Source organism: Perca fluviatilis, chromosome 14, assembly GCF_010015445.1.
Source record: "Perca fluviatilis chromosome 14, GENO_Pfluv_1.0, whole genome shotgun sequence".
In the NCBI taxonomy this organism is placed as follows: domain Eukaryota; kingdom Metazoa; phylum Chordata; class Actinopteri; order Perciformes; family Percidae; genus Perca; species Perca fluviatilis.
In genome coordinates this window covers 570,451-642,539 of record NC_053125.1, presented here as the reverse complement: position 1 = coordinate 642,539, position 72,089 = coordinate 570,451, and the positions used below count along the sequence as shown (strand labels likewise).

The following is a 72,089-nucleotide window of genomic DNA, read 5'->3' as shown; positions in this document are numbered from 1 at the left end:
CCCCAGTCGGAGCTGGTTAATGTTGCTCGGGAAAGGGAAGTTTGGGGTCCCCTGCTGGAGCTGCTCCCCCCGCGACCCGACACCGGATAAGCGGACGAAGATGGATGGAGATGGATGGATGGGTACATTATGAAGTTCACGGTGGAGGCGCTCAAAGCCATCTTGGTCGAATGCCAACCAGTGCAGACCACCGGCATTCATTTGGATTTCTTCAACCAACTAGTGTGCCCTCTTCAAACCTGCCACCACGTGCGAGCACACCGAGGTCATTCCAAAATAGCCTATACATAACATAAACGGCTCTAATCCAAATTGTATACAGTAGTCAGTGATACAGTGTACAGTGATGCTTTACTTAACTTTTCATTTCAGATCTATTCACATTTCTGAACCAAGGGATGGCAAACTCTTCTCTACACAAGTAGTCGTGGTGAGATTTTTGGAGTCTGAAGCAAATCTCCCTTCAATCCTGGATAAGGTGAAGTTGGCCATGGGGAACAATGAGATTTATGTCCTTACAGATGCGCATGGAAGTCAAGTGTTGGAATCAGAGGGGAGTACTGGTAATGAAAATACTGTATATGCTCCATTATCAGTGTGGTGTTTAGCCATTTGCAAAAACAAAATGGTATGTTTATTGCACTAATTTGTAACCCTCTGTTGTTAAAGGGTCATTTTATTGGAGGCAAAATTCGAGAAAGATTCATGCCATCGAGCAGGCCAACTATAAGCAGTGGCAACAGAGAATGACTTCAACAAGGTAAGTGAAAAGAGTAAATACAATATTTAACTTTTTTACACTTTCTGTTATCTGTTACCTGAACCGCACCAGACCACAAAAATCTACACTATAAACACTTCACATTTTAGAAGCAATGAATGAGGTTGTGTCTCTTTATAGTGGAGCCCCAACTGAGCTACGACTCTCTGGCCATTTGATTAGATTCGCATTATCAAATAACACCCTGTTAACCATGCGAAATATGTGCAGAACCACTGGCATGCTCACCCTAAGCAGTTCCCCCCGCTGATACTGATCATACAAAATATATTTTACATATTTCAGTGAATAGCATATGTGCGCAACACTTAATACCTGTCAGAATATAAACCTATATGGTCTAGGCTGCTGTGCATCACCCAGGTGGTTGCTACACATTGGTGGTGGTAGAGAGTAGCCCCGCCCCCCCGAAGCACTTTGAGTGTCTATGATAAAGCGCTATATAAATGTAATTAGGGGTCCAAGCCCGAGGGGCATGGGAACCGCGTAATGCAAGGCATCGCGGTTCACAGCTCCAATGGAGCGTGGAACCCTATTGTTTTTCTAAGGATTCTTCTTACTTATTAGGGGTCCAAGCCCGAGGGGGCATGGGAACTGCGTGTTGCAAGGCAACGCGGTTCACGTCTCCAGCGGAGCGTGGAACCCTATTGTTTTTCTACTGATTATTATTATTCCGCTTCTTCTTCTTCTCCGCCTAAAACTCCGACTGCAGCCTAAACCGTACATGGTGGGGGGTTGCCATTTTCAGGACTGGTCCAAAACCCCGCAAGGACCTCAGGCGCAAAAATTGACCCATTTCCATCACTAGGTGGCGCTATAGCAGAAAAAACGCGTTTGGCCCTATAACTCCCACACCGTACACCCGACATTCAAAAACCTTACATCTACGCGTTCCCTGGATCCAACTGAATCATGTGATATAGGCCACGCCCATTTCTGCCTAGACTTTTATGCGTGAAAAATCGCGATTTATCAAAAACCTACTTTTTAGAACTCTTCCTAGACCGTGCGACCGATCTGCACTTGGACCGTAGCATCTCCAGACTGACCTGACTAAAAGTTATGGAAAGAATTATAACGCACAAACAAATTTGTGTAGCTAACTATGAAAACACCAACTTTGCCATATCTCAGCCAAAATAAATGCTATCAACGCCAAACTTTAGATTATTCTTTGCCATGACCCTCTGGAGGTACCCCATGCGTTTTACGAAAATTGGTCACTAGGGGGCGCTACAAGTACAAAAAGTTTATATCGCATGAACGGCTCATCCGATTTATACAAAATTTGATGGGTACCATCTGGGGCCAATCCTGAGGCCATCCCTAGAATTGAGTACCGAGGGGTCAAAGTGGGCGTGGCCTATGGGACCCAATGTGACCCAACTCTAGATTCACCACTTACACTAATGTGAACAACTTTAAATTTACAGGGTAGATGGACAATGGGCCATGGATCACACCTACCAAAAATTACACATGTGGACCACTAGGTGGCGCTATAATGGTTTTTTGTCATTAACTCCCACAATACACATCGCTTATTAGAAATTCTTACATCCACGTGTTCCTTGAATCAAGCTGAATTACCTAATATAGGCCACGCCCATTTCCGCGCAAAAGTTTTATTGCAATATCGCGCAATGTGCAAAACCAACTTTTTCGAACTCGTCCTGGGCCGTGCGACCGATCTGCACGAAACCTGGTAGTTAGCTGTCATGGACCTGACAAAAAGTTATGGAAAGAATTTTGCTACGTTAAAGTATGCCAATTTGACAACCAAAACAAATTTTCCTAGCTAGCTACCACACACGTATCATATATCTCGGTTAAATTTAATGTTATCAGCAAACAACTTGAGATCCTTGTTCAATATTCCACTGCGATGCTCTGTACCACACTTGGCAAAGATCGGCCTTTAGGGGGCGCTATAATCAACGTTTATTTGTTTCGCTCAATAACTCAATGCATTTCCATGGGAAATTTGCAATTTCAATATCTCTGCCACAGTAAAAGCAATCAACACAAAACTTGTGATGCTCATTCGGCATGCCACTCCGAGGCACTGTACCAAATTTGGCGAATATCGGCCATTAGGGGGCGCTATAATCAAAATATAAGTGTTTTGCCCTGTTAATCAATGTTAATGGAATATTTGCAATGGGAATGTATCAAAGACCTTGCAGCTCACACGTCTCAATATTTACTGATGTTTACCTCCTACGGCAGTGGTCGGGAACCTTTTTGACTAAGAGAGCCATGAAAGCAAATAATTTGGAAATTTATTTCAGTGAGAGCCATATAATATATTTTAAAAGTGAATTCAACTAAATGTCAGTATAATAAGCCTCTGAATTTATTCTTTTAAATAATGTTGTTATAACACTCACCATTAATGCGACTTCTGGTGCTGCATGTATTTGCTGATGTCTTTGTAGTCGGGTTGGTACTTGGTGAGGTTAAGCTTCATGCAAGCGTTGAGGCTTTCATCCGTTAAACGTGATCGTAGGTTGGACTTGATGTTTTTAAGATGTGAGAATGACTGCTCACATGCATACGTAGATCCAAACATGGTCAATACAGCAATACTCTGCCGCTGCAGTGTGTGGTATGTGACAGGAAGGCGTTCAAGTTTTGAGAATCAGCTGGTCTTCGGGTTGGAGTTTTTTCATTTCTGTCCACATGTGCTGCTCGCCAACTCCGCTTTCTGTCGGGTGATTCTTTCCAAATCTTCATTCAGTGACTTGAACTTATTCACCCACATGTCCTGAGGCCTTCAGGTCAGCCACTTCTGCTTCAAAATCTCTGATGGAGACACCAGGGATGTAATTCAGGTTGGCTGTGTTCAGTGAACACTCGTTTGGATGGGTGATGAACTTAAAAAGACGAGTGTGCTCACGAAATTCTCCAAAGCGTGCTTTGAAGGACTGTAGGAGACTGGATGTGCAGCCAGCTAGCTGGTGGAGATCAAGGTTTTGAATGGGCTCACTTGCTGTGCATGCATCTTTAAATTGGCTCAGTTTTTCAAAATGTAGTAAACGACCTGTTTCAAGATCCGTGATGAAAAGCTCCAGCTTGTTTTCAAAAGCAAATATAGCTTGTTGAAGGGATAACACTGTATTTCCAATGCCTTGCATTTTCACGTTGAGCTGGTTCAGATGTTCAGTCAGATCTACGAGATAGTAAAACTTGAGGAGCCACTCGGTGTCGGCTAGCTCAGGATGCCCGACGCCTTTCATTTCAAGGAAAGTCCGGATTTCGTTCAGGCAAGCCGCAAAACGGCTAAGCACCTTCCCTCTTGACAACCAACGCACATTGCTGTGCAAAAGCAGACCAGGATAGTTATTTACAACTTCATCCAGCAGTGTTTTAAACTGGCGATCATTTAAGGGTCGGGCAACAATAAAGTTGATCACACGAATGATCAGCGATCACTTCGCCAAACTGCCTGTCACATCAGAGAGCACAAAGTGCCTCCTGGTGTATAATGCAATGGAAACTTAGGATGGGTCTATTTTCATGTTCACGGAGAAGCGCCACAAATCCTTTGTTTTTCCCCACCATACACGGAGCACCATCAGTACACACTGAGAGAAGTTTATCCATAGGTAGACTTTTTTCTTGAGCAAACTCCATGAAAGACTTGAATAAATCCTCACCTCTTGTGGACCCTTTTAATGGCAGAACAGCAAGACTTTCTTCGCGCAGTGTGTCACCAACAGCATATCTTGCAATCACGCTGAACTGCGACAAATGGCTCACGTCTGTTGATTCATCCAAAGCCAGAGAAAAGAACGGCGCTGCATTTATGTCCTTACCCTGCGTTTCCTCCACTTTGTTTTGCCATACGATGGGTACGATCATGAACAGTTCTTGCCGACAGAGGCATGTCTTGTATCCATTTGATTATCTTGTCTTTGTTCGGAAGATCATCAAAAGTTCATTGGCTACATCCAGCATGAACGTTTTAGCATACTCGCCATCTGTGAATGGTTTTCCGTTCCTCACTATTGCTAAAGAACCAGCAAAGCTAGCCGAATTATAGTCACCTTGCCGGGTCCATACGCGGAGTTGCTGCTGGCTAGCTTGCACCCTGCTCAGAAGCTCTTGGCACGCTTTCTTTCTGCTGTCTCCCGCAGGGTATTTTGATGCAAAGGTAGCGTGGCGCGTGTCGAAGTGCCGCTTTACATTCGACTGTTTCAACGATGTAATTTTGTCATTGCAAATTAGACACACCGCAGAACCCGCTCTCTCCACAAAGGCGAATTCTTCGGTCCATTTGTCCTGAAGTATACGATGACAATTCGTCTTTTTTTCTTTTCGCCATCTTCTTCATCGAAGGGTTAGCTTTGAGCTAATGACCGAGCAGACGCAGTCTCAGACTGATTCAAAAGGGGGCGTTTACCTGTTTTACCCAGCAACGGCAAACGTAGGCCAGTATCATCCAATTAAAATAATGGACAATTGCTCCTGCAGCCCTGAACAGGACATGCGCAGTGAAAAATCGATGGATGGATTAAAACAAGTGAGAATATTTTGTTTTATCTGCGAGCCATATGCAATCATCAAAAGAGCCACATCTGGCTCGCGAGCCATAGGTTCCCGACCCCTGTCCTACGGTTACGTTTTGGTTTTCGCTTTTGCTTTTTCTACAATCTTCACAGTGGACAAAATGTAACTCTTTTTTCCCACTTTTTCAATCCAAAATCAACACCATTCATATACCCTGATACCGTGCAATTAAACATTGCAGTTGGTGCTAAGTGGAGAGTCTGTCATAGTGTGATTGGTTATGTCGGTGGCATTGATTCTTAATTTCCCACGAAGTTGATCGCGGTCACGTGTCAGTTAAACTTCTCATCTCCAATCCTATCTGTATTTGTGAGAAGTGGCTCTGTCCTGAGTTGAAAGCCTACTTTACGGCTTTATTATCGAGTTAATAGCTGCGTGTGCTCGTGTCTGCCGCTGTCCATTTCCTAAGGTTCTGAAATGCAAACAACTTTTGACTACTTTATTTTTTTTAAACGACGTGCGCCTGTGAGCACCCTCGGAGGAAAACATCAATTGGCGCCTATGACACCATTTACAACAACCTGACCACCCCCCCTGCTATTTCAACCACCACACCTGCCTACCCCCTTCCACCCTCTCAGTCACTCTCTCATTTCTCTCTGCTGTCCCCTGTGGTCAGGGGGGTTAAGAAGTTTGTTTATAGTAGAGAATTGTTAAAGGTAGTCTGTATATGCATGGAGATGAACTGTTAACCGCTACATTTGCAACAGCAACAGCTACATTTGCAACAGCAAAGTTTGATTGTGCATCAAACCTCTCGATATTTACCAAGTCCAGCATTGGCGCAGCTTCCAAGGTCATCGGGGGCGACTGGCGCGGCTCCCCGGGGCGTCAGGGACGACTGGCATCGGAGGCGACTGGCATTGGAGGCTTGGGCCCCGTCATAACTGCTTGCAGTTCTAGTTAATTATTATTATTACAAACAACTCACAGATAATTCTCCACAAGATCTACTAGACCTATGCTGCACACACTGCAATCCAAAACTTGCGTCCACAGTTGAGACTTGACAAGAGATTTGATCTGACCACTCAAGCTCAGAAAATTTGAATGAAGTTGAATGTTGGTTAACTTTCCCAGTCGCCAAGTTGCCGGCCGCTAAGTAGCTGGCCACTTTCTTGCTCACTGTCACCCATAGTCGTCTGGCGCTCATTGAAATGAATGAAGGTTTGTAGCTGACTGTAGCTGGCGGTGTGAATGCAGGGTAATACAGGTGAAGTAGCTTATTTACCACTTTTGTTTTTTCTAGTTGCAGGAATGAGGAATCCTCTGGCCTGTTTGATGTTAGGGATCAGATAGAGGAGCTGCTGGAAGCCTCTCGAGGCCTAGAAGATGTGACCAGACACATCAAAGAGATTGCAGCCACATCAAGGGTCAGACCCGTGAATTGAAGGAGGCTTTCGCCTGTTTGGTTTGCAAAGGTATAGTTTGACTTGAAAGTATTTCTGTAGGTTACATATTTAAAAAAAAGTTAACATTTTTGATAAGTTCACAAGACCCTCGAAGAGTTACTTATGACATGTTCTGGCCGACACCCTGAAGCGAAGCTTATGCTGGGTTTACACTACACGATTTTAGCCCAGTTTTCAGCTCGCCAAGTTTTTCAGAGGGGAATCACAGCTCACTCATGTGACCGATCGTGTAGTGTAAACTGCTTACAACTGGATATCAGTGTTGCCAACTCTTTTCTAATGAAAGTGGCTAGCACCAGCTCCAAAAGTCGCTAGATGATGTCATACACTCATTTGCATATTTTTGACATCATTATGCAATCATTTGTATAAAGCCTAGTGGTTGTGTCAGCAAGGTAGATAGAAAGAAATAGAACTCTTTAGCCAAATAATCACAAATGCAATACAGGAATTTATTTTTACCATATAATTATTACTTAGTTAGCCTATCTTTGAATTAAAAAAAATTAAATTCTACAAAGGGAGAGAAAAAGATCGATAAAGAATTCTCAAAGAAGGCTGGCTTGCCCAGGTCCAGGCCAGCTCAGCGGCATCTTTCTCCCGTCGCGTCCCGCTGTCTCTCCTACTTACATCTGCCCCGGCACACCTGTCCTCCTCCCCTTCTAACTGCCTGTGCGCAGTGCTGCTGCACATTAGGAGAGAGGGGAGAGGCTGCTCCGCCGCTCCTCAGTCACAGAACAGAATACTGTTTTGGCGGCTACAGGAGAGAAATACCTTGCGTGCTATCTGGACAATACGGACGACTTTTCTACAGAAAGACAGATTTGTCGCTAGTCGCTTTTTTGAAAAAGTCGCTAAAGGGGTCTGAAAAGTTGCTAAATCTAGCGAAAAAGTCGCTAAATTGGCAACATTGCTGGATGTTTAGCATGTTTAATATCTGGACCTGTCAGAGTCCAAATCCTGTGTTATGACTGACAATGACAGCAGCAATGTCCTACAGCTAATGAGGGTGCGAGACAAGGGCGCGATGGAAACAAATTGGAGGAGTAATTGCATTACGCATGCCCGGATTATCCATAAGGGCACTTGAGCCAGTGCCCAGGGGCACCAACCATTCACAACCATTGGGGAGGCACTATATGACCCAAGCTTTAACAATATTTTCCGTAAATTGTTATATTATTCACTTTAAATTGTTGAAAGACCATACATTACACGTTAATGAACACTAATTTCACAACAATAATAATAATAATAATAATAATAATAATAATAACAATAATAACAAATTATAAATAAATCAATATTACATGACCACTACTACTCCCCCTCCCCAATCTGTCAGAGTTGAGTTGGTCCACAAGTACACGCAAATGTATCATTTGGGGGATTGGGGGGTTTAACAATAATCAAAAGTGGCCAGTTTAACCCCCCAAAATTTTTGTCATAATGATGAATGTAAAATATGAACTACTATAAAAAAATAAGTGGTTGTCTTTCCTGATTCAATGTAATTGGCAAGCAAAGAAAAACATTTTTCACACAAACCCCCCACCTCTGGCTGACACTTGGTTGTGCCCAACCGTTCAACGTGTCTTTCAAGCACATAGCAAGGCCATCACGGCGCTCTGTGAGTTTATTCAGTAAGCAGAGAAGTGTAAAAGACCGGTCCACAGTCTGCGCTTCTTTTCCTAGAACTCGTATTTCTTTCAGAGGACTTTGTGCAATAAATCCATATTCTTAGATCTAATATTGATAGTCTTTTGTGCATTTTTGGTTCTTTTATTGTCGTTAGCTGTGATGCTAAAGCAATTTTAGCTTTCCCATGATGCTTTTGAAAGTTTTTGACAAATCAATTGCTTTCAGGGCCCGTGAAATAAAGTCGGAAAAATACATATTTGACCAACCCACAATGCTGCAATATATACACTCACCTAAAGGATTATTAGGAACACCCTACTAATGCCGTGTTTGACCCCCTTTTGCCTTCAGAACTGCCTTAATTCTTCGTGGCATTGATTCAACAAGGTGCTGGAAGCATTCTTTAGAAATGTTGGCCCATATTGAGAGGATAGCATCTTGCAGTTGATGGAGATTTGTGGGATGCACATCCAGGGCACAAAGCTCCCGTTCCACTAAATCCCAAAGATGTTCTATTGGGTTGAGATCTGGTGATTGCGGGCGCCATTTCAGTACAGTGAACTCATTGTCATGTTCAAGAAACCAATTTGAAATGATGTGAGCTTTGTGACATGGTGCGTTATCCTGCTGGAAGTAGCCATCAGAGGATGGTACATGGTGGTGATAAAGGGATGGACATGGTCAGAAACAATGCTGAGGTAGGCTGTGGCATTTAAACCATGCCCAATTGGTACTAAGGAGCCTAAAGTGTGCCAAGAAAACATCCCCCACACCATTACACCCCCACCACCAGCCTGCAAAGTGGTAACAAGGCATGACGGATCCATGTTCTCATTCTGTTTAAGCCAAATTCTGACTCTACCATCTGAATGTCTCAACAGAAATCAAGACTCATCAGACCAGACAACATTTTTCCAGTCTTCAACTGTCCAATTTTGGTGAGCTTGTGCAAATTGTAGCCTCATGTTCCTATTTTTAGTGGAGATGAGTGGCCCCGGTGGGGTCTTCTGCTGGTGTAGCCCATCCGCCTCAAGGTTGTGCGTGTTGTGGCTTCACAAATACTTTGCTGCATACCTCGGTTGTAACAAGTGGTTATTTGAGTCAAAGTTGATCTTCTATCAGCTGGAATCAGTCGGCCCATTCTCCTCTGACCTCTAGCATCAACAAGGCATTTTGACCCCCCAGGACTGCAGCATCCTGGATGTTTTTACTTTTTCAGACCATTCTTTGTAAACCCTAGAAATGGTTGTGCGTGAAAATCCCAGTAACTGAGCAGATTGTGAAATACTCAGACCAGTCCGTCTGGCACCAACAACCATGCCACGCTCAAAGTTGCTTAGATCACCTTTCTTTCCCATTCTGACATTCAGTTTGGAGTTCAGGAGATTGTCTAGACCTGGACCACACCTCTAAATGCATTGAAGCAGCTGCAATGTGATTGGTTGATTAGATAATTGCATTAACGAGAAATCTTACAGGTGTTTCTAATAATCTTTAAGGTGAGTATATATATATATATATCGCAATTTCTCTGTAGGAAAGACCAACATTCTTAAAGTGATGGTTTAGAGTAATTTCACCCTAGGATCCTTTGCACCATGACCTCGAGCCAAACACCCCCCCAGAAGCTTTTTTCACCTGGGTTGAACATTAGACGAGTTAGCGTTATCAGCTGAATAACTTAGTGCAGGCGCTAAGCGGATCCAAGAGTGTATCTTGTACATTACCCCACTAATAATGCCGAAATGATACCAAACTAGTACATATAGATTTACATTACTCATAAAACAATGGATTGGAAAGTTTGTAAGTACACCAGAAGTATGTAAATAACACTTGCCTGTTGGCTTCTGCTCTCTGCTGTTGTTGTTGCTGCTGTAAGACAAGAGCTTAGGGACCGTCTACAAATTACAACACCGAAAAGTTAATTTAACTTATTTTTTAAAGTAAGTGCTGTAGTATAACTAGCAGGAGACAAGTTATAATTCAGGTAAGTTTGGAGACATTACCTTATTTAATCATTAAATTAATAAATATTTTTGTTGTATCTCTTTTCGGTGTTGTAATTTGTAGATGGCCCTAAGCACTCAGTAGCAACAGTAGCAGCAGAGAGCAGAAGCCAACAGCCAAGTGTTATTTACATAAACTCCTGGTGTACTTACAAACTTTCCAATCCATCGTTTTATGAGTACATAACCTATGTGTACTAGTGTAGAAATTTGGTATCATTTCGGGCATTATTAGTGGGGTAATGTAAAAGATACACTCTTGGATCCGTTAGCGCCTTCGCTAAGCTATTCAGCTGATAACGCTAACTCGTCTAATGTTCAACCCAGGTGGAAAAAGCTTCTGGGGGGGTGTTTGGCTGGAGGTCATGGTGCAAAGGATCCTAGGGTGAAATTACTCTGAACCATCACTTTAAGAATGTTGGTCTTTCCTACAGAGAAATTGCGAAGAAAGTCAAGGTGTCAGTGAGTACAGTATTCTTCACCATCAAAAGGCACTTAGAAACTGGGGGAAACTCTGACAGGAAGAGGTCTGGCAGACCCAAAGCCACAACAGAATCAGAAGACAAGTTTCTGAGAGTCAACAGCTTCAAGCACAGCTTAATAGTGGTCGTAATAAGCAAGTCTCAGTTTCAACTGGAAAGAGAAGACTTGGAGCTGCAGGTTTGATAGGTCCAGTTGCAGCAAGTAAGCCATTGCTAAGACGTCAGAATAAGAAAAAGAGGCTTGCCTGGGCCAAGAAACATCGTCAATGCACTACTGAAGACTGGAAGAAGGTAGTATGGACTGATAGCCTGGGTAAACCCTGACGAACTTCCGGCAAATTTGAGATTTGCTCTGCAAGTCAGTCTGGCGAAGAGCCCATTCAAACCCATTTCCAATGTCCTAAAAATTGAGGCACCAATCACAACCGCTGAGGCGGGCTTTACACCAATCACAACCGCTGAGGCGGCCCGCCAATCACAACCGCTGAGGCGGGCTTTACACCAATCACAACCGCTGAGGCGGGCTTTACGCGACGAGGATAGCGCAGCGACGGAGAGCAGCTTTTTGTTTACATTCAACATGACGGCTACCGAAGCCGTGCTTCACGTGCTCGGCAACCCGCAGGTCAGTCTGACATATGCCGATTCCATGCAGGTCAATACTCCAATTAACTGACGACATAAGTTATACGAGTTACAGTTCTCTTCTCAAGGACGCACGCACACACGGACTCTGTCTCTTTTTCCTTTCTCTCATCTTCTCTGCCGTGTGTGTGTGTGTGTGTGTGTGTGTGTTGTTGTTTGTGTGTGTGTGTGTGTGTGTGTGTGTGTGTGTGTGTGTGTGTGTGCGTACCCGCTTGCGCCCGCGCTATTCTTGCACAGGGAACCTCGTGAATGAACCTGCAACATGTCAGCTGTTTGGAAATTCTTCAGCGTGTGTGCAGAAGATAACAAGTTTGCAATATGCAACACCTGCAAGGAGACAGTAGGGCGTGGAGGGACTACACCAAAAACCAGAACCGATTTTTTTTTTGTTGGATATTGGATGTGAAAAGCGTCACCCGGACAGTTGGTCTGATTGGTTGAAGGACTATCCAATTGCGCCCAGAGGCATTTGAGTGGCATCCGTTGGTGACGCCCCTTTGGAAATGAACTGTCAATGAAGCTTTCCCAGACCCACTCTCAGTTACAACTGAGAAGGGTCTGGTGTCAGCCAGGCTAATGGACTGATGAATCAAAATTTTAAATCTTCGGTTCATCACGCAAGATTTTTGTACGCCGTCGAGTAGGCGAAAGGATGGTTCCTCAGTGTGTGACATCAAATGTCAAACATGGAGGAGGAAGCGTGATGGTCTGGGGCTATTTGCTGGATCCAGGGTCGGTGATTTGTACAGAGTGAAAGGCACCCTGAACCAAAACGGCTACCACAGCATTTTGCAGCGCCATGCAGTACCCTCTGGTATGCGCCTAGTTGGTCAGGGGTTCATCCTACAGCAAGATAATAGCCGCTTTCCGACCAAGTAGTTACAGGAACGTAGTTATAGGAAAAGTCCACTTCTAAGCAGTTCTACTAACTACTCTCCCCCCAAACCGTTTTTCCCATTTGCATTCGCACTGGCCAAGTGGCCATAGGGACTATAGGGTAAGAGAGTGTTAGCAGAGTACCTCACACAGACAACAGGGAATACTTCCACATATCAGCCAGTCTCTGTCTCACTGGCGTACTTTATTCAAAGCACACATGTGTATTCATTTAGTCACTGATTAGACATTGATTGGGTCACATGACATACACATCTCAATATGATTGGTTGGCTCGAAAATAAAGATTAAACAAATCAAATGTGAGCACAATACTAATAAATCTCAACACCCCCACTTGCTCTCACATTTCTATTTCATCGTTTCTGTACAAGTACAAAATTCATACGCCAAACATAAATGAGTTTAATTTCCTTAACTTTAACTTCGTTGCTGGTTTTGTTAATACATCAGCAACCATCCCATCAGTTGGACAGTAGTTCAGACTCATTCTGCCCTCCTTGATCACAGATCTCACAAAATTATATTTGATGTCCACATGTTTGCACCTCTGTCGATACACAGGATTCTTTGCTAAAGCTATAGCACCCTGATTATCTTCATACACTCTGGATTCATATTTCTGACCATCAATGTCTTCTAACAATTGCTGTAGAAATAAACACTCCTGTACAGTTGCGGCTAATGCCATATACTCAGCCTCACAAGTTGACGGTGCAACAGTAGGCTGTCTCTTGGTCTTCCATGAGATTAATGGACCGTTCTTGTTTAGGCTGATGCAGTAACCTGTAGTGCTTCGTCTATCAGTTACGTCTGCTGCCCAATTCGCATCACTGTATGCATGTATCAAGTTCTCATTTTCACCTTTTCTGTAACACAGTTCTTTGTCTTGTGTCCCTTTTAAGTATCTCAAAACATGCTTGACAGTATTCCACTGTTCTATGGTTGGCCTAGTAAAATACTGTGACAGTTTACTTACAACAAAACTTAGGTCTGGTCTTGTGCATGTTGCCAGATAGATTAAGCTACCTACTACTTCCCTGTACTTCCTTACATCACTCATTTCTTCAGCATCATCAGAATAGTTTAGTTTCTGTTCACAGGGAGTAGCTCTGGACTTACAATTTTGCATGTCGAATCTGTCAAGTATTTTCTCAATATACTTATGTTGCGACATTTTAACACAACCAAAATCTTGCTCATAATCAATACCAAGAAAATGTGTTAATTTTCCTAAGTCCTTCATTCTAAATTTTGCACTGAGCATCTCTTTTACGCGATTAAGCATATACATATTGTTGGCTGCAATAATCACATTATCAACCCATATGATTATGAAAACTTTCCCATTTTCTGTGACCTTTGTGTAAAAACAATGATCAGCTGGATTCTGAACAAACTTGCTCTCACACAAATAATCATGCAACATCCGGTTCCAGTTCCTACCCGACTGTTTCAGTCCATATAGTGATTTTTCCAGTTTATACACCAGCTTTGACTTATCTTGAGATTTTACCTCGTAACCCTCTGGCTGTTTCATATAGATGTCACATTCGATTGGCGCATGCAAGTATGCCGTCTTTACATCCATCTGACGCACAACCAAATCTTCTTGTGCAGCTTTCTGTATCAACACTCTGATACTCGTCATACTGGCCGTTGGAGAAAAAGTCTCGTCATAGTTAACGCCTCTCTCTTGACTATAACCTTTAGCAACATATCGTGCTTTGTACTTATCTGATCCATCACTATCTTTCTTAATAGCGTAGACCCATTTACCCCCCACTAATTCTTTACCTTCAGGTAGACTGGTCAGGGTAAAAGTTACACTTTCCTTTAATGACTTCATCTCTTCGTCCATAGCCTTAACCCATTCATCTGCATTCACTGACGTTACAGCTTCTCTGTATGTTTGTGGTACATTGCAAACCAGTCTGTAACAATAATCAATGTCAGCTACGTCACCTTCAGAACCACAAACATAATCGCTTAAATAACCTGGCCTTTTCCTCTCTCTGGCAGGATATCTGCTTTCCTCAGGTTCATCTATTTGTGCTGGGTTTTCGCACACATCTGGCTCCCCCTTCACAGGAACTGTGACCTGTTCCTGGGGGCTTTGCAGGTTAACTCCAGGACCTTTTTCTGATTCTCTACGACTATCCTTGACCCTAAAATCGTCACAATCATCATCAATTGGTATCTTGTCTACCTCAGTACTCATTTCAGGAAAAAACTCAACCAGTCTGCGTTTCTGTATTTTTCTGGTATCAGGATAGTAGATCATGTATGCTGGACTATTCCTGTCATATCCAACAAAGATGCCTCTTTCACACCTTGAGTCTAGCTTACCTTTATCATGTTGATAAGCATAACATGAAATACCAAACTTCTGCAATCTAGAAATGTTCGGTTGCCTGCCTGTTAACATGAAGTAAGCTGTTTGCTTAGTGCGATTATTAAAACATCTGTTTCTCACTACAGCGGCTGTATGCACTGCATATGGCCACAACGTTTTAGGTAACCCACTCTCAATTAACATGCACCTAGCCATGTCGAATAAGGTTCTCCAACTTCGTTCGGCAGTGCCATTTTGGTGTGGAGAGTACGGTGCGGACGTCTCATGTCTTATGCCCTTTCTACTCAGTAATCCTTGATACTCCTTTCCTGTGAACTCTGTCCCGTTGTCAGACCTGATGCACTTTACACTACCATACACTCTTAAAAATACTGGGTTATTTTATTAACCCAACCACTGGGTTGAGGCTGTTTAACCCTGTATTATGTATATTCAACCCATATTGGGTTACTTTCAGTAACCCAGTAGTTGGGTTAATGGTTTTGGACTGTGCCTGGATCTAAATAACCCAACCAATGATCATTTTAACCCAGTGGTTGGGTTACATTCAAGTTTGGGTTCTCCTCCAACGGTCTTTTTCTTTTCCTCCGACGAGGCGGGAGACCACTCATGGAAAAGCTGAAGGTTTGTCATTTCTCATTTTTTAGAAAACTACCTCTGTCTTCGACAGAAACACGAGCTTGCTAGTTGTTAGTTATAATATATATAATAATAATCATAATCATTATTTCCATAACGGGGCAGCCTGTAGAACTTTACTTTGCCGAAAGCAACCGTTCCTGCCCCTCTAACGGCTACCACTGATGCTAATTCAGCAAGCAGCTAGCAAGCTAGCAATGAGCCTATGCTTACTACAACATTGCTTCATTGCAGTCAAACAGCAGACTTTAGCTCCGGTTACTGGTTACTTACTTGATCTTGATTCATTGCCGGATAGGAGGAGCGTTTTAGCTCTGATAATCCAGTTAGCAACAGTGATTTCTAGCTAACTATGATTCATGCATGCTATAAGGCTAGCGCAAGTTCAAGTATGATAGCGCTAATGCTAGCTAGTAGGTTAATATTGTAGCATGATACCTAAGATTTAAATGGAGACTATTTCTAATTCTCTGAGGGAGTGACACATAAACAGTGCTTTTATAAACATTTGTGTGTGTGTCTGGGGCAAATCACGAGACAAATTCACTATGATATGAAGTATTATAACGTTTTAAAAAGATCGCTAATGCTAACCGCTAGCTAGCGCTAGCTAGCGCTAATTGCTGACTCATCCTGTAAGCTAGCTAGTAGCTAGTACAGCTAATAGCGAAGCATTGAAGGTGCATTGCATGCATTCTGTTGACAAAGTAATTTGTGTTTAGTGCAGTTAACATACTTTGATTGTAGAGATACCACATTGTGTTTTAAGTGATTATGAAAAGACCACTAGCTAGCTAGCTACATGGCACTAGATTACAGCAACTTCGTTATATTTTCACTAGACAGACAGACAGACTGCAAAATACACTTCCATACATTGATTGAACATTAACAGATCTTGTTCTTCTCCCCTATAGCGGTTGAATATGGAGGACTTTGTTAAACTAAAGTTAACAGAACGGCAACTTCTGGAGCTGATTGACACTTTTGCAGGTAAATATGTTATATTGTTGTACTATATGCCTATTATTAATATTATTGAATATGTCAACATTAAAAAAATTACCCTATGCTCATGCATCCCCAATGAAGTTGTATGCTACACAATACTCCATTTTGTTTAGAAGTACAACATCTTGACATGTAAGAGCATTATGTAAAAGAATCTAACACTCTATATGTGCCACTGAAGACCATGCCTCCCTAAACAGAATCCCATTTTGATTACCCATCACCTGTGGTCACCATTGTAGGTCCCTGAAATACCATTTCGATAGTGACAGAAATTCCACAACTATAGAAGGCAAACAATTGGCATGAGGTTTTATTAACCTTACCATGGCCACAGAATTTATAGTTTAGCTACCTCTTATTTTACCACTACACCTCTGTCTACCATTGTGCACAGCAATACTTTAAATGTAATTTTCTTATTACAAAATGTGCTCTCAATCTCTCACACACACACTTTCTCTATTTTCCTTTCTCTCACTTATCTTATTATTTTTGTTTTGATGATATATGATTTAATTAATTATTCTAAATCTCCCCCTCTCAGATTGCGCAGGACTTCGAGGTCCTTCATAAAGAGGCATCAGACTAAATGTTTGACCTGGAGGAGGTTCAGCGAGAAGCTTGTTCATGCGGCCCAGCGGGGGGGAGCTCCAGGTGCAGACCGAGTCTTTGTCTCAAGGTAGAAATTATAACATCAACATAACCCTAAGATTTGTATGGATTTGTGCATTTTTCGAGCCATAAGCTACTCTATGATAATAGATAAATAAACTATGGTAATACTTATGTCAAACTATTTTCTTTCTTTACAGGCTCCAAAGACTACGTTGCCCTGATGGTTCTGCCAAGCCTGATTCCACCTGCAGTCTTCAGGATGGGCCGAAAGACCCGTGAGGGACTACAGTGTCTGACGCCATGAAGGCCTTCATCGATCTTAAGCCTGTGAGTAGTCCTAGACTCACACAGCCCCTTGGATCTAGTGATGCAGGCCTTTTAATGTAAAATCTGTTAGAAAACATTAGCTGTCAGCTGGTCAGAGTCTTTTTCATTCAAGTACTTTTTTATGGAATATTATATATTATTCAGGTCGGATGGTGGATACCTTCAGGCAGCAGACCAGACCATACCCCTACACCCTGGTGTTGGGAGGCGAGGACTGCTGCTCACAGCCATTCACCGTTCTCAGTGGGCCGGCCCTGGAGCACGACAGCGTTGTCCAAGCTGTACATGTTTGTTTCAAATGTTTACTTGTGTTTGATATCAATTTCCCAAAGCAGTGTTTCTCTGCTTGGCTGTTCCTCAAGAAAGGGCTGTCTATGGAATGGGGGAAGGGGTGATTGGGGGGAGTAATGGGGCCCCATGCGTTGTGTTTTTTTGGAAATGCTCATGCATAAAATAGCTCTCTCTATTTCTAATATTTAGGAGGAATGTAAGGAGGGAATGAATTATTGTTAATAATTGTTGCTTGGTATTAGTCCAGTTATTTGATACACATTTTGAAATGAGGTAGGGGTAATGTAGGCCCCATGCGTTTCTTCTTTGGAAACGCTCATGTGATAAGGGAATTGGGCTTGTTATTGTTATTCCACTTTTTCTCTTTAAATGAGTAAATTAATATTGTTCAATAAAATCAGTGACATTAATGAAGTGTATGCATTGTCTATTATTATTATTAAAAATATAGGGATTTTATAGATTAAAGAATAACTAAATGAATGGGTCAAATATCAACCCAACAAGGGGGTCAATTTAACCCAATATTTGGGTTGGTGGATCTGACCCAGTAATGAGTTGCATTAACCCAACATTGGTGTCAGAATTACCCATATTTTGGTTAGGCGAAGCAACCCCTTATACTGGGTTAAAATTTCAACCCAGTTCAAAAAGTCAAAACAACCCAGCATGTGTTCTGTCCTATATTGAACCAGGTACTGGGTTGGGAATAACCCAATTTGGGTTGTTTTCAGCCCAGTATTTTTTAGTGTGTACACACTAAAAACTCCTGGGTTAAAAATAACCCATAATGGGTTATTTTTGACCCAACTCCTGGGTTAAAAAGGGACCAACTAATTTCTGGGTTATTTCAACCCAGAAAATTGGGTTATTCTTTTTGACCCAACTTCTGGGTTAAATATTTGACCCAAATCTTGGGTTAAAATAACCCAACAGTGTAGTTAATATAACCCAACTTCTGGGTTAAATACTTGACCCAAATCTTGGGTTAAAATAACCCAACAGTGTAGTTAATATAACCCAACTTCTGGGTTAAATACCTGACCCAAATGTTTCATTAAAATAACCCAACTTCTGGGTAATAAACAACAACACATTTCTGGGTTGAAATAACCCAGAAATTAGTTGGTCCCTTTTTAACCCAGGAGTTGGGTCAAAAATAACCTAACTTGGGTTACTATGCCAGTTTGCCTTATTTCAGAAAATAAAACATTTTTACATTATATTACACACTTTAAGCACTTTTACATTTGTATTGCATTAAATTAAATTAAAATCTATATAAAAAGGAAAGAAACACACACACTTCCCAGTGAGCATTTGATGTCAATTTAACATCAATATGACATCGAACACTGACGTCAAAATTACGTCAAAATGTATTGACATATTTTGATTTGATTTCAATGTCAAGCATCACTCAATTTCAACCTAAATGTACAATGACTGACAACATACACATAGATATATGTGCAAATTATTTAATTTATGTAAAACTTAGACATTAGAACATACATCATGTAGTGGTTTCAAAATGTATCAACGTACAAAATCCCAATTCCTGTAGGGCATGGCTAATGTACATAATGTTTGTTTTTCTCCCATAGAAACCATAGATTTCTTTTGTGTGCATTACTGTATTTGATTAATATCACTATGCATCTTATCAAAATGCTATAAAATGCCCCCCTCCACTCCCTTGTGAATCTATGCCTGTGTACCTTTTAGTCAGGGTTACACAAGGATGGCAATATCCCGAATCGGCCATAAAATGGTCCTGAAATATCAGTAAGAACCCATAGTAATGGAATATCCATGTTTTATTCATAATACGTTTGGTGTACTGTATAATCCAGCTCATACAAAAGCAAAGTATTAAAAACAAAACTTATTTTCCGGTGTGGCTGAAGACATTTCCCACCACACAAGTTAGGTTGAAGCACACTGGCGTGTTCACGAGACTTCTCGGGCCTTCTCTGGTGTCTGTTGAGGAAACACAAACACGAAACACAGAGTGAGGTCTGGTGTAACAGAAATAAATGGACTGAGTCTTTAAAGTACATATCTTAGAGTTTTACTTACATTTTGCAGCCTCGCCATAAACTCCCTCTCCTTCTCCAGTCCCGAGGTCCCTGACTCCTGGTAGGTGGCAGGGGTTTTGTCTTGGAACTGGAGGAGGACTCAGGCTTGCGGTAACTCTTCCTGGTGGGGGGAGGAGGAGGAGGCTTCTGGTTGCTCCGGTGAGGGCGCGGTGTGGGTGAGGGCCTGGCGGAAATGCTCCCTCATCCTCTTTGACTGGGCCACGTTCAGGCTGAGGGCGTAGAAGCAGTCAGCGGTGGCCATGTTGTGGCACATAAAGGTGGCCACCATCTTCTGCTGCCCGACAGAAGGTTGTTCTTGACCTTAAAACAGTAGAAGAGAAAAGATTGCTACGGTTAGTTAAGCCAGAAGAGTTTGAATGAAATCCAGCATGAACAGATAAGTGACTGAGGAGAACTTACATGAGCAGACACAGCGGTCCTCAGGTCAGTGAAGTTGGGGGACCCTTTAAGGCCGATCTCCGCCCACGCTACCTGCAGGTGGTGCAAGAAGTTTTAGCATGGGCCCTTCCCAGCCGTGAAGAAAACCAGCTTGTTCGGTGGCTTGCTGGCCACCCGCAGCTGCAGCCACCGAACCAGCCATCGAAACTCGTCAGTCTCTAAGAACATTTGGGCCACCCCAAAGGACTTGTTAGTCTTGTGTTCCCTGATCTGCAATACACAGAAAATGGACGGACTCTTTCAGAGGAAACATTAACAAAAACAACAGACTCACAAGCAGTGATGACATCAGGACACAGAGATTTTTATACTTACAGAGATCACAAAACCATCATCGCCAGGCCTGTGCGCCTCTGCGGCCTCTTTGACCTCGCAAACCCGGAGGTTACCAATCCCCCTGGGCAATGACCGTAATGGAGGCTGTGAAAGCCGCAAAGTAGCCGTAAAAACGGTACCGCGGCGACGGTGTGTGGTTCTCCTCCAGGGCGTCTGAAAGGAGAGAAGAAAAAGTATTTCAGCACACGAAGGGGAAGAAACATACACAAACAAGGACATATCACTATGCACGGCAGGCTTCTGTTGGAGATGGGACTATTTTCACTATTTTGGAAAGAGGGATGCACACTACCCAGCAGCTCTGGGATCCTCAGTGTGGCCCCCTCCTGACACCGCTTCAGGTCCTCGCAGGATATTATCCTGGCCTTCTTGTGGCTTTTCACTGCCAGCAGGTGCAGGACAACGTTCCTGGTTGTGTCTGTGATGCACTTTGTGACGGGGCGCAGCACGCTCACCACATCCATCGCAGTCAGATGAGACTGGGCAGGCAGGGTTTCCCGAAAGTATTTGAGGAACTGCTGTATGGTTCTCAGGTAGAAATGTGCCGTTGTGATGGTCTTGCCTGGGGACTGGAGGTGGGCTGTGTATCTGCAGAAACATAGGCTTTGAGTTAGTCACTGTTCACATCGGTTGTGTGTCATAACCACTTCACAATAATTCACATGGAAAGTCACACTTACTTTTGGATGCCATCAATGTTCCTTAAAATAGCAAACTGAACAATACAGTCTGTCCCTTTGCCAGGTAAAATATAAAAGACCTGACCCTCGACACTTTGGACTGTGCATTTTCCAGCTGCTTGGAAGTGGGGCAGCTGCCCTCATGGTACCGCTGGTAGTCCTGGAGGTCTTCTGTGAACACACATTTTAAATGATCTGAGTAACATTTAACATTGAGGTAGAACACATATATTTGTACTACTTTTCTTTCTTACCAATTGAAGGAGGGAAATTCAGGTTCCTTATTCCAGGGCTACGTCCACTGCCCCGGAAGAGGTTTTTCAGGTTTGTTCCTGACTCTTGTTCCATTTCCTGCTGGTCCAGCAGCATGAACGGAGGCTGCTCCCCAACAGGGTCTAGCTGCTCCTGTGTGTGTTGAGGAGGAGGCTGATGCTGCTGAGGCTGAGGGCTATTTTTCTTCTTTCAGACTATTACAAAAAAACAGATACACAATTACATGTTTATTTTACCCTGTCTATTTGTTTCCTTCCTCTCTATATTGTTAAGGTTTTTACATTAGGGATTAATTCATATATAATTCAAAGCCTGATTTATGTAAAAGGTTATACCTAAAAAAAAAAAAAAATAGATTTTCCCTCCCAAATTTCCCTCCTTTAAAAACGAGTGTAATCTACTCTACACATTTTTTCTGTATATTCATCCTTAAAAATAAATGTACAGAGACAACTTCCAGGGAGTTGTGTATAAATCAGGGGACTTTACCACCCGCGGGCGGAACCGGCGATTTGTCAGCATTACATTTTGCATTTTTATTTAAAAAGGAACTACATAAAGTACTTAATACATAACTTTTAGTAACGTTAACAAACAATTAAAAATACATCCAACGTGGAAACGTGAGCATTCAAAATAGGCTACGTCATAGCTGAATACAAATTTCCCTCCTTTTTCTGTTCACTTTTCAGCAAGAAAATATCCAATAATAATAATGTCCGTACATTTCTAACGGTCGGTGGATTAGCTATCGTTAGTAACGTTTTATTCATAAACATCTTCTTAAACCGAGCTAAATCAATGTTATCTACGTTTTAGCGTGCTAACATTTGTGGTATCATTAACCTGGCTACATTGGCTAGCTAGCCAATGTAGCCAGCCAATTTAGCATACAGTGACTCAGATACATCTTAATAAGAAAGAAAACCGATAACTTACTTAGCTACTTAGATAACGTTTATTTTAATGTGCAAACAGACATAGCACTAGATAGATAGATAACAACGATACAGCATTGACATGTCTCCATTAACAACTCCTTTGAAAAAACGTAAATGTCAGTTACTCTTCACAAGTAAGCTAGGTAGCTAGCTAGTTAAGTTAGCTAATGGAACGTAAGATAGTTTATTTTAGAAGCACGGTTTAAACAAGCACATTTTCTGCAACAAACTACCAGTAAGATGAAAATGCTTACCTCGCCTCCCTGCCCCAGGAACCAAAGTGTCGTTTAGAGGAGAAAATAAGCTGGTCCGATGTCAATCAAACTTTCCTTGTGTGCAAATCTCACAACGTGAAGCAGGTTTGTCTCCTCTATTCTTAATTTTCATACCATCAACAACATTTTCAAGCTTCATTACATCCCCATAATTGCAATGACCTAAGATCTCATGCCATGTCTGCAGATCATAACACTTTTTACATCGGTCATCACGCTCGTTGTCTATTGTGTGCAAATAATACAGTTTGTTGTACACATGTATGGGGAATTCAGTACCGTCTCTATGTCGCAGAACGTTCTTCCCTTCTCTGAAGATCACGGTTGCTCCGTTCGAGGTGACTGCCTTCACAGAGAAGATGTCCTGTGGATATGTTGGGATGTACAGCGCGTTCATTAGTGTCGTGTTGAAACGTCGTCCAGTGCTGTCCACCAAACATACTGCTGCGTCTCCTCTGTGCTTAGCGACTCCGTTGCACCTCGTGCCGTCAGCTAACTCCACGCAGTGTGTATCAGCCTGGAAACTGCTGTCGAACCTCTGGAACTTTGCGATGTCTGTGATGATGTGTGAAGTTGCACCTGCGTCCACCATTAGGCCGTTTCTCCTAACCTCACGTCTCCGCATCTCAGCGTCGCTTGCCAGGAAAACATATTCTTTATCACCCGGCTCCTCGGACACTTTCCTCGCGTTATCCCGCTGCTTTCTCCGCCTGCAGGTTGCATCGCGGTGAGTGGTACTTTTGCAGTGATTGCACCACTGTTTACGCTGGCATGTACTTGCTTTATGGCCTTTGATGCCACACCGGTAACAGACAATGTCAGCACTTGCAGCAGCCCCACAGTCAGCAAAAGTGGATCTCGTTCCAGTCTGTAACCTTGCTTTCATTACGTTGTCCCCGGAAGCTGTCTTCATATTTTCAATGTCCTCATAACTTCGAAGTCTCGTCTTAAATTCGGCAAAAGTCATTTTAACATCACTCTGAGTGATATGAATAGTAAATGGCTTAAATGTCTCTGGAAGTCCTTTCAAAACCATTGCTGTCAAAAGTTCGTCACTCAGATCCTCACCTGCATTTCTCAAAGCAGTGATTGTAGTCTCAGCTCTGATGACGTATTCTGTTACACTCTCACATGGCGATTTTTGCAGTGAAGTCAGCTCTGTGTACAAGCTTATTACCCGGGGCTTCCCTTTCCCAGCATAATATCCACGCAAAATCTCCAGCGCCGCACGTCCGTCATCAGCTGCTTCTCTCATGACCAGCGACAGGCTTTTGTCATCCAGGAACTGTATTAGCTCAGCATAGGCTTCGGCGTTTTTCGTCTCGTCTTCCTCATCTTCTTCAGAAGGCTCTTTTAGAATAGTGTCTTTCAGTCCTTGCAGACAAAGGTGGCCCAAAAATTTCGTCTCCCATAATTTATAATTCTTCTCATCTCCGTCAAAAACCAGTCTTGACCAGCGGCTTGTTGATTCCGCTGCTTTTGTCTTTCTGTTCATGTTTATAGCCGGTTTCTTCTGTCAAACTTGCACTCGGGTACACACCTTTTTCGTTGTGACTTTTACCCGGCGTTTTGACACCCGTAGCTGGGCCCATAACCTGTTAGCAGAGTACCTCACACAGACAACAGGGAATACTTCCACATATCAGCCAGTCTCTGTCTCACTGGCGTACTTTATTCAAAGCACACGTGTATTCATTTAGTCACTGATTAGACATTGATTGGGTCACATGACATACACATCTCAATATGATTGGTTGGCTCGAAAATAAAGATTAAACAAATCAAATGTGAGCACAATACTAATAAATCTCAACAGAGAGTGATGCAAGCACGGCAACGGTCTTCTTAGCGTTAAAATCAGAAAACAAATACACCAAAAAATATGAACTAAATACTAAATCTAATGTATATAGCATATTTGTCATAATTTAAACAAGTCTCCCGAAGACAAACTGGTATCTCTCTCTCCCCCGCCTCTGCCGGCTGCACTGTGGACGTGTGTGTGTGACGGCCGGACAGCGAGGTTGTCAAGCCTGCAGGGCACGCTTGTGGAGTTTAACTCCGAAAAGACAGTTTACCACAGGTTCCCGTTAATCTTATGATGGACATGTGTTGTGATATTTAAACAAACGAACCATCAAATAAAAGCCTCTTATTTACGAGAGCGGTCTGAGAGACCTCCAGCTTACAGCGGGGTTTCTGAGCAGGACTAACCGAGCGACGAGCTCGCGGCCGGGGCAGGCACCTGCTGGCTGTCGCCTCACTTCATGGAGCTTCCCACCGCCGAAAACTTTGAAGCAAATTGTCAATTCGATAAAATTTCGCAAGACTGCCTATTTTCGAAATGTTAACAGTTCATTTATCGCCTAAAACGTTGTCAGAAGTGAATTAAAAATGTCCCGTTGTTGGTCTGTCTGTACGGGAAACCCGACCCTCGTTGACCTTGGTCCCTATGCTGAAAAGGGAACAGTGAAAAGACCCTGCCCTGAAGTAGGAGCTGAAAGAGTTACAGGAACTTCAGCCAGAGGAACTTAAAAATCCCCAAATTGGTCCACTCGGAACACGAGAAAAAAAGGGTTCTAGGAATTTTATGTTCTAGGAACACTGCAAAAATCCCTCCGGTCGGAAAGCGGCTAATGACTCAAAACATAAGTCCAAGCTATGCCAGAACTACCATAGGAAAAAAAGAACAAGATGGTAAGCTTAAAAACATGGAGTGGCCAGCACAGTCACCAGACTTAAACCCCATTGAGCTGGTTTGGAATGAACTGGACAGAAAAGTGAAAGCAAAGCAACCTGCAAGTGCCACACATTTATGGGAACTTCTGCAACAGAGTTGGGAAGAACTTTCTGAAGAATATTTGATTTCCATTGTAGAAAGAATGCCACGAGTGTGTTCAGCTGTTATATCTGCCAAAGGGAGCTACTTTGATGAGTCAAAAATTTAGAATACAGTTTGGTTTATAATTTGATTCCATGATTTCTTTTTTAACTTAAATTGTTCATTTGTTCTATTCTTTCATTTCAGAGTACAATAAGACATTGAACTGCATGAATTTCAATAAAAACCTGGAAAAATTGGGATGTTCTTAAACTTTTAACCAGTAATTAATATATATATATATATATATATATATATATATATATATATATATATATATATATATATATATTAGGGCTGTCAAACGATTAATTTTTTTTAATCGCTGAATTTCTATAGTTAATCGCGATTAATCGCATGTTTTATCACATGATTCAAATTCTATTATTTTGCATTTCAGAACTGTTTTTAAGTACTTATTAACAATGGAAAGCAATTCTTACCAGTGTATCCTGATTGGGAATCAAATGAATGCAAAGAAAGTTACTTTATGAACTTGACTTTAAGATTTGTATTAGTTTATTATTTATTTACTGTAAACAAAAGAATAAAAAAGAATAAAAAGGAGGGTACTAAACAACAGTCAGGAACTTGTTTATTGTTAAGGCCATGGTCAAAATTAAAGATTTAATAATAATGTAATAACTATAACAATAACTTATTTCACCAGTAAATTGCTGTTGAACAACAAAAACAACCACCAGATGGGAAAATTGTATTTTACAATTACTGTGAATGCACCACGAGGCTACCTGTTTTAAGTGAACGCACCGTCTGTGTTGTTTAATTTCGACAACGGCAGCTGCTGCACTGCAGAGCAGACTGTTAGGTCCTGCTGTTGGAATCCTCTACATGAAATACAGTCACACTTTACACTGTTTAACGTTAGCTGTCAGCATTTTAACCCTGTTAAATCCAGCTGCTAGCTAACGGTAGGCTAACGTTACATGCTGTCAGGTGTAGTGTAAAGTCAGGCACCGAAATGAGGCACCGAAATTTTCGTTCTTATTCGGTCTCGTTACTACCGTTTAGGTCGGCACGTTTCGGTACCCAACCCTACTTACCAGAGTCAATATAGTGTGCAGTAACTTCTAAATAATTTTGATTACTCACTGACGTCCAGTGATCACCGGTTGATGAGACAGCGTTTGCACTTTGGTTTCAACAACAGGTCGGCAAGTAGCACTCTCCAAAACAGTGCTTTGCCTGAGCCCACTAGCATCAACCTGAGTCACGTTAAGGCAAGGCAAGGCAAGGCAAGGCAGCTTTATTTATATAGCACATTTCAGCAACAGGGCAATTCAAAGTGCTTTACATAAAAGATGAAAGAGCATTCAGAAAACAATTAAAAACAATTTAAAAACATTCAAAGTCAAGAATAAAATTTACAGTGCAGTATAAGAATAAAAAAAAAAAGGCACTGCTATGCACTGTTAGGCACTGTTCTAATTTCAATTCAATTCAATTCTATTTTATTTATAGTATCAAATCATAACATAGGTTATCTCGAGACACTTTACAGATAGAGTAGGTCTAGACCACACTATAATTTACAAAGCCCCAACAATTACAATAAGTCCCTCAAGAGCAAGCAGTGCGACCAGGTACTATTAAGCCCTGTTAGGCAATATTAGGTACTGTTAGGTAAAACATTAAAACAGTTAAACTTTTAAAAGCAGATAAAATAGGTTATTTAAAGAAAGGCAAGATCAAAAAGATAGGTCTTCAGCCTTGATTTAAAAGAACTGAGAGTTGAAGTGGACCTGCAGTTTTCTGGGAGTTTGTTCCAGATATGTGGAGCATAAAAACTGAACGCTGCTTCCCCCTGTTAAGTTCTTACTCTGGGGACAACAAGTAGACCTGTCCCAGACGACCTGAGAGGTCTGGGTGGGTCATAGTGTAGCAGCAGATCAAAAATGTATTTTGGCCCTAAACCGTTTAGTGATTTATAAACCAGCAAAAGTATTTTGAAATCAATTCTTTGAGGCACTGGAAGCCAGTGTAGAGACTTCAGTACTGGAGTGATGTGATCCACTTTCCTGGTTTTAGTGAGGACTCGGGCAGCAGCGTTCTGAATCAGCTGCAGTTGTCTGATTGATTTTTTAGGGAGACCTGTAAGGACACCGTTACAGTAGTCAAGTCTACTGAAGACAAAAGCATGGACAAGTTTTTCCAAATCCTGCTGAGACATAAGTCCTTTAACCCTTGATATATTTTTAAGGTGATAATAGGCTGATTTTGTAATTGTCTTAATGTGGCTTTTAAAATTCAGGTCTGAGTCCATGACTACACCAAGATTTCTGGCTTTGTCTGTTGTTTTTGTCGTTTGAAGCTGAGCGCTGACTTTTAATCGTTCCTCTTTAGCTCCAAAAACAACCACCTCAGTTTTTTCTTCATTTAATTTAAGAAAGTTCTCGCACATCCAGTCATTAATTTGTTCAATGCACTTATTCATTTGTTGTATTGGGCTATAGTTCCCTGGCGATAAGGTTATGTAAATTTGTGTGTCATCCGCGTAACTATGGTAACTTATTTTGTTGTTTTCCATAATCTGAGCCAGTGGAAGCATGTAGATGTTGAACAGAAGAGGCCCCAGAACTGAGCCTTGGGGAACTCCGCACGTCATTTGTATGCTCAGATGTATAATTACCTATAGACACAAAGTAATCCCTATTCTTTAAATAGGATTCAAACCACTTTATTACTAAGCCAGAAAGACCAACCCAGTTTTTCAATCGATCAAGTAATATGTCATGGTCGACCGTATCAAATGCAGCACTGAGATCAAGTAATACTAAGACTGAAATTTTGCCACTATCTGTGTTTAAGTGGATGTCATTAAAGACTTTAACAAGAGCCGTCTCAGTGCTGTGGTGTGGTCGAAAACCTGACTGGAAGGCATCAAAACTCTTGTTTAGTAATAAGAAAAGGTTGAGTTGTTGAAAAACCGCTTTTTCTATGATTTTACTTAAAAATGGAAGGTTTGATATCGGCCTATAGTTGCTCATTAGTGTCGTGTCTAGATTGTTCTTTTTTAGGAGTGGCTTGATGACTGCAGTTTTTAGGGCCTGTGGGAAGATACCTGAGAGCAGAGATGTGTTTATAATCTGTAGAAGATCAGAAGCCAAACAATTCAAAACATTTTTGAAAACATCCGTTGGTATCAAGGCAACAGGAGGAAGTATTCAGATGTTGTATAATGTCCTCCAGGTTTTTATGGTTGATTGTATGAAATTGTGTCATGTTGGAATTTGTTTTGCGTGAACACTGTGACAACACATACCCTGTACTTGATATGGAAGCACTGACTGTTTGTCTAATTTTCTGAATTTTGTCTGTGAAGAAGGAGGCAAAGTCGTTGCAAGCCTTGGTAGACAACAGTTCAGATGCTACTGGTACTGGAGGGTTAGTTAATCTATCGACAGTAGCAAACAAAGCACGTGAATTATTATTGTTTCTGGCGATAATGTCAGAGAAAAAGGACTGCCTTGCATTCCTTAGTTCCAAAGTATAAATGCGAAGTCTCTCCTTATAGGTGTTATAATGGACCTGGAGATTAGTTTTTCGCCAACTGCGTTCAGCTTTTCGACACTCTTTTTTTCTGTACTCACCACTACAAAATTTCTCCATGGAGATCTTTTCTTACCAGAGACAGTTTTAACCTTAGTGGGAGCAATGGCATCAATAACGGTCGTAATTTTACAGTTGAAATTATCTACAAGCTCAGTCACTGAGGCTTGAGTGAGGCCCCGGGGGGGGTGTAGAGGAGAAAAGCTGAATGAATGATTCACTGATGTTTTCAGTGATATACCGTTTTCTGATTAACTTTGTTTGAACACTTTTGGGCACAGAGATAGTGCCGTTAAAGAAAACACAGGAATGATCAGAGAGAGCAACATCAGTCACCACAACCTTGGAAATGTTTAGACCCTTTGAGATAATCAAGTCCAGAGTGTGCCCCTTATTGTGCGTGGGCTGTGTAACATGCTGAGTCAGTCCATAGCTCTCAAAAACACAACACAGTTCTTTGGTCCCTCGGGGGGTTGTCAACATGAATGTTAAAATCACCAGCAATAATTACACGGTCAAAATTAATACAGATTATAGACAGCAGTTCATTAAAATTGTCAAAGAAGTTTGCACAGTATTTAGGTGGCCTGTAGATATTTAGAAGTATAGCTTGAGGGGAGGATCTTAGCTGAAGAGCCACATATTCAAAAGAAGCAAAATGTCCGTAAGATAATTGCATACATTGGAATGAGTCATTAAAGAAAATGGCGACTCCACCTCCTTTCTTATTCACTCTATTCTCACTCATAAAACTGAAGGCTGACTCAATGAGAACAGCAGCACTGTTATTATGGTCCAACCAGGTTAAAGTTAAAAACATAAAATCAAGATTGTGCTTAATAATAAAATCATTGACTAAAAATGATTTTCCCGCCAAAGACCTAACGTTTAGTAGTGCTAGTGTTAGTATGTTTTCATTTTTTGGGACAGACTGTGGCTGATGAGGAATGGATGCTAAATTTGCAAAGTTTGCAGTTACGTGCTTATTCACCATTCTTTTTCGATTACCTATCACAACATAAATTGTGGAAGAATCTAATACGTAGGGCCCAGGCTTGTCTTGGAAAGAGTCATGCAGCCTGGACCCGGCCCATATCAGTTAATACTTACTGCATTTTGCACACAAGCATCCTTATCAGTTTGGGGAGAAGGAGTTAACTGCCGTCCTTGAGGGGGCAGAGGTGCCAGGTGTTTTACGATGGGAGAAGGAAGGGGGGCATACTTGGTTCCAGCATTTACCAGCTGCTTCATCTGGTCAGTGAACTCCAACATGGGGATGGGGGAAAGAGGGGAGAGCGACGTATCCTTAAAGAGGTCCTCAAAGCTGTTGTGGTTGTCCAAGGGGCTTGAGGAGTGTTGGACGAGTGAGATGGGGGGTTGAGATTTCTCATCTCTGCTCTTTGGTCTCCCATGGTCAAATCTTTGCTCAGGTGGGGGCTGTGGTGGATCACTGCCGCACTTTGTTGTGTCTTCCTCTTGTTTTGGTTCATCTTGTCTCGTGTCCTTGGCAAAGGGAGCAGATGTGTGGCGCAGAAAGTAAAGTAGGCTAGAGGTGAACAACTTTACTCCTGGCTTGTTAAAATTGTCAATGAACTGCAGAGAATGGTTGGTACATGCATTTGAAAGCCATCTGTTCAGTGCCAACAGTCTGCTGAATCTCTCAGCTCCTCCTCTGACTGGTGGTATAGGGCCACTGATAAACACCTTTGCGTTTAGGGAGCTGACTGCGTTCAGCAGATTCATAAAGTCACGATTCAGCACTTCAGACTCTTGCTTTACAACATTTGACCCTATGTGCAGTATAATGTTCTTCACAGTTGGGTGTGCTGCTATGATATCTTGGATTCTTTGGGCCAAATCAGACACCATGTCTTTGGGAAAACAGAGTATTTAGGTGTTTTTACTGCTTTTTATATCTTTCACAGCAGAGTCACCCACAATCAGAGTTAGGGGCCCAGTCGTTAGCTTTCCCTGTAGCTTTTTACTTTTAGAATTGCTCTCAGTCCTTACCCTGCTGTGTGACAATGAGACGTAATCCAGGTTATGTCCAGGGTCCTGCAGCAGTGGAGCAAATCTGTTCTTCACCTGCACACTCAGTTGTTGGGGAGGCATTTTGTTGGTGGTTTCCCCTTTTGTAGTTGTCCACGGCTGTGTCCTACTAAGTACAGCGGTTGAAGAGGCACTCTGCCTGGGTGGTAATGCAGGCCAGCCGGTCATATCACAAATCTCAGGGCGCTGTGCCCTGCCTGTTAGTCGTCCTCCCATTTCCCAGGAAAATGATTTACTCTTAAGCTTTGCACCAAAAGAGTTCCAGGGAGGACTACCGCTTGTTGATTTATTATCCGTTCCACAGCCCTCCTGTTTCTTTGTGGTCTTGCTGGTGCTAGTTAGCCGTGTGTTAGCATGCTTTTGTCCATTGTTTTGGGTCACTGGTAAAGTGGTGTCATTTCCACATGATCCGTTCACTTCCACGTTTACTTCTAACCGGTAAATTTTGGTTTCCAGAACTGCAATCTTCTGAAGGAGTTTGTAGTAGTCCTCTATGGAGAAGGGTGGCATCTTGCTGCTAATTAGCTACAGTCACTTTAGGACAGGCTTGAGCTATTGGTAGGCCACGCTCACAGAAAAATGTTCAAATATGACAATAGCCTACTATGTCTACAAAAAATGTATAGTCCAGTGATTTATAAGTATCCAAGAGCCGCTGCTCATAGTTTCTCTCAGAGGAAAAGCAAGATTATCAGCAGAAATATGCAAGCAGAAGCAGGAGCAAGCAGTAGAGCGTCTGCACTGTAAGAAGCAGGAAGCATCACATGGATCTTCCCGGTCTTATACTGCATCATTTTATGTAGTGCTGACAAGAATATAACATGTGATATTGTGGTGTAATTGGTAGTGATGCTGTAATGCTATGTGGAGAGGAATCCGCTGACACTGTTTCTTGATTATAAAGGTTTATTCACATTCAAGAAATCAGCATCATGTACAAGCTCTGCAGAGCTTGAAGAGGACCTGTTTTCCCAATTCTCCAGTGGTCCTCTGGCTTTCTTTGTTTGAACATGGTATTTATGTACTATGCTGTGTGTAACATAGATGGGGGAGGAAACAATACTTTTTTTTATTTTATTTTATTTTTTTTTACGTTTAATCTTACGTTGATTTCACACGTCATCAATGTATCATTTAACACAATTTCATAAAGTACAATGATCATATACAAAGCGCGTGAAATGGGGAACCCCAAATAAGCTACTAAAAGCTTTTCGGAGGGGGCCCAATAACAATAAACAACAACAAAAGAAATTTACAAACCAAAACCTCAATTTATCAAAATACAAAATAAAAAATACAACAAAATACAGACATATTTAAACTAACAAACAAATACTACAAACAATCAACGAACAATCCCAGCACAAACTAAAACAGTTAAAAAGTAATTAGCAGTCATATATTATGAGCAATTTTTCCTTTAGGCTTTTCTTGAAGATGGAGATAGAATACGACACTTTCAAGTTTTCCTCAAGCTCGTTCCAAATCTGCGGTCCCCTACAAACTATACTCAGGCTCGTACACTTTAACCGTCGTTTTTTGCCAGTAATTAGATATTTGTTCCTTGTGTCATAAGTGTGCAGTGGACGATTTATTGGAATAAGCTCACATAAACGGTAATTTAACCTATGGATAACCTGGAATATCATGCAGGCATTCTGATAGACATTATATTCAGTAAGCCTTAATATGCCAAGACGACGAAATAGAGGACGAGTGGGGGTATTTGGCTCAGACCACGTTAATGCCCGTATGATTTTTTTCTGTAAAATCTGTAGGTTTTTCAAATGGCTGGGAAAAGTATTACACCATATGACATTACAATAGTTTAAATGAGGCTCAAACAACGTTTTATATAAGGTGAGAAGTGCTGAGTGCGGGAGGAAATGTCTTAACTTAAAAAATAACCCAACATATTTAGATAATTTTTTTGTTAGATGATCAATATGACATTTGAAATTTAAACATTCATCAATATAAACACCAAGGAATTTAGTGTTTTTTACTCTATCAATAATTTGGTCATTTATTTTAAAGGGGTGATAGAATGATTATATAGGGTATTTCACACTGTTCCTTATGGTCTCCTAATGGGGTATGTAACATTAGTTGGGCTGAAAATGGCCTGGTTGATATTTTACTGGCCCTTATGCATCCCTGTGTTTTGGCCCTATTTGTAACAAGAGCTTTTCTTCCAAATATGGTATGGTCATGAATATTTAGATGAGCTGCGCGCTGATTGGTTGAGCGACTTGCCATACGCAGACATTAGAGACACGCTGATTGGTTGAGCGAATCCCCAATACACATCCATTAGAGAAGCGACAGAATCTCATATTCCAGACACTGCAATGTTTCATTACCAAATTCACTTCTGAGACTTTTTTAAGCGAGAAATCAACTATATAAAGCTGAAATATGGGCCGTTTTACAAAAATTGATGGCTAATTGCAAATTTGGTAAGACGTGTCGGACTTTAGGAGCTCCACACAGTCTGACGAGAAAGCGGCAGCCTGCTGGGCTCCATACCCAGCGCAAAGTCACCCTTTGTGGATACTGCATACGGGGCTCCGCGGCCAGCTGCCGGCATAACTATCATATATTTACGGTTTGAATTTCGTCACGCCATTTATATAACATCATTCCCCAATGTCTTATAAAGCTAACCGTTGTGTCCGATTTGATTTTAAGGCATTTTTACGGACGCGAGGCGTCTTTGTAGGACGAGCAGCTGCTTGCTATATGTCCCATTCATTACAATGGGGAAATACCGCAGCTAGCTAGCTACACTGTCGCCATAACTAAATTATATTTACAGTTTGAATTTTGTCACGCCACTTATATAACATCATTCCCCAATGTCTTATAAAGCTAACCGTTGTGTCCGATTTGATTTTAAGGCATTTTTATGAACGCGAGGCATCTTTGTAGGACGAGCAGCTGCTTGCTATATGTCCCATTCATTACAATGGGGAAATACCGCAGCTAGCTAGCTACACTGTCGCCATAACTAAATTATATTTACAGTTTGAATTTCGTCACGCCACTTATATAACATCATTCCCCAATGTCTTATAAAGCTAACTGTTGTGTCCGATTTGATTTTAAGGCATTTTTATGAACGCGAGACATCTTTGTAGGACGAGCAGCTGCTTGCTATATGTCCCATTCATTACAATGGGGAAATACCGCAGCTAGCTAGCTACACTGTCGCCATAAATAAATTATATTTACAGTTTGAATTTCGTCAAGCCACTTATATAACATCATTCCCCAATGTCTTATAAAGCTAACCGTTGTGTCCGATTTGATTTTAAGGCATTTTTATGAACGCGAGGCGTCTTTGTAGGACGAGCAGCTGCTTGCTATATGTCCCATTCATTACAATGGGGAAATATCGCAGCTTGCTCACTTTCGCATAACTAAAGTATATTTACAGTTTGAATTTCGTCACGGCATAAATATTACAGGTTCCTCAAGGTCTTACAAAGCTTAGCTAACACTTGTCCGATTTCGGATTTCAATTGAATGTATTTTTGTGAATGTCAGAGGTAGGAGGAGGCTAGCTAGCTCTCATTGATGGACTCCATCTCACCGCGGCTCTATCAATGAGACTCGCGGACAAGAGGCGTTTATTTCCCCGATTGTTTGTTTAAATAACTCAACACACATACCCATTATAAGATTAACTGGAACCTGCGGGCTGCGGTAAAAGATTGCGGGCGTAACAAGCTCGCTGACACTGCGGTCAGGGCGGCGATGTAGCAACCCAGGCAGCACCAACACCGGCACTAAACTCCGACACACAGTCGGAGAAAATTTGCAATTAGCCATCCATTTTCGTAAAGCGGCTCATATTTGAGCTTTATATGGTTGATTTCTCGCATAAAAAAGTTTCAGAAGTGAATTTTGTAATGGAATAGCAGAGATCTGCGTGACCTAGCTAGATTCAGAAAACTACCTGATCTCAGGTCAGTTGTGTAGCCTACCCACTAAACATTAGACGTCTGATGGACGTGCAGATCATGTCTAAATTGCGTCCGTCGGTCCAGACCAATTCTTGACGTCTACACGACGTGCAAACTAGGTCTGCTATTTGAACGTCTAACAATGACCCCATTTGGACGTCAATATGCAGTTCAACATTTGAACGTCAGACTAGGTAACTTTTTTGGACGTCATGTGGACATCTTAAACAAACACGAAATTGACATTTATTAATGTAATATTGTTTATTTATGACAAATATCAACATTGTTGTCAACAATATGATTAATGAATATGAATATGATGATTTGTGATTAAACATTATTTGTTATACATTATTTATTTATTGAGTACATTATATTCTGTTATTTTACATATTCCTGTTTTCCCTCTACTGGTTTATTTCATTTTATTTTAAATAATTAATTAATAAATGTATTTATTTATTTATTTGGAAATGCAATTTAAATAATTAACATATAAATAACACCACTCTGGCTGAGGCAGCACGTTATCATGACCCAAGCAGTAAACGCCACTCTGATTGGCTGAGGCAGCACGTTATCATGATCCAAGCAGTAAACGTCACTCTGATTGGCTGAGGCAGCACGTTATCATGACCCAAGCATTAAACGCCAATCTGATTGGCCGAGGCAACACACCAAGCATTTGGCGCCTGTTTGGCTTTGGTTTCATGGAAGCAAAGGCCGCTCTTCTCTGTTTAGCCAAAGCGTTTTAAGCCGTCTCTGGATCAAACCATCGGTTTCCACTAAGTTGAAGGTAAGTTCGGTCAGCTTAGTTCATTTTATGTTCATTTATGTATTTATAGTGTTGTTGTCTTAAACTATCTAAACCTGTTGTGGCTACAATTGGCATTGCATCTTCCCATCAGCTAATGTTAGCTAGCTAGTTAAAATTTAATTGGAATTAGCTACTTTTGAAAACGACCATAGTGCCTAAAAATATTCACGTTAACCGAATCTTTAACGTGCAGCTCGGTCGAGTCACTCACTAACCAGAGCTAGGCTGGTAGCTAACCTAACCGCTAAGTTCGCTACTAACTACAAGCTACTGCTCCCACATAGCAGGGGATATGTTTTTGTTTAACAAGTAATGGTGCGATATCTCAATACAAATTGCGGCCTCATGTTCCGGACATGGCCATAGCCAGTTATGAGGTTACCGAGGTCCGGACCTCCTGTCATTTTATTGAACTAAAAATAATATTTGAGGCGAAATTCGTATTTTTAACGTATAACGTCTTCTCGAGACAAGCACGAGGTAGTTTGAACTTGTCAGTGTATGGTGATGAGCAAGAGTTTGGAGAAGAAGGGGGAAAAAAAAAATGCGAAAAAGGGGGGTTTTTTTTATAACAAAAAAAAAATAATAAAAAAAAAATGGGGGGGGTTTGTTTTACATGAACGTTAGGCAGCCAACCAAACGATGAGATGGCTATGCCAAATGTTTAAAACTGCAACATAGCGTTATGAGTAAAGACATTATATTAGGCTACAATCATGCAGCCACCGATTTAAATTTCGCATAACAATCGCCCTTTTTGAGTTGTGAATTTTCATTCATTATAGCCTAGGCTATAGTCTACCTTACTTCACTATAGGGGGCGCGCCTAGCACGGTGTCAAAAAATGCTGCAGCTAATATCCTGGTATGTTGAGCTGTCAAAGTATGCAAGTATTGTAAAGGTTTAGTTGGGTGTTTCTAAACCAGTCTTTTCTTTCTATCGGGTGGTGTGCAGTGTCCTTTTCATTTTGGATGTGGATTGAGGTATCCTGCCTTTTTAAGGAGCTAAACAAGGTACGTATTGTGACCATCTCCTTCTTCCCTTCGCACATGCCCCAGTCAAATAAACAGTAAAACTAAACTAACAGTCTTTTCTTTCTATCAGGTGGTGTGCAGTGTCCTTTTCATTTTGGACGTGGAGTGAGGTGTCCTGTCTTTTGGGAGCTAAACAAGGTATTTGTTGTGACCTCATCCTCCTTCTCTTCGCACATGCCCCAGTCAAATAAACAGTAAAACTAACTTAAACTCACGGCTGTGTTTACAGATGGCTAAGAGAATGAGAGAATGGCGAAAACGCCAAAGAGAACTCGATCTACTTCTACGGTGTTCTGACACCGATGATGAACATCAGGGCATTCAAAATAATTGCGACAGTGTGCCTGGGACTCCAAGTAGTTGTAGCAGTGATGATGCGCCTGGGATGCCACACAGTTTCATCAGTGACAGTGTTCCTGGGACGTCAGATGATTTTGGCTTTGACACTGATGTGGACTATTGGTCTACTGACTCAGAAAAGGAACCAAATGATGAAGCTGAGATGACCAGCAGCTTTGAAGACGACCTGAGACAGTGGGCTTTAGAGCACAAATTGACACACAGGGCGCTTAATGGTTTATTGTCCATATTAAGGAAGCAAGGGCACCTATTGCCTGTGGATTGCCGGACACTCCTTGCTACACCACAACGTAACACAACAGAGTCTAAATGTGGCGGGCAGTACAAGTACTACGGCTTAGAAAAGGGGATCTGTCGTTATCTAAGTCAGATGGAGAATAATGATGTGCACCTCAGTGTAAACGTTGATGGCATCCCACTTTTCAAAAGTAGTGGTGTCCAATTCTGGCCAATACTGGTGAAGTGTGGCCGTTTTGATCCATTTCTTGTAGCTATGTTTAGTGGACAAAGGAAGCCAAGTCCACTTGAGGGAGTATCTTAAAGACTTTGTGACAGAGTACAAACATCTCAAAGAGAATGGTATAGTTCATAAAGGCCAGACTTACACAGTAAATATTGATGCTGTGATCTGTGACGCACCAGCAAGGGCATATCTAAAATGTATTAAGGGTCATACTTCTTATGAGAGTTGTGAAAGATGTTTAATCAGAGGTGCTCGTGTTGAGGGAAGAATAGTTTTCAGTGAACAAGAATGCACTTCTCGAACAGATGACGGTTTCTCTAGAGGAGAGTACAGGAACCACCAAACTGATGTCAGCCCCTTCATTGCTGCAGGAATTCCTTGCGTTAGCTCATTTGTCCTAGATTATATGCATATGGTCTGCTTGGGGAGTAGTTAGACGTCTGTTAATTTACTTATTCATGGCCCCGCCCAAAGATCTGCCGTTTATCTGTGAGACAAAAGGATGCAATTTCTCAAAAACTAATTGCACTTAGAGGGAAGATGCCGAGTGAATTTGCTTTCGGCAACCCGCGGGTTTACATGAATTAGATAGTTGGAAAGCCACTGAACTTCCGCGAGTTTTGCTTTACACAGGACCTGTGGTATTAAAAACTGTGTTGTCCCCTGAAAGATACAAACATTTCCTGTCCTTCACAGTAGCCATGTCGAAGTTGCGGAGTCAGCTGATAGGATTCGAAATGCCTATCTCCAATATGCTCATGAACTAATCAAACACTTTGTCATGTGCTGTGCTGACCTGTATGGCAAAACCTTTCCTGTATATAATATACATGGACTAATTCATCTCCATGAAGATGCCAGCCATTTCAACTCTTCCTTAAATGACATTTCCTGTTTTCCATTTGAAAACTACCTGCAACAAATCAAGAAACACGTGAGGAGCGGAAGAAGTCCCCTGGAACAAGTCACCAGGCGTTTGTCAGAAATTGAACAATCAGAAGTGGACGTAAGCAAAATGCCCGCTGAAGTGTTTGCTTCTGTTAAAGAAAGGGACAGTTGTTTTCTCTTGAAAGACGACCGATTTGCTTTTGTTAAACAGAAAAATGCAGACGGTACCTTTGATTGTGAAATCCTGCACCAGCGTCATACTTCACCATTATTTCGCCAACCATGTAGCTCTGGACTTCTGAATATTGTGTGCATAGGAAATGGTCAGGTCGGGATGAAAAATGGATTACTGCGTGAAAGGGATCTGTTCCGCAAGGTGGCCTGCCTCCCACTACAAACTGGTGGTTCTATCCTCATACCCCTTCGCCATGGTCTGGAACACAAATACTAAAGGTTGAATTTAGCTTTTAGCTAGATCCCAGCAGGGGTCATCTGTTTCCATCTGATTTTCTGCATCTTCTTTGGTGACTTCTATCACCTGCATGTCCTTTCTCACTACATCCATAAACCTCTCCCTCCTCTTGCCACATCCTTCTCCCAATGTAACACTCATCCCTCTTCTGCACATGTCCAAATCCTCTCAACATCACCTCTCTTGCTTTGTGCACGAATTTAACCCGGGCTTACCTTCTAATGTAGTCATTAGTGATCTTGTCACTCCTAATGAGAATCGTCGTCGCATATTCATTTTTGCCACCTCCAGCTCAGAGTAGTCTCTTCTAACAAGACAATTGGTGATTTGTTGAATAGGGTTCATGTCATTTTCTATGCTATTGCATCTGTAATTCGCTTTGTATAAGATTGTCTGCTACAGTGGTTCTCAAAATGGGTTCCAGGGACCCTCTGACTTCCTTAATTGGGTTCTAAATTGTAAGCTTACAGGTCTGTAACCTTGAGTGTAAAAATCAACCATAAGGGTCCATTTGGTTCCAGTTGTACATTCAGAGTTATGAGGGACTTTGAAATTGTAAAGTTTGAGAAACACTGGTCTACTCAACGCATAAGCTAAATGAAAATGTTAAATACTTCTAGTAACATGCATATGCTGTCCTTTCCAGGTCATGTACGCAAGGGCTGTTTGGAAGGAGGGTGAACAAGAGGAGGAGGGTGTAGTTCCTGACAATTGGATCGACAGGAACAAGAGAACCCTTAGATGGCCACATAATATGAGCACCACAAAAACGGAAAGAGCTCTAAGGGACAAAATTAACCCCCAGGATGACTGGATGACGTTCCCATTAATCAAAATAAAAATGACTTCAGGTAAGTTTTGGTTTGAATAGAAAATTAAATGTATATCCAAGTCAAAATAATGTATATTTTTAAAGCTGAATTGTCTTGACTTCTAGCTAAGCGTTGTGAATGCAACAACTACAACCTGACCAGTCAGGCAGAGGAGGACGATGAGGATGATGAGGGGCTGATTAAATTGATGAGAAAACGCACTAAAAAAGGACCTCCGGATGGTTTTGTAAGAAATGGTATGTTTCTCTTTCTCAAGTAATAAATAAATTAGTAATCTGACACAAATTGGGCCTCAAATTTTAAGCATCAGTGTTTATAAACTTTTTTTTTTTCAGAATTAACAGATTCAGATGAGGTGGAGAATGTTGGGGGTAATGATTTTCTATAATAAACTTATAATTCTAGTTTCAAAATGAATCAAATTCTTTAATATAACATTTTTTTTGGGAATTGATATGCTTATTTTTACTTTATATTACCTCTGTATAGGTGACAATCTGCCCAAATGCCCTACTCCACCAAGGAAGCTGCAGTCCATTCAGGACCCCAACATGATGCACAATGCTTGTGAGTACTGATGACAACTTATGAAGCATGGTTATGTATGTATACGCAACATGATCGTTACAGGTGGATTCATGTGTTTCAGCCTCTGAAGATGAAGATATGTCTGTCCATGCGGAGCATGCTGACAGTTCTCGGGGCAGCGAAATGTCCACTCCTCGTGAGTACTTCTCCCCTTATACCAACCATCCCATTCCGCAAAGTTAAAGTCCATTCATGATGGCTAGTTTCTCACTGCTTGTGAATTAAGCATAGTAATGACTTAAGTATTCACAACATTATAGTTACTGGTTGTTTCATGTGTTTCAGACTCTGGACATCGATCCTCGACCCACCAAGTGAAGCCTGCCGATAGATCTCGTGGTAGGGAGATGACCGCTCCACGTGAGTATAATTACATTTCCATTTGCACAAATTATCCCACTGCACAAACTTAAAGCAATTCTTACCTTTCTGGCATGTCACACAGTACTTTGACCATGAACAACTCCACCACCCTCAAGTCCCACCCACTTCCCCTGCCTGACCTCCGACACGCCCCTCCTCCCCTGACACTTGAGGTGTGAAAGTGAAGGTACCTAAAGTACCTGTCAAGCAGAAACTCTGCAACCATCTCATATCTTTTTAGCTCCAGATGACGCTGCATTAGCCTCCGCCATCGCTCGAAAGCCGAGCCGGTGTTGACTCGGGTCTTGCATCTTGCCGCATAATGTGGCTTATAATAAAATATTCTTTTTGCCAGACTATGTCGGAGCAACAGGAGGTGGGACAGGTGACATTGTCAGTTCTTCCCCTTTCCCTGTTATCTCACAGACCAAGTCTATTCAGGACAAAGTGTTACTCAGTGCTTGAGAAAGTTTGGTAATGATTTCTTTACACACAAGACAGTAGTTAAAGTCTTGATCACATTTCAGACTTGTCTGGCCTGGTGGAGCGTGCCAATGGATCTCGGGGATGGGAAACATCGACACCCAGTAAGTATACATTACAGCTAATGCACACTTTTTATCATTTAAATATTTTTGCATCTTTGAATGTTCTTTTGTCTTTTTCAGACTTTCAATATGCAAGCACAGCACCTCGGCACAGATACCGGTCGCCATCCAGTGAGTATTCATCTCATCACACTTTAAACAGTCACTTTTATTTGACTTGTATTTTATCAGGCCTTGTGAAATGTAAGAACATTCTTTGTTTTTCAGGATCTCGTAATGCAACAAGAGGTTGTGCCAGGGATGGCTATCGCTCCAGGTAAAGAAACAGGATAAGGCACAGCTTCAGCAACGGCTGACTTCTACTGTTTCGTCTCCCAACCTTACTGTTGGCCAATCAATAGGGGTTAGTCTGTTTCAGTGTATTATGCCATATATAAAATGGTACTAGGTCCAGCGGTGGATCCAGCATCAGGTCCAAACGCAGCGATGTCTCCAGGTCCAGGTCCAAGTCCTTGCACAGTGATGGTTCGAGGTACACCGCCAAGTCCAGACATGACGTGTCAAGGCACAGTGACTGCTCCAGCCCTGCTGCCAGGTCCAGACATGCCAGGTCCAGACATGGCAGGTCACGCAATAGTGATCCCTCCAGGACCCCTGCCAGGTCCAGACATAATGTGAGATCACAGCACAGTGATCTCACCAGCGCCCCCTATGACAGACCAAGGCATGGTGAGTTGTCTAAAGACCGCAATTTTCATCAAAGCACTTTGAAATTCAGTGAGTAGTATCGATGCACCCCTAATCGCTACAATATTTCAGATTTATTATTTCTCTTCTAATGACTCGATTAGTCACCCAATTCTGTTGAAAGCTTTGTCATTTGGTAATTTCTAAAAAAGACTTTCTGTTGTGTAGATGCAGTGACTGAGAATGGAAGATGGACATTCCCATTGCCTTGGGATGGTAAGTATTGATCTATTGGCAGTGTGAGACGACAGGACACTGAGCAAGAGAGACCATTTTAATAGTACCACCTTCTCTATTCCTCTAATGTTCTCTGTTCACACAAACAGCTTTTCAGTTATAGTAGTGGCTTGTTTTTTTACCGTCAATTGTAGGGTGGTTTCTATCATGTCAGATAACATTAGTTAGAACTTTTTTCCCTTTCTCCAACAGTAACTACTACTGTATTAAAAAACACTGAAGCGGATTACAAAAACAACTGTGAACCAGCTAGCTAGCCTTGCTATTCTAATTGGAGGTAATCCTTGTAATCAAATGTGTTTCAGTATACCAGAAAAAGGTCTTAAACATGTTGGTCGACCTTCGTAATCTTCATAAACGAGCACAACCTGCCTCTTCTGCCTTGCACATTGAGAGGATGGAGACCATGGAGGATTTCGAGAGAGCGGAGCAAGACCTCTGTGATGCACAAGCCTTTGATACCCTGGTAGGTTTCACAAGTCTGGAAGTAATGTATAGCCTAGCACAGGGGTCGACAACCTTTTTAATATGAAGTGCCCTTTTCAAAATTTCTTGTTTATAAGTGTGCCATGTTAACATTAATTTTTTGTTTTTTATGACCTCACATCAAAATGTAATATCCAGGGAATTTGTAATAATCAGGACCTTATTATTATTATTATTATTATTATTGTATATTATGGAAACATGGTTTTAGTATGCAGTCCTGATTGGTGGAAAATGGGCTGACAAAAATATCACTGTCAAAGCGCCTGAAGCGAAAAGTTGTGGAAAAGCCCAGCTTTAAAGACGAATGGACTGATAAGCAGGTCCTGTATGCCTCCTTTTCAATGAAACGGTGCTGTGGCAAAATAATAATAACACAACCAGCATCATTATCAAGAATGAAGAACACTAACCTAACGATTGTGTCATTCACGTGCATATTACGTAGCCACATGTATTTATTTTGGTCTAATAATGCATCCATATTTACCGCTCCAGCGGAGAGGATGGTTTCTTCAGACAGCTTAAGTTTATAAGAATTTGTCCAAATTTCAAGATTCCCTGCAAACTAAGATAAATAGACTACAAACCGACAGCTTTTCTTTTAGCTTGTTTTGTAAAAATTAGCTATTTGCAGAGTAGAGCTGTGTTTGCGTAAAACAAGAGTGCGGTGGACAAGAGTAGACTGAGCAGACAGAGCAGATTGAAATATCGCTTTCTGCATGTTTATGCCGGTCTACACAGGTGAGTGCGTTGATAAGTATTGACTTTTAACTCACGAAGGTGTAAATGTAGCCTACTTAAACTAACGAGACTAACGTTAGTTCATCTGCCCCAGCGGCCGTTGGTAATCCTCTTTGTATTGTTCCCAGTCAGAGATACAAGTCAATCAAACTACCGTAAATAACAGGTTGCGCACAGGCGTGGGTGCTCACACGCGCACACAGTTTAAAAAAAAAAAAAGTAGTCAACAATGTTTGCATTTCAGAACCTTAGGAAATGGACAGAGGCCGACACGAACACACACACCGCAAAGTAAGCTCTCTTTCAACTCAGGACAGCGCCACTTCTCACAGATACAGATAGGATTGGGAATGAGAAGTTTAATCAGCTTCGTGGGAAATTATAAATCAATGCCACCGACATGACCGATCACACTATGACAGACGCTCCACTAAGCACCGCTGCAATGTTTAATATTAAATTAATGTAAAAATAAACTGGCAGTCTGGCACACGTGGGTGCTCAGTATTTTTCGTGGGTGCTCAAGCTCCGGAGCACCCACAGTATCGGCACCTATGAGGTCGGCAAGTGTGAAAGTTGTAATTTGGCATGCGGATGAGAGAGTGCTTCAGCATTTCAACCATGATTTCAACACATCAATAACTCTCTTGCACACACATTGCCAGCGTGCCATTGGTTAAGGTCCCGCGTGCCCATGGTGGCCCGCGGTGTGCCTAAGGTTGCCGACCCCTGGCCTAGCATAACACAATACAGTGCACTCACACACTTTTAGGTTCCTCTAGGGATCAGTCAACTTTATCATGGACTTATTCCAACAGGTGCTGCAAATTGCAAGAATCGGAGGGAAGAACACCAAAGACTGTGTCCACAAAGTCCTTGACAGGTATGTTCCTACATACAGTATGAATTGTGTTTGACGTTCAGGTGCTCTATGGTTTTCAATGTCTGAACATTTTATTATTTTTAATAGAACTTGTATATGCATTCTCATGTCTAACTCTAAGGTAGATTGCAAATGAGCCAATTTCCACAAAAGGGCCAATTTCCACAGAAGGTGGAATATCCCTATAGTACTTATGATCAGGACAAAGCAAAAGTTGGTCAAAAGATTTAATTTTTAAATTAATTTATTATTTTATTTGACAGGAACAGCGCATATTAACATTTCTGTAAATATGCTAGATTTAGCAAAAAGGCTAGTTTTCACCTGTTGTGAATGTGGAAATTTATAATATGACTTGGAAGTATATTCTCATTCCGGTTGCCTTGCAACCCTGGAGTTGTGTGTGGATAGATGGTGTAGTTCCTAGAAGACTGGGACATGGGCTGCATGGAAATGAGAAAGGTAATATCCAATTGTCTAACTCTGGAGAAGATGGCAAATGAGCTAATTTCCCAAATAGTGGCATTGTAGAGGGATAAAAAGAGGTGACCACCCTAGAAGACACTATCAATGTAGTTTAACCCTCTGGGGTCGAAGCATCCAACTGCATGTCCAAAATGTGGTGGAACATGGAGTTTGTCAGTGTTTTGTCCTATGGTTTTGTCTTAAACCACAAGACAACTTAATCTTGTCTGTAATGCTTTTTTTTTTGCTTTTTTTTTATTTGCATAGATCCCATAAAGCTTGGTATGTACTAAGTCATTGTTTTTTGTGCATGTATGTCAAAATGCCAACAATTTCTTTCACATTATTCTACTGTTGTGATTCTAACACTTTAGTAAACCCATTCAAGCACCAAGACAATTCATCCATATGAATATGCTATGTTTTCACAATAGATCTGAAGAATTTCTGAAACTCATTTACATCTTTCATTTGGGCCCAATTACCGCTTTACACAGTGCTCTGTCAGATTGTGACCTCAGTATAACAGAGCTGATATACACATGGTATCATGCTATGTGCAAGTACCTTTTTTAAAAGGTGAATTAAAAAAAAAAACATGTAAAAATCTAAATGCCCTGAGGGGGTTAAAGGGTTTATGACTTGAGTAATTTTTCCTACATATCATTCACATTGATTTATAAATGTAATTTTTTTTTTTAGGCTCTTCAGTAACTCCCTGATGGCAAAATTCAACATGAAGGGGAAGGGGAGAAAGGGCAAGAAAGCTTTGGAGAAGACAAAGATGTATAGAGCAATACAAGGTAAGCCAATATGTTGACCAAGGAAAGACAATTTGCTTTTACCAATCTGTAAATAATTAGTTGATTGGACAGAAAATGTCCTTCCCTTTTGACATTTAAAATGTAATGCTATAGCTATCAACATTTGTTGAGTTTCGTATTCATCCAGTATTGGTAGTGGATGCACAGGCAACATATTTTTACTTACAAATTCAGGGACTTGGTGTATGACTGTAGATTGCCTTTGCATATTTCTAATATGTTTTTCTACTTGTGCAGATGGAGTCATGAAATGTGATGACAAAGCCACAGAGGGCTTCATAAGAATGCATGCTTCAGAGCACCTGAAGCATGCACCGCAAAGAAGTGGAGGTGGAGGACACACAACAGTCACTCAACAATGATTATCCATTTTGGAGAATCTTGTCAATTCTTTCTGTGTTCAATATAGTTGGTTCTGGTTCGAGTTTTACCTCAAGCACATTCAGTTTAGCACTTTAACTTTTATTTTATTTTTATTGTGTTGTGGTACAGAGCCAAGCAAGGTGGGCTTTGTAGTTTTATCACCACAAAGAAGTGTTGATTGAGGACAGACAACAGTCAATGATTATCCATTGCGGAGAATCTTGTCAATCCTTTGTGTTCAGTATAGTTGGTTCTGGTTGGAGTTTTACCTCAAAGCACATTCAGTTTAGCACTTTAATTTTTATTTTATTTTTATTGTATTTGTTATGGTACAGACCCAAGCAAGGTGGGCTGTGTAATTGTATGTTTATTTTGTGTTTTAATCCATCAGAACAGTTTGGCAGACAAAAGTAAAACATTGTACCTGTGATTAACAAAAATAAAGATGGAAATAAATGAGTGGGGATTGAATTATTTATTTATAAGCTTCTGTGTATAACTGTAGTGCCATTTTTCCAGAAGGTGGGAGACCCATTTCCTGTAATGGTTAATTTCCCTGTAGCTTCGTCTGACTCAGCAGCTGCAGCAGGATTGAACTGGAAATGCATTACACCTTTGTAAGTGTTGCCTGTTATAATCTGCTGCTGAGACAAATTAAGCTGTAGGAAAATAAACTGAAACCGTATGCCACCTTCTGAAATGGTACTACAGTTATGCACAGAGCTAAGAAGCATTAAAAATGATGTCTGAAATTAGTTTGAATTTGACGTAGAAAAGACTTCCACAATGACCACAGTTGGACTGCAATTAGCCCTTATACAGCGGTCCTTGCGACGTCAATAATGGATGTTCGGTAGACGTCAGAAAAAAGACGTCATCTGGCGTCACAGTCTGCACCTTCAGGGGAGCAAAATTGGACGTGCAAAAACGACGTAGACAACACGTCGTTTGGACGTGTCTTTGCGCAGTGGGTATATAAATGTTGGGGCGTGACCGTTCTCTTAATACACCCATGGGCTGACAAAGGTTCCGGTTTTTGGGAGGTTGACGTCAACTTCCAGCTTTGTTGGGATTCGCCCGTTTTCAGCGGCAGTTTCAAAATATGAGATTTTCATAGTAAAGGGGTGTCAATGGGATTTTGAGCTTCTATGTATGTCCGATTTACCCACCGAACTGTCGTTATTCAACTATGACAGGGTAAAATCGGTTTTGCATTCTATCACCCATTTAAGACAAACATGCCTATTTTTCATTTCATTTTTGTTGGAATGAAACACAATGTAGTTTGTCTTTTTGATGTTAAGAGATAGTTTATTACACCGAAACCAAGTTTCTACATTTCTTAACTCTCTATTTACTATTTCTTGTAGTTCATCTGGACTCTTATGTGACATAAATAAATTTGTATCATCAGCAAATAAGACTTTGTGTAAAATCATGGTAGAATTTTCAAAGTCATTAATATATAATATAAAAAGAAGAGGGCCCAAAATGGATCCCTGGGGGACTCCAAATTTGATGGGTTTGCTTATAGAAATTTGTTCATTAATATTTACATATTGTTGTCTGCCAAATAAATAATTTGTAAACCAGCTAAGTGCTACTCCTCTGATTCCATAATGATGTAATTTATTCAATAAAATATCAAAATCAATAGTATCAAATGCCTTAGATAAATCAAAAAATATGCCTATACCACAGTCACCTTTATCAATGGCATCATTAATCTTTTCAATCAGATCTAGCACAGCCATACATGTAGTACTTCTTTTCCTAAAACCATATTGGGATGAAGCAATGATATATAATTTATTGAGATAACCATGTAACCTATTGTACACTACTCTCTCTAAGACCTTAGAGATTGTAGGCAAGATTGATATTGGACGATAATTGGTCATATCATTTTTATCCCCAGATTTAAATATTGGTATAATTCTTGCAATTTTTGCCCTTTTCGGCACAATTCCAGATAGAATTGATAGATTAATACAATAAGTAAGTGGCTCCATGATATCAAGTGCAATGGCTTTCTGTATTTTACTACAGATTTCATCCTCACCAGCAGTGTATGTGCTTCGCAAGTTTGAAATGATTTTATGGCAATCAGTAGGCTTCATAAAAAAGGAATTGACACAAAAGAAATACCTTGAGGTTGGTTTATTTTGTTAGAGAGTTTTTCCCCAATGGAGACAAAATAGTTATTAAAGTTATTTGCTAAATCAATGTCATTTATAAAGTTATTACCTAAATGTGAGTGTATGTCCGCAGTATTTGGGAGCACGGTGCAGTTTTGGCCCTTGTTAAGGACTTTATTTAACACTTTCCACGACTTCTTAGAGTCACCCTGTGATGCTTATGGTTACTTTTACTTTTTTTATGTAAAAATTATTCCTTAATTATATCACTAATGTTTTTAAAGAATTTTTAAGTAAGTTGACATTTTACACTGCAGACAGCATTCTTCTCTGGAATAGTACAACAAATCAAATTTGTGATCTCATTTAATAAGTTGTCATATGCAGTGTCAGGATCACTGCAGTCATAGACTGTGTCCCATGTTTTGGCCTGTAAGCTTTCACTCAGTTGTTGCAAGGTTCTTTCATTTAGTACTTTAATTTAATTTTGTTTTTTTGCCGTGGTAATTTAGTCTTACTAGCCAAATCTAGAAATAATACAATAGGAAAATGATCAGTAATGTCAAATAACACAACTCCAGATTCTAGCCTAGTATTTCGAATGTTTGTGATGATATTGTCAATAGTTGACCTAGTAGAAGGTGTTACTTTGGTAAAATGATTTATGGTACAAAAAAAGGATGATGAATGTAAAGTATTAAGAAAATCACTTTTGGCAGCATCATCTTTGGAGACATCAATATTAAAGTCCCCTAAGAGGACACAGTCTATGTTTTTCCTATTTATAGAATATAAAGTGTCCTCCAGTTTGACCTTCAAAGTATCCCGATCAGAATCAGGGGGTCGATAAATAACTCCTACTATAAGCTTTTTACCATTTGTGAGATTTATCTCAATAAAAAGCGAATCAGAATGGTTTTCATCTAAGAAAATGTCATCACAAACATTCATATGATATCTAGCGTGCACATATAAACAAACACCACCTCCAGTGCGGCCAGGCCTGTTTTTAAAAACTAGCTTATAATCATCGAGGTTAAGAATATCAGTGAAAGTCCTGTCATTAATCCAAGTTTCACTGCAACCAATAACATCAAAGCTACAGTCAGAGTTTGAAAGTAATGTAACTAACGCTTCATGATGTTTCCATAAACTTCTAATGTTAAGGTGCAAAAATGAATAGTTAGTTATATCATTTAAGCTTTTTAATTGTTCAGGAATGTAATATTTACAATTTAGATTCTTATCTATATCAATACAATGTTTTACATCCTCTCCATCATAATTCAAGTCATTGAAGGCCATATAGGAAAATAGTATCATATTTAAGATGATTGACCAAAAAGTTTGCTGGGATCACATAAAAATAACATACACATAAACCCATCCATACATACACGCATGCTTACACAAATAACGTTAACACCCGCCTATTATCAATAGAAAGTAAATTTAAATTTACTCCCTCTTTCATTCGCTCTACACCCACAACATGTTGAGAGCTTGTAAAGAAAATAAAAGAAAAAAAACAAAAAAACAGTAATGTAATAATCTTAAAATATATAACTGTAAATAGAATATGTAAATGCAGAATTACAAAAATACTCTACCCTTTTTCACAAAATACATTCAATTAATTAATTAAAGATACCATAACATATCTTGAGGGAAGAGTAAATGAACTCGGGAAAAGTAACACACATCAAAGCTACAGAAAAATAAAATAAAAGAGAAGAAAAAAAAAGGTTAACCAAGGCAGTGTGTTAGTCTGGTTAGAACGCTAACCAGTCAGGTACAATCATGCAACACATGTTTGGAGAATAACGTTAGTCTAACGGACAGACGCTATATATTCTTTTGCTTCTGCAACTGATGCGAGACCTTTCCTACCTCCTTCCTTAAGTTTAATGGTAAGCCTGGCAGGAAACAGCAGGGCTGGCTTAAGTCCGAGTTTATACAGTTCAGTCATTACCTCACGGTACTGATGTCGTTGATCCAAAACCTCCGGAGCATAGTCCTCATAGATGAAGATCAAATTGTTCCGGTACTTCAACAATTTGTGAAGGTGGATGATGACCGGTCTCGGACTCGGCTGCTGGTCCAGTTGTGGTTTCCTAGCGTAAGTCCGGTGAGCTCTGTCACACTCCGGCGGAGAGTCCAGAATCCCATCGCCGAAAAGAAGGTAGTTGGATTATGTCCCTCTATTAATTCCGGTAAGCCAAGCACTCTGATATTGTTGCGCCAACAACGGGATTCCAAATCAATAACTTTACCAACTAGTTTAGCATTGCTATCAGTTAGCTTAGCACATGTTGTTTCCAGAGCTACTAGGCGTTCGTCCTACAGGTTAGCATTTAATTCAAGCTCCCTGATCTTCACAGCATGATCAGACACCGTAGTTTGTATGCAATCAAGTTTTTTCTCGAGTTTCACCATGGTGGCATTTAAGTCAGCAGTGAGGGTTTTTCGGTTCTCCTCTAATAAGGTAGCTATGGACGCCAATGTCAGGACTTCTCCGTCGTCTGGGCTTGTAGCTCCCTGATCAATTCTGCCTTTTGCAGCTTTCGGAGGCATGATTTAGCACGATGGTGCAGTTTCTTCCGTTTTGAGTAGAGTTATAGTAGAGGTACTTGGTTAAAGAAGTTAAAGCAACATAAGTTGTGGGAGCATGGCTCAGTGTGTCTCAACGTGTCCGTATAGCTACTTTGACCAATGGCTACAAGCCAACTGGCCTTATTTTGGAGGGCCCACTGATAAGCATGCCAGATGTTTCCAGAGAGGTGTCTTCTGAAAGTAGAGTAAAGTTCATACGAAGTCTCCTGTCGAATCTTAGATACCAGTCATAAATGTTCAGATAAAGCTCAAATACATGTTATATAGAATGATCAGATGAAATAGGATGAAAATACACCTCATATTTCCCCCCTTCGAGACTAATTAAGTCTCGAAACAAAAAGAGTAAGATTGGTACAAAATAACACTTTCCATTACATCATGTTTCTTGTAGTATAACCTTAGCAATAACACAAGTTTTCATAGAGTGTGAACAATGTCAGGAAATGTAAACAAACATTTTATGGAGTGTAAGAGCGAAAAACCTGTCTGGCAGCTTTCTTTCCAGATATCCATCAATCAATCTAGACAGGAAAATTCTCTCACGGCCCCTCTGCCCCAGGCGACCACCTCAGTACTCCAGATCAATTAGAAATCTTTTTATCAATTCCTGTAATGTCTTGGTGTAATCGAATACACATGACAGCCCAATTCAGACTGATCACATCATCGGATCTGTAAAAGGACCTCGCCTTACCTAGACCCCGCTGTCCCTAAGCGTCAAGAAAAACATAAAAACATCTGAGGTCTCCATGTGTATCCCACAACAAAACATTCTTCAAACAATTTAATACAAAACGAATATAACACAAAGTATATATCCATTGCAGCTCCTTTGCAGTGTCAAACTTCCAGTGTGATGTCGATGGAATCTGAACATTCATCATTGTATCCTAGTTCAGAGTTCTCCAGTCCATTTTATTGTCCATATTCAAGAATCTGAATCCCCTCTGCACATTACCCCATATGCTCTGGAAGAAAAGAAAACACCAACTAGTATCTTTGCGAAACAACATGAATATAAATCAAAAATAATATGAATTAATCAAAAATAATGTGAATTAATCACATATGAATCACACTCCATTTTCCCCCTTTGATAAATAAAAACACTACACAATATTTCAAAGAAATGTAAAAATGACGGCAAAAGCAAATAAAAATGGATATCTTTCCATCAATACTCCTAGATTTATTAGATTACGAAAGTGTGCATTGTCTCTCTTCACTGTTTATTTAACAGACAGTGGGTGTAATAGATCTCCTTATGTTAAATACCCCTTCTTTCAACCTCATCTACTTGACATTCCTGTATAAACTGGACTGAGGCTGAAAAGTAACATTACACACAGCAACATACTAGCATAAAGCAATGTAGTCACCTTGCCACATCATAAAATTATAACCATACATATATTAGTCAATACTGAATTCTCATTGCTCAATGCAAACCATCATTGAAATTTAGACTATATAAATTTATAAATTTAGATATAAATTTAGACTTTCACTTAAACTAACACCTCAACACATCAGCGTAACATCTTAAACTGTGAAACTTATCCTAAACTCTTCATACCAAGTCTACTCGCAAATGTAATGTGCAGAACAATTGTTCCTCTCCCTTAACATTGTTTCTGTAATTAATAAGCCAAAATTGTAATCTCTATCAAAATTCAATGAATTGCAGAGCTTCACTCTGGAGTCTTTGTAAGTTATTTTACTGTCTAACTCTACAGGTTAGAATCCTGCAGGCTTTAGTAACACCACTACAACTTATGCAGAATAGTGAAATTCAAATCAGATTTCTAAACCTCTATATAAATGACAAAAAATGTTGATCCATCATTGGACTGTAATAACTGATTTCCATTCGTGAATCTGTACTTAGAGAGAATGATATGAACAGATTACTGATACACTATGAATAACAAATTTAACCAATGTAAAAACTTTTCATTTGACTAAGATATATCTGTGAGTGGAAGTTGTCTTATCTTATCATCATTACTGTTACTATTTTCATACATTCCATATGGTCCTAATGACACTTGTGATACACCTTGCCCTTCTATTTGTGTTAGAGATAAAAGGTGCATTTACAAACTACATCCAAGAACAGTTTACTGATGTTAATGTCAGGCTATTTTCACTAATAGTCACACAATTGTTCTAAGCTTATTTTTAATGAAATTTTGAGAACAGCACTCTCAATCTGCTGTTTTTATCAACTTTACATCAATCCAATTCAAATTTTACATGAGATCACTTCCCAATAAATTATCTGTGCAACACTCAAATAATAGAGGCACATTCAAAATATATATCACCAGGTACTGACAAAATGTAAGATTTTCATACCAAGTTGCTTAATTTAGAGGCTTATCTTAACCCTTCATATAGATGTGTTCACATAGGAGTAACTCTATTTTAAAAATAGAACCAGTTACTTCTTTAGAGTATACGTATTTTCAAAATGTGTGTTGTCGGTGCATTACCTCCTTTCTATGCGTCGTTATGCATTGATGCGTCAGAGCAAATACGGTCTCTCTCCCCTCCTTCTCTGGTCAGTCTGCTGATGTCCACGCTCATCTGTGGGGATCTGTACCAACTTGTGACTGTCCTTGTCCTCAATTGTTGGATCTCTTTCCGGGCCTGATGACACCTCCTTTCAGATCTTCTGGGCACCTCTAGAATCCTGGCTCCGGGCCCCTGTGAGGGTTCATCGGTCCTCCAATTGACATTAACTGTCCCCAGTATCCTCTTCTGTAATTTCCTCTAGAGTTCCATCCTGGTATATTGCAATCACGGGCAAAGTGGCCATCCTGTCCACAATTGAAACACGCTTGTGAAGATATAAAATATGGATCATATCTTCCAGCTCGTCCTCTTCCTCTCCAGTTCTGCATCTGTCCAGAAGCTGGCCGTGGGTATAAAATAACTGGAATCACTAATGGTGACTGTTGATTTGGTGAACACTGATTTTGCATAACCAGTGCCTGCTTCTCGTCCTTCTTATCTTCCACCAGCTGCATTTGATTGAATTTTCTGGGAGTTTCTCGGTCTTGTTCTTTCTGCTCATGTTCCTTTCTCCTATATAGCTCTACTTGGTGAGCTACATGATCTGCATAGACATTTTTTGCCATGCTTCCAAGTCCAACCACCTCTTCCAGTTTGCTCCTCACTGGTGCGGGCAGCCCCTTCTGTAGTTTGGCTCGCAAAATTGACTGCTCCATCTGACTCACATCTCGATCATTTCCGGTAATATTTCTCCACACCTGATAAGCTCTCAACACATAAGCTCTTGGTTTTTCTTCTCGTCCCATTGGTTCAATTAGAATATTGTCCGGATGCACATTTGTTGGAAACATATCTTTCAATGCTCTCCACAGTCGACCTCTACTTGCGGCCAACAACTCAGGATCATGTACAGCAGTTCCCACATATCAATTAAGTCTAGCTTTCTGTAGAATTTCTTCCATAGCTGGAACCCCAATGAGATTAGCCAAAAGTCTCTTAATGTCTCCTATGGCATACTGTGTTCCCATCAACATTTCTTCCAACTTTGCAATCCAAGGATGTGCTCCATCTTGAAGAACAGGCAACTTATCAAGAATATCTGACATATCGGTACTCTTCAAAGGCTTATGCTCCAGATTCTGTCCTCGACTTATCACTGGAAGCATCTTCTTACTTGTCTTCCCTTTTCTTGACTTTCTCTCCACTTTTTGTGATCCTTTTTCCAGCAATTTGTCTCTCTGTATCTTCAGCTTCTCGTATTGCTCTTCCAATCGCTCCATGTCTCTTTTAATCTCTTCTATGCTAGACGCTGCAGGATGAAATCCCGTAGCTCCTCTCCTCTCCAAATCTTCATCACTGTCTTCATCTTTACTTTCATCAGAGGTGTGATCTCTTATATCTCTTTGTTTCCTCCATTCTTCATCACCTCTTTTCTCCACTCTGGCCAGCCTCCTTCTAATCACAGGATCATATCCATCCATGATCTCTTCTGAATCACTCTGATCATCATCATTTTCAAGTTCCATCCTTCTGAACCTCACTTTTCCCTTAGTTTCCAGACGTGTCGTTTTCTTCTTACTTTTGGAGTTTGGATTCATCTTTATGGTCGTTTCTGCTTGTCTTCTCTCTATTATTCATTCATCTTCATCTCTGATGCAATAATCACCCTCCTGAGTGATCACTGCCTCACTTTGTTCTATTGTCAGCACTGATCTGTAAAGATCTTTATCACTTTCAGCATCATACATCTTCTGAGTCCAGGTGAAGTTGGTCTGAACTCCTCAAACTTCAGTTCATCTGTGAATGTTCAACAAAGTGAGTTGCTTCTTTAATGTCAGTCTCTGATCATGCCCTGAAAACCATCTGGGTGTCCGCTTCAACCACTCAATCATGGGCAGTTGCAAATCTGTCACCCCTCCTTCTCTGCTGCTCCAACTCCAGATGTGTTTCTGGTGCAAGTATGTGGGGGGGTGGGGCCAAAGTTGCACGCTGAATACTGTGTCTGTTGGATTGAGGTCATGTAGTTCAGGGTCTGGTATTGTCCGTCACTGGTTCTGTAGCTCGTTGGGGGAGTGAGACAGGTCCGCTCTGACATCCATCGAGGTACACTGAATAAACACAAAACACAACTCCTCCAAGAGGCATTACTTTTACTTTAATCATACGTGTATTTTAGTTTTCTTGATTCTCTTTCTACATTCTAACCTATGACATCATTGATTCAAAATGTTGCTACAAAAATATTACCTAAGTAAGAAAAGTATCATAAAATAAGTACTTCAAGTACTAAAAGTAACAACACAGAAAAGTCCCCACATTTTAAACTGGAAATGATCACAGTAGTTCTGTCAATCAACTAAGTATTTAAACAGCTAATCATTTCAACCAAACTTGTAGGCCTATATTTTTGTTGGGCAGTTTAACAACAATAAAACATCATATTTTCATAAACATATGTTTTATCTACACCAATCCTAATTCATTTTTTTAGTTTATGATATGTCAGATCACAATAATATCTAAAAGCAATTCATCTTGGAAATTACCATTAGTCATTCCTGAAAATTACCTAATTTGTCTCTTTTTCCTAGGTTTTGGTGCTTGTGATATAACAATTTTTTACCATTCTCATCTAAAGGTTTACCCTCCTGTAGATTATAGCCCAAATACTGCAGTTATCTCTATACCAACAATATTAATATGAACTCCATTATCCTAATTCAAAAATACATTTATCTCTTCCTTCCTGTCTTTCTGTCACTTCTACAAGCTCTCTTTCTATCTTTAACCTACTTAGTACATTCTTGTACCCTTAACTTTCCCTTAAAGTTATGCCTTATTTTCTTTCCATTGTCTCATAAAACTTTCTTTTCCCTTTCTGCAACATACGCTTACCATTTTCTCTCAACTTTCCTAACTATCTTTTGAAACAATTGTTACCCCTTTAATATACAAAGTATATGAACCAGCTCAGTCTAATGTTTCATTAGGATTGAATTAACTTCACAGAAATCAGATTCATTCGCTCTGTTTCCCATCTTCACAAATGTCACTCATTTCCTTAGCACAATGACATGACCACATGTGACAGTAGGGAACGTTAACTTTTAGCAATATCAAAAACCTTATAAAATTATCAAATTTTGAATTATTTTATTCAAAGTAAAATCATTTTAGATGTCTCGCCACTCAAAACAAGTGGTCCAACATTTTAGAATGGCAGAGGTGACAATCCTGGAGCCCATCAATCAGTCCTCTAATCTCTTACTTCCAATAGAGGTATAGAGGCTGGAATTTTCTTATTCCAGGGTGATCAATCACTGATATTGGGTTCCAGACGCAAATCACCTATGCCAGCTGTTAATCTTTTTCTTTCCTTCCCCCTTTTTTTTTCTTCAGGCCTGAGCCTTGTTTATGCCTACTTTTATCCTCAAATCTTTCTCCCAATTTTTTTCTTTTCATGCTTCAAAAGCAAGCATAGTTAGACATAGACATTTTAAATTATTATGCCATTTCTCTAGATGTTTTATGACATTTTTCTATTTTTATATCTGTCAACATAACTCTCATTTATAGATTCAATGGATCTCAATCAAATAGTTTCATAGTCAAACAACCGCTACTTTAACAAACAGAATACTGCACCTCAAGTCTGAAAGTCTCCCCCTTTCTCATCTTTACAGCACAGGCGGCAGCACCCCAGTGTCTGTGGACCCTAACATTCCTTAAATTCTAGACATGCGCAGTTCATTCACCAGTGCGATCCACCAGAGAGATGAGCTCTCCAAAATCGCACTCCCAACTCAGCAACACAAAACAAAACACACAAAACAACACAAAACATACAACACAAATCCTACTTTGAAACTTCTTAATTTGACTATAGTCTATTTTTCTCTCTTTTTCTTCTTCACTTATTTTACCCTAATCTGCCAACCTATACTTATTTTCTTATCTAAGACAAATCCTCTCATATATATCATAACATCCTTCCAGAAGGCTCATACATTTTAACACATTCAAAAACGTTCCCTCCAAAGGGGGCTCATAGTTTTAACAGATTTTCAAAAACGTTCTCTCAAGAGAAAGACTCATAACTCTTTAACAAACTTTGGAAACGTTCTCAAAAGAGACTCATAGTTTTAACCGTAATAACCAGAATATCGTATCTAGAACTCCTGTTCCCAACCGAAACAGATATATATATATATATATATATATATATAATGAACAGAATATCATCATGACATATGCCACGCACACACAGTTTATCACATACCACAGAGGTACCGCTGTTCACACACACACTCTGTCTCTCATACACACCCAATCATCAAAAAGTGCATTTAGCCTATCCATATCCCTATGCTAGATTTCCACCGTTCCCCCCTTTTTTTTTTTCTTTTTTTTTTGCTACCTTTGAGGTATAGACTCCAATGCGAGATTACTTCGGACATAAATTCGTCAACCCATGAAACGATTGGCAATCCACACTGGAGTTGACCTACATCCCCAGCTCCCAGAGCTGACCTGAACTTTAGAAACCTAGTAATCATCCAGGTTTTGTGGCCCACCTAAAATCGCCTCGAGAGGGTCTCGTCGAGGGCTTTATTACCAATTTAACGGCGTTATCATCCCTATTACCTTATTCCCTTTTTTCCTTATTCCCCTTTTCCTTCCTAAAGCATGATTCCGCCGTTTCTTTTTCTTGAATTTTTGCTACCTTTTGAGGTATAGACTACAATGCGAAATTACTTCAAACATAAATTTGTCAACCCATGAAATCTGTAATTTCCATTGCAGTTTATTCTACATCCCCAGTTCCTAGAACTGACCTGAAACTTCACCTAGTCATTTTCAGGTTTTGTGGCCTGAGCTAATCTCGCCTTATTCAAGGGCTTTTATCAACTAATTAATGGCGTTATCATCCTTATTTCCTCTATTTTCTCTTATGTCCTTTATTATTTTTTCTTATTTCCTACCAAATTTAAAACGGAGTCCCAACCACACAGCAATCACAGCACGGCACACACACGGGTTCGAAACGGTGCAGCCCCCCTCAACGCACACACACAGAGACACAGACGAACTGACCAGCGCTCTCAAAGTTGTGAGAAAACACTCACCTTATCAGCCAATGGAGCGGAAATCAGGTCGACCGTGCCCGTGATGGAACGTTGAGACCGGCCCGCAACACGTCCCGCAATCCTCGTCGCCAGAATTGTGGTGTAGTTGGTAGCAATGCTGTAATGCTATGTGGAGAGGAATCCGCTGACACTGTTTCTTGATTATAAAGGTTTATTCACATTCAAGAAATCAGCATCATGTACAAGCTCTGCAGAGCTTGGAGAGGACCTGTTTTCCCAATTCTCCAGTGGTCCTCTGGCTTTCTTTATTTGAACATGGTACATATGTACTATGCTGTGTGTAACATAGATGGGGGAGGAAACAATACTTTGACCAATGGCTACAAGCCAACTGGCCTTATTTTGGAGGGCCCACTGATAAGCATGCAGGATGTTTTCCAGAGAGGTGTCTTCTGAAAGTAGAGTAAAGTTCATACGAGGTCTCCTGTCGAATCTTAGATACCAGTCATAAATGTTCAGATAAAGCTCAAATACATGTTATATAGAATGATCAGATGAAATAGGATGAAAATACACCTCAATATACGTATGAACTACCATGCTTTACTTTTCGTAGCTATATGTACGAATGGTTGATGAGAACAGCCTGTCTAGTTTTAACTTGCCGGGTCATCTCACTGTCTCAACAGCTGCCTCAGTAGTTTTTATTCTGTTCCATCAGCCCCCTCACTTCCGCCAGGCCCGTGCAGATTTAAGGAACTTTCCAGACATGCTACTAGATACCCTCATACTTTTCCCAACAGTAATACATCCATCCATCTGCATGGTGCTTCCTGAACAAGGTGCCAGAGTTTGCCCAAGAAGGGTCATTCTTTAAGTGGAAGTTGTATGAAAGCTCTGCTCCAGAACCTGGCTCTCCTGAGCCTGTTCCAGTCTCCTTTGCATCTTCCAACCTCTGCTCCCTGACCTCCAGTGCTTCTATGGGCCCTCTATGACTTCTCTGGAGTCAAACAGGTTACCATCTAGCCCCCTGCTTGATTTCCTGCCGACTTTTAACTATTCTGATTCTTGGCCCTCGAGCATAGCCTAACAGTCAGCAAGACTCGGGCCTTCCCACCTCCCATCTATCCTCATCATTGCAGTCTGATTGAATTTGACTTGTTATTAAGCACTAAAAAATAACACCATTGGATGTTCCCCACCCACCCTGCAGGACGAAAATATGCAGAAGTAGAACCAGTAGGATAATAAAGGGTCCAACGGGCATCATAAGGCATATTGGTGTTGGAAGAGTGTGGTCCCCCCTGAAGCACTTTGAGTGTCTATGATAAAGCGCTACATAAATGTATGGAGTTATTATTATTATTATTATTATTGTAAGAGCTGTGAGAGTGAACAAAACCAGTAAAGGTTTGGGCCTTAAAACCAAAATACCAGTGAGTTAAAAAGCTGCTGTAGAGCTGTGAGGCTGTAAAAACAGTCCTGTTCAGTAATGATTACATCACATGTTGATGGGTTCATGGTGATGCTTGTTTGTCTTCACACCTCTGATTGCAGGGACACCTCATTGGTCGAGATGTCATAATCTGACTAACCCATGCAGGTGTGAACACATTCCTGTCTAGAGGTGTTCAGCACACCGCCTTTAGGAGCCACTAATGAGCTACAAAACATTGTTCACAGAGAGACAAATCAAATCTCACGGGACCTGACTGTTTGTGTGTGTGAGACGATGCCCACTATACACAACAAAGTAAATGGTCATTTAGCCCATCAAACACTGATCTATTGGGAGATGAGTTTGGCACTTCAATTTTAGCTCTGCTCATTAAGACACCATACTGTGGCATTCACATGAACTTTGCCTCTTTAAACTTGCTGAAGACTACATTGTTTGAATGAAGTTTTTCATTTTAGTACCATATGGTTGTAAGCAGGGCCTGAAGGTAACTTTTTTGGCCATCAGCCACACAGGTTTTTTACCAGACAATGTTTTGCCTCAAAGGAAGCACCAGCATTGTTCTTGAACTTGTTAAGAATACACATTTAAGTGTTGTCAAGTTATTACGATTAAGTCCTGTCGTAAATTAGCCACGAACCTCGCCATTGTCGCCAACTGTCCCATTTGGTATTGAAAACGTCTTCTTTTACTTTTCTTTGAATAATCCTCATCTTTTGGTCGGTTGATTGTTTCAGTTGGCCTCTTAACCCCAGTGATGTGCCGCCACATTTTTAGCTCAATTCTAGGATATCACAGACTTGGTTGAAATGTGAAAAAAAACAACAGTAAAACAGAAAAAAGTCACTCTTTAATTTCCACAGGAAACATTAAATATTTGCAATTGAACACGTGAGTTTGTATGAAAGCTCCACTCCAGAACCTGGCTCTCTTTAGCCTGTTCCAGTCTCCTCTGAATCTTCCGAAATATGCTCCCAGATCTCCAATGCTTCCATGGGCCCTCTAGCACCACTATGGATTCAAGCTGGTTGACTGTTAGCGCCCTGCTTGATTCTCTGCGGACTTTTAACTATTCTGATTCTCGGCCTGCAAGCATAGCCTAACAGTCAGCAAGCCTCGGGCCTTCCCACCTCCCATCTATCCTCTCCATTGCAGTCTGATTGAATTTGGCTGGCGTAGTCTTGTTGTTAAGCACTAAAAAACACCATTGGATGTTAACCACCCACCCTGCAGGACCAAAAGATGCAGAAGTAGAACCAGTAGGATAATAAAGGGTCCAACAAGTCTTCCAAACCACATGACAATATCGTTTTTTTTATTCCTACCCTCTAATACTACCCATAGGAGCATAATATGAATTGACGCCCTATCGTTGGCAAGCAAATACGCCCCACTACTTTTATTTTCAAACAGGACACAGTCCCGGTCTCCTGGCTGAAAGTCCTGAGTTTGTTTGACCCATCCACCACCCCAACCTGCTTTCTTACACGGAATTTGGCGCTCTTATACTTTGTGTCCTTATTTAATGCTTTGCTCAATTGCTATGGCCCCCTCCGTACAGTCTGGTGCACTCTGGCAGCACTAAAACCCTCTTTACCTGCTACATCCTTCACTTTATTTACCAGCTGGTCTCTACCTGTCTTTTTGCTGCTGAGCTACACCAGACTCTTTGGTACAGTGGGTTTTAGAGTCTTGAAATGGACTCGGATGAGAGGTGAGTGTCTGGCATCATAAGGCATATTGGTGTTGGAAGACTGTCGTCCCCCCTGAAGCACTTTGAGTGTCTATGATAAAGCGCTTTGTAAATGTATGGAATTATTATTATAAGAGCTGTGATAGTGAACCAAAACAGTAAAGGTTTGGGCCTTAAAACCAAAATACAAGTGACTTAAAAACACTCTGTAGAGCTGTGAGGAGCTGCAGGGTTGGGAGATAATTCTCTGTGGATTTGTGACTGGCAGCAACCCCTCTCACAATACACATGGTAATTGAATCACTTTTTGTTTAAAAAAAATAAAAACAATTCCACTTGATTAAATTATTGCATTCTCAGACTCAATATCAACTGTAAAAACAGTCCTTTTCAGTAATGATTACATCACATGTTGATGGGTTCATGGTGATGCTTGTTTGTCTTCACACCTCTGATTGCAGTGACACCTCATTGGTTGAGATGTCATCATCTGACTAACCCATGCAGGTGTGAACAAACTTCCTGTCCAGAGGGGTTCAGCACACCGCCTTTAGGAGCCACTAATGGGCTGCAAAACATTGTTCATAGAGAGACAAATTAAATCTCACGGGACCTGACTGTTTGTGTGTGTGAGACGATCCCCACTATACACAACAAAGTAAATGGTCATTTAGCCCATCAAACACTGATCTATTGGGAGATGAGTTTGGCACTTCAATTTTAGCTCTGCTCATTAAGACACCATACTGTGGCATTCACATGAACTTTGCCTCTTTAAACTTGCTGAAGACTACATTGTTTGAATCATAGGCGCCGATTTATGTTTTCCTCTGTGGGTGTTCACGGGCGCATGCCCTTTAAAACAAAAAGTAGTCAAAAAATGTTTGCATTGGGGGCGCTCTATGGCGGCTAAGCAGTAAGACATGTTTGGCAGGGCTTCCGGCATGCTTACCTAATTTAATGTTTTTTTTCTTAAAGTATTCTTTCAAAACTCGATGCCAGAAGTATTAGTATTGGACCTTCTTGTTGACTCCAAAATCTACGAAAATGGTGACAAACTTTCCAGGATCTACTCCAGCACCTACCTTGGACCCTCCTCTCCCCATCCCTCCAGACCTCCCGACCCCTCCTCCACACTTCCTCCTCTCCCAGTTTAACACAGTCACTCCTCCTGAAATCTCCAAACTCATCAGCTCTTCCAAACCCACTACCTGCTCCCTTGACCCCCTCCCTACTCCACTTCTGAAGTCCTGCCTCCCGGTCCTATGCCCCTACCTCACTAACCTCTTCAACTCCTCACTGTCCCTTGGAACTGTCCCCTCTGCTTTCAAAACTGCCGCTGTCACCCCAATCCTTAAAAAACCTGGTCTGGATCCCTCCTCTCTCAACAACTACCGCCCAATATCCAACCTCCCCTTTCTGTCTAAAACCCTGGAACGCATAGTCGCCTCACAACTACAAACCCATATTCATGCCAATAACCTATTCGAACCTCTCCAATCTTGTTTTCGCCCCCTACACAGCACAGAAACCGCTCTCCTCAAAGTCCTCAACGACCTCCTCACCTTTGCTGACACCAGTTCCCTCAACATCCTCATCCTCCTCGACCTGAGTGCAGCCTTCGATACTGTGAGCCATAACATCCTGCTCACCAGACTCAAAGACCTCGGTATCAAAGGTACTGCACTCAGCTGGCTCCACTCCTACCTTTCCAACAGATCCCATTTCATCTCTCTCCACAACCACACCTCTGCCACAGCCACAGTCACTCAAGGTGTTCCCCAAGGCTCCGTACTTGGCCCCTCCTCTTCATCATCTACATCCTCCCTCTTGGTCAGATACTCCTCCACTTCAACCTGGACTTCCACTGCTATGCTGACGACACCCAGATCTACCTCAGCACCAAATCCCCCCACAATCCTCCCCTCTCCCACATCAACTCCTGTCTGTCAGCTATTAAAACCTGGATGCAACACAACTTCCTCAAACTCAACAGCGACAAAACAAGATTCCCTTCTGATCGGCTCCAAATCCACACTCAGCAAAACCAATAACCCCACTCTCACCATCGACGGCACCATTGTCTCCCCATCTCCCCAGGCCCAGGCTTGGCGTTATCTTTGATTCCACCCTCTCCCCTTGAGCCTCACATCCGTCAAGTCATTAAAACCTCCTTCTTTCACCTCCGCACAGCGCCAAAATCAGACCCTCTCTCACACCCCCGCTGCTGAAAGACTCATTCACGCCTTCATCTCCTCCCGACTGGACTACTGCAACTCACTTCTCCTCGGCATCAGCTCTACCAACATCAACCGACTCCAACTGGTCCAGAACTCAGCCGCCCGCCTCATTACCTGCTCCAAATCCTGGCACCACATCACTCCAGTCCTAAAACAACTCCACTGGCTTCCCATTTCCCACCGGATCACCTACAAAATCCTGGTCCTCACCTATAAAGGCCCTCCACCATCTGGCCGCCCCCTCAGCCGTCACTGACCTCCTCTCCCCTTACCAACCCTCACGGTCCCTCAGATCCACCTCAGCCGGTCTCCCTCTCCATCCAAAAGTCCAACCTGCGCTGTTTTGGGGACAGAGCCTTCTCCAGAGCAGCTCCCAGGCTCTGGAACTCCCTCCCCCAAGAGATCCGCACCTCTGAGTCCCTCACCATCTTCCAGTCCCGCCTCAAGACCCATCTCCTCACCTCAGCCTACCCATAGTCCACCTGCCCCCCTCCCTTTTTCATCTGTATCTTGTTTTGTTCTACTTGTTTTGTTTGCTCGTTTTGTTTTGTTATGTTTTTATAATCTACCCTGCCCTGTAAAGCGACTTTGAGTCCATGAAAAGCGCTATATAAATTCAATTTATTATTATTATTATTAAATCTCAGAAAATACAAGTACATGGGACCTGCGGGCGCTAGGCCGAACGCCTCCTCGGACCGGAATGCTTCTAAGGCCATGAGCGAATCGGCTCCACCCTCACCAAATCCCAGCGAAATGGATACGCCTGACTTGAAGTCTGAAATACTTCTTGCACTTAAGTCTGATATTTCAGCGGTGATTAAATCTGAACTGAAGGATGCCCTTGCGGAAGACTTTGACTTTCTTAAGAGTGAATTACGAGTGGTGAAATCTGAAATAATGAACAGCATTGCGGCGCTTCGCTCGGAGTTAGACCAAGACAAAGTGAGTGTCAATGATATTGAGGGTGGTTTATCTACCTGGTCAGATGAGGTTGTCGCCCTACAGAGTGCAGTGGGTGAGTTGAAATCAGAGCTAAAGGAGCTAAAGGTGAAATGTGAGGACATGGAGGGGGGGATGAGGAGGTGCAACGTACGGATTCTCAGTGTTCCCGAGACACCGGATTCCAGCTCAACCATAGAAGTTGCCTGGGGGCGCTAGTGTGCCGCGTAGGGAGTAAGACGTCTCTGCGAGAGCTCCTCTCCGTTCAGTTTATATCCGTTTAAATTTGCCGTCTTCAACCAAGTCTGCTCAAATATAACATCCCAGCTTTGTTTTTATATCCCTGCGTGATCGTTCAAGACCAAGAAATGTCGGCTACCGCTAACTCCAAAGCCAAAGAAAAGAAAGACAAGCCGCTGAGGCCGAGGCTAGCTAGCAGCAGCGTGGTAATGGCTAGCGAGGACGTCCCCGGTGAGCAGCACACTTCTTCTATGGAGGACTTGAAAAACATGCAGGATACGATTCTGAAGACCATCAACACCCGGTTCGACCTACTAGATGAGAAGTTCGCCTCTCTCCAGTCGTTACACAACAGCCTGGCGACCCGAATGGATGAAGTAGATGAGACGATCTCAGACCACGACGCTCGCCTGCAGTCTATGGAGACCGCTATCAACAAATTACAGAAAGAGAACGCTTTCCTCAAAGCCAAGACGAATGACCTGGAGGGCCGCTCGAGGCGCACCAATGTCAAGTTTGTGGGGATCCCCAAAGGAGAGGAGAAAGGAAACCCGACTGAATTTGTAAGTGCTCTCATTCCTAAACTGTTAGGCGAGACTCACTTCCCAAAGCCGGTAATTGTTGACCGCGCCCATCGCTCTCTACAGCCCAAGCCAGTAGAAGGAGCCTCCGGTCCTTCTACCAGACCCCGCACGATCATCGCCCGGATCCACCACTATCAGGAAAAAGAGATGATTATGACAAGTACGGCGCACACAAGGTCTTCATATTTCCTGACTATACTGCCGAGGTGATGGAGCAGCGACGGGGATTCCGTGAGGCTATGGCAGCCCTGCGTGAACTGAAAATCAAGCACAGCCTGCGTTTCCCGGCCAAGCTCCACTTCCAACACAACGGGCTTCAGAAGATATTCACCTCTCCGGAGGAGGCGATGATGTTCGTCGGCAACTTGCAGCGGGATATTGGAGCTGGCTAGACACAGTCTGACCGGATTGTTACAGCCATGTTACGTTAACGGACTTTTGCATAGAGCATAAGGGACGTTTTCACCATCACTGACGGTAACATTTGAATTTTATATATGTCTATTTTTGACAGTTTGGAACGGTAGAGGAGCACCCGGCTTGTTTAGTTGAAATGTTCTGTTGGTTAGAGCTGTGTTTACATGCCATGCGCCCGGTGGCCCTCAGTCTATATATGAGGGGAGAAAAGATGCTTCATTTGGGGAAGTTTCTGTGGGGAGGGAGGTGGGGTTTATTCGTGTTGTTTTATGTTGTCCAGAGCTGCCAGAATAACTGATTTTGCATGTTGATATTTGTTTTTGTGTGTCTTAGACTGCTTTTCTTTTTCCATTTGTGTAGCCTGCATGTTGAGGCCTAACTGTGAGAATCAGGCACACATGAGTACTATTTCACTGGTCTCATGGAATGTGCGCGGTCTTGGGCATATAGTTAAACGGGGTAAGGTCTTTGCGCATTTAAGGTCACTTAAAGCAGACATAGTGTTTCTCCAAGAAACCCACATAAAAGCTACAGAGCAGCGACGATTGAGAGCTAATTGGGTTTCTCAAGTTTATCAATCACCGTTTACTTCCAAAGCTAGGGGTGTCGCCATTCTCTTTCGTAAGAGTATTCCATTCCAACTTACTTCGGCGACCACAGATCCAAATGGCAGGTATATTATGATTACTGGAAGCATTAATTTGTTTCCTGTCACCTTTCTGAATATATATGGCCCGAATACAGACGACCCAAATTATTTTCGCAAAGTATTTGACCTGGTTCCAGACCTCAGCACTACTAATTTAATTATGGGTGGTGATTTTAATTGCTACCTTGATCCATATCTTGACAGACTTTCCTCCCGTGCTCCAATCACCATAGCGTCCGTCCAAACATTGAATAATCTACTTAAATCCAGAAACATGATTGATATATGGAGACTGCATCATCCAACAGATAAGGACTATTCCTACTTTTCCCATGTTCATAAATTGTACACGAGGATTGACTACTTTTTAGTGGATGCAAAATTAATATCCAACATCGTACAGACTAAATACCATAATATATTGATATCAGATCACAGCCCAGTATCTTTAAAACTGAAGCTCGCCCTGCCAAAACAAACTTATTGCTGGCGCTTTAATCCATGGTTGCTGACTGAACAAGTATTTATAGACTACATGTCCGCACGCCTAGGGGAGTTCCTTGAGACCAACGACACAGGTGATGTGTCGGACTCGATGCTCTGGGAAACCCTCAAAGTTGTCATGAGAGGCCATATAATTTCATTTGAGGCTTCAAAAATATGAGAACAGCGTCGTTGTCTGGCCGAGATTGAAAATGCACTTCCAACTCTTGAACAGTCCTATAGGGACTCCCTGTCACAGGAAGATTACAACAAGATTTTGAAGTTAAAATACAAATATAATCACATTCTCAGTGAAACCATTGGCAAACTCCTACTTAAAATTAAACAAAAACACTTCGAGTTAGGTGATAAACCAGAGAGGCTGCTGGCCAGACAGTTGAAGGGTGCTCAGGCGGGCCGTGCAATTTATAAAATAAAATCCAAAACAGGAGAGTTGCTGGTCAACCCTAAGGACATAAACACTCGTTTCAAGGATTTTTATTCAGAATTATATACTGCTAAGTCTAGAGCAACTAGTACGGATCTCACTAATTTTTTTGACTCCCTCTGCCTGACAACATTAGATGAGTCATCTAGGTCCGAACTTGATTCAGATTTCACGGAAGATGAGTTAGTCGAGGCAGTCAAATCATTTCCCTCTGGTAAAGCAGCTGGCCCTGACGGGTTTGGCTGCGAGTTTTATAAGGCATTTCATAAAACACTCGCCCCACTCTTGCTTAGGATGATCAAAGACTCCACTGTGAACAAAAAAACATTTCCGGGTCGCTGTATGAAGCGAATATATGCCTTTTGTTAAAAAAAGGCAAGGAAGACACTGAGCCTGGAAGTTACAGGCCCATTGCTCTACTCAACTTTGACCAGAAGTCCGTCACGAAGGTGCTAGCCAACAGGTTAGGAAGGCACATCTCTTCAATTATACATCCTGACCAAACAGGATTTATCCCAGGTAGATTCTCATTTTGTAATGTGCGGCGGCTTCTGAATAATATATATGCCAACCAATCAGGTGACTCGAAAGCAGCTGTCTTGGCCCTTGACGCGGCCAAGGCATTTGATCAAATAGAGTGGCCCTTTATGTTCGAAGCCCTTAGGAGATTTGGAATTGGGGACTCTTTCATCACTTGGGTCAAGATGTTATACCTCTGTCCAAAATCTTCCATCCTAATCAATAGTGATAAATCTGGGCCTTTGGGTTGCACCGCGGAGTCAGGCAGGGTGACCCGCTGTCGCCCCTGCTCTTCGATGTGGCCTTGGAGCCCCTTGCAGTGGGGATCAGGAGTCACCCTGGCATCAAGGGCATTAAGATAGGCGAGGTAGAAAGCCGGGTGGGTCTTTACGCGGATGATACTCTATTATATCTCTCGGACCCAGAGGCGTCTGTTCTCCTTTTGCTTGATTTCATTAACTCATTTGGCGAACTCTCTGGCTATACAATCAACTGGGGAAAGAGCGAGTTCATGCCCCTATCGGACAGTTCAGACCCAAGATTTCTTGACACGCTGCCATTTACATTAGTGAAAGATCACTTCACGTATCTAGGGCTTAAAATACCCCGTGACCCTAAGCAATTATTTAAACTTATGCTGATATGATCTTGAAGCTAAAACGCAACATAGAGAAATGGAGAACTCTGCCACTGTCCATGGTGGGGCGTATCAATGCAGTCAAGATGGTGGCTCTTCCTAGGTTTTTGTACTTATTTCAGAATCTGCCAATCTTTCTCACCTCAGCATTTTTTAAGAAATTGGACTCAATTGTCTTTCCTTTTATTTGGGGGTACAAAGCGCATCGCATATCTAAAGCACACCTGCATAAGCCTACAGAGGAGGGGGGGTTTGGTCTCCCCGTTTTCAGGAATTACTATTGGGCGGCTAATGCTAGGGCCTTGATGTACTGGCGGCAGGGTCAGCCCGGTGAGGCCCCTAACAGCTCTCCCCTGTGGGTAAACATTGAAGCCGCAGCGGTACAAGGCTCTTCCCTTTGCACCTTATTTTTTCAAAGACAGAGTCTCCTTGTAAACTTATTGGTAACAACTTTGTTCTGAGAAACTCCCTCAGGATCTTGAATCAGATAAGGAGCATTTGCAAGCTGCCGAACACTTCTGTACACAGTCCTATATGCCACAACCACTCATTCTTACCATCCCGGGCGGATGGGGTGTTTGTAGACTGGAGGGAGAGGGGACTTGTTGCCCTCAGAGACCTATATGTAGACAAACATTTTGCTTCATTTGGTCAACTGACAAAAAAATTTAATTTACCAAATTCTCATCACTTTCGATATCTTCAAATCAGGCACTATGTTAAAGGCGTATTTCAAAACTTTGACACCATGCCAACAAGTTGCCCATTCTATGACCTCATGCTGCTTCCTCCTGACTCCAGGCACCTAATATCTCGCTTTGTATCCCTGTTCTCCACCTCCGCATCCACTCACCATCTCAGAGAAGCCTGGTCTAACGAGCTGGAGCTTGAGGTGTCTGACGATACCTGGAATGAAGCTTTGACCAGAATTCACACATGCTCTATCAAGGTTAGATATAAATTGATTCAATATAAAGTTGTTCATCGGTTGCATTATTCTAAGCTAAAGCTGCATAGAATTTATCCATCACTTTCTCCACTGTGTGACCGATGTGGAGGTGCAGAGGGCTCGTTATCACATCTTTTTTGGTTATGTCCTCAACTGCATAAGTTCTGGTGTGATGTATTTCAGTGGCTTAGTTTGGTTTATAACTTGGACATTGCCCCTGATCCAGAGCTGGCGCTCTTTGGGTGCTCGGAGAATGCTCTCAGGTTCTCGCCTGAGTTACAACAAGCACTAATGCTTGGCATGGTTGCTGCAAAGAAAATTATTCTCCTGGACTGGAAGTCCCCCACCTCCCCTTGCTTTCGAAAATGGCTCAACGAAATGACTGAGATTATCCAGATGGAAAGGATACGCTTCCACAACTCTAAAACACTAAACCGCTTTCTAAGCATTTGGGGACCATTCATTGACTATCTTAAAGACATGTAACCCTTTTCTGCATAGATGTGCCTTTGACTGTATTGCAAGTTGTATTTTTGTAACATTTGGCCCTGTAGGTAACGGCAATATTACATTCATTCAAGACACGCTTTTAAATTTATATGGCAGCTCTGGTTTTTATTTTATTTTTTTGTTATTTTGTTTTGTGTTATCTTTTCTGTCGCTGTGACGTATAGCTTGAAAAACTTGAAAATAAAATATAAAAAAAAAAAAAACCATAGCAGTTGCCAAGATGCTAACTGAGGTGCTACAGCTCGGGAAAGAGCCACTGATTGATCGCTCACATCGCACACCAGGGCAAAAGAACCCGGGCGGTAAACCAAGAGTAATTGTTGCTAAGTTACAGTATTATCAAGAGTGTGCGGAGATTCCACTTCGTTTCAAGGATGTGAATATCACAATTCTTCCTGACTACACTGCAAGCGTGGCCAAGGCACGGGCAGCGTTCACAGACGTGAGGAGACTTTTTCGTAACCGACAGGGTGTTCGCTACGGATTACTTTTTCCAGCACGACTTCGTATCACCCACGGTGAGGAAGACAAAGAATTTGCTTACCCAAACAAGGCCATGGCTTATGTGAAAAAGAATATTATCATGACGACTGATGATGGTCAATGACTGTGGAGCTGGTTTCCCTTGGCCTGCATATTTTTTCAGGTTGTATTGTAACAATTGTTTTATATCCCGAAATATGTAAATTGTCTGTATGCAGAAAATGTTTTCTAGGGGATGGCTGTAGACCACTTTGTTTACAACTAACTAATTTCGGAGGGTCAACATTTACACTCATTTTATTTTCTTACGTTGAGAATACTACTATATCACTTTCTTTTTTGAATATTTCTTATCTGATTATATCTGGGGGCTAGAGTTATGTTCCCCAATACAAGCACTTTAATGTGTGGATTTTTTTGTTGTGAGGTTATGTTTTCTCCTGGTTCTTGTAGGAGAAGGGGGTGGGACTATACTGGATCTGTATACCATTGGGTTATTTCTTGTCAGTATCTCGTGTGTGACCCTTTTGATTTGTGTATATTATTTTACACGGTTTTAGTATGACTAACAAAAAAGGTACTAGGCATTCTTCTGAATATCCAGTTAACTGTGTAAGTTGGAATGTGAAGTCCCTCAACAGTCCCTTACAATTTAGGACACATTTAAAGCAGCTTAATACAGATATTGCTTTTTTATGTCATCTCTCTTTTTTCGTATGCCATCTCTCGGGCGCTGTAGGAGACGGCTGCCTCTCCAGTAGCTCTCCAGATATTAGCTCTTTTAACCTATTTTATCCTCTTTCTTTCTACTTTTTTTACTCTTCTTGCGAAGAGATTGTGTGTTTCATATATATCCTATGGATATTTCAAACTTTAAAATGCAACCAAGAGCCAGCTTTCTCACTTACTCAAGAGAGGAATTGCTGGCTCTGCGCACAAAGGGACGAGCCGGGTTACGGCACCCTATCCCGGAGGAGCTGAGGAGGAGACCCAGGGGTTGCAAGGCTGGGGCTAAGCTGAAGGACAACCTAGCGCAGAATCGGAGGCGCTACAAGCCATCGATTCCATCCGTAATCATGGGGAATGTGAACTCGCTGCCCAACAAGATCGACGAGTTGTTGGCGCTGAACAACCAGCGGCTCCACCGTGAGAGCAGCTTGATC

At 41.4% G+C, this 72,089-nt stretch overlaps 1 protein-coding gene and 2 long non-coding RNA genes across 4 annotated transcripts; 2 read left to right on the top strand and 1 right to left on the bottom strand.

Annotated features, from left to right (window-relative positions):
- The first annotated feature begins 16,097 nt into the window (after positions 1-16,097).
- On the top strand, positions 16,098-17,327 carry LOC120573382. Its single transcript, XR_005641701.1, has 3 exons — positions 16,098-16,427; positions 16,993-17,127; positions 17,261-17,327. It is a non-coding gene; the product is annotated as an uncharacterized LOC120573382 (long non-coding RNA).
- Positions 17,328-19,504: 2,177 nt separating this feature from the next.
- On the bottom strand, positions 19,505-21,403 carry LOC120572292. Its single transcript, XR_005641416.1, has 6 exons — positions 21,238-21,403; positions 20,850-21,145; positions 20,537-20,710; positions 20,183-20,431; positions 19,764-20,083; positions 19,505-19,664 (listed from the first exon to the last, which is right to left on the bottom strand). It is a non-coding gene; the product is annotated as an uncharacterized LOC120572292 (long non-coding RNA).
- Positions 21,404-35,821: 14,418 nt separating this feature from the next.
- Positions 35,822-41,906, top strand: LOC120573590. Of its 2 annotated transcripts, XM_039823401.1 has the most exons (12): positions 35,822-35,996; positions 36,972-37,030; positions 37,122-37,189; positions 39,881-40,085; positions 40,172-40,303; positions 40,403-40,438; positions 40,557-40,634; positions 40,717-40,791; positions 40,941-41,015; positions 41,546-41,605; positions 41,687-41,737; positions 41,834-41,906. In XM_039823401.1, the coding sequence occupies exons 4-12, from the start codon at positions 39,884-39,886 to the stop codon at positions 41,884-41,886; spliced, it is 762 nt and encodes a 253-aa protein (XP_039679335.1). In that variant the 5' UTR covers positions 35,822-35,996; positions 36,972-37,030; positions 37,122-37,189; positions 39,881-39,883; the 3' UTR covers positions 41,887-41,906. The 2 variants fall into 2 exon arrangements, with proteins under 2 accessions (XP_039679335.1, XP_039679334.1); XM_039823400.1 differs by lacking the exon at positions 37,122-37,189.
- Positions 41,907-72,089: the final 30,183 nt, after the last annotated feature.

Coding starts and splice junctions, on each gene's coding strand:
- LOC120573590 (XM_039823400.1), top strand. CDS start 36,989: ATGTGGATTGAGGTATCCTGCCTTTTTAAGGAGCTAAACAAG. Junction 40,304..40,402: donor GGATGGTTTTGTAAGAAATG/GTATGTTTCTCT, acceptor TTTTTTTTTCAG/AATTAACAGATTCAGATGAG. Junction 41,016..41,545: donor TAGGGAGATGACCGCTCCAC/GTGAGTATAATT, acceptor ATCACATTTCAG/ACTTGTCTGGCCTGGTGGAG.